Source organism: Rana temporaria, chromosome 13 (assembly GCF_905171775.1).
Source record: "Rana temporaria chromosome 13, aRanTem1.1, whole genome shotgun sequence".
NCBI lineage: Eukaryota > Metazoa > Chordata > Amphibia > Anura > Ranidae > Rana > Rana temporaria.
The window spans coordinates 70,878,174-70,950,262 of NC_053501.1; the positions used below are offsets into that span (position 1 = coordinate 70,878,174).

General features: G+C 45.7%; 1 protein-coding gene across 2 annotated transcripts; it reads left to right on the forward strand.

Moving 5' to 3' along the window:
• The first annotated feature begins 2,468 nt into the window (after positions 1-2,468).
• On the forward strand, positions 2,469-48,667 carry LOC120920192. 2 transcript variants are annotated; one of them, XM_040332125.1, is made up of 9 exons: positions 2,469-2,575; positions 4,776-4,861; positions 10,513-10,642; positions 13,561-13,605; positions 21,457-21,556; positions 42,151-42,265; positions 43,788-43,849; positions 47,852-47,926; positions 48,320-48,667. In XM_040332125.1, the coding sequence occupies exons 2-9, from the start codon at positions 4,810-4,812 to the stop codon at positions 48,449-48,451; spliced, it is 711 nt and encodes a 236-aa protein (XP_040188059.1). In that variant the 5' UTR covers positions 2,469-2,575; positions 4,776-4,809; the 3' UTR covers positions 48,452-48,667. The 2 variants fall into 2 exon arrangements, with proteins under 2 accessions (XP_040188059.1, XP_040188060.1); XM_040332126.1 differs by lacking the exon at positions 2,469-2,575 and adding an exon at positions 2,607-2,657.
• Positions 48,668-72,089: the final 23,422 nt, after the last annotated feature.

Below are 72,089 nucleotides of genomic sequence, written 5' to 3' on the forward strand. Positions count from 1 at the left end.
GCGTCAATGACTGGAGCGTCAGCTGACACATCCTAGAAGCAGGGTGGGGGAATGGCAGTTGTGTTGGTAGAGAGGAGCATCAATGACTGGAGCGTCAGCTGACACATCCTAGAAGCAGGGTGGGGGAATGGCAGTTGTGTTGGTAGAGAGGAGCGTCAATGACTGGAGCGTCAGCTGACACATCCTAGAAGGAGGGTGGGGGAATGGCAGTTGTGTTGGTAGAGAGGAGCATCAATGACTGGAGCGTCAGCTGACACATCCTAGAAGCAGGCTGGGGGAATGGCAGTTGTGTTGGTAGAGAGGAGCGTCAATGACTGGAGCGTCAGCTGACACATCCTAGAAGGAGGGTGGGGGAATGGCAGTTGTGTTGGTAGAGAGGAGCGTCAATGACTGGAGCGTCAGCTGACACATCCTAGAAGCAGGCTGGGGGAATGGCAGTTGTGTTGGTAGAGAGGAGCATCAATGACTGGAGCGTCAGCTGACACATCCTAGAAGCAGGCTGGGGGAATGGCAGTTGTGTTGGTAGAGAGGAGCGTCAATGACTGGAGCGTCAGCTGACACATCCTAGAAGCAGGCTGGGGGAATGGCAGTTGTGTTGGTAGAGAGGAGCGTCAATGACTGGAGCGTCAGCTGACACATCCTAGAAGCAGGGTGGGGGAATGGCAGTTGTGTTGGTAGAGAGGAGCATCAATGACTGGAGCGTCAGCTGACACATCCTAGAAGCAGGGTGGGGGAATGGCAGTTGTGTTGGTAGAGAGGAGCATCAATGACTGGAGCGTCAGCTGACACATCCTAGAAGCAGGGTGGGGGAATGGCAGTTGTGTTGGTAGAGAGGAGCGTCAATGACTGGAGCGTCAGCTGACACATCCTAGAAGGAGGGTGGGGGAATGGCAGTTGTGTTGGTAGAGAGGAGCGTCAATGACTGGAGCGTCAGCTGACACATCCTAGAAGCAGGGTGGGGGAATGGCAGTTGTGTTGGTAGAGAGGAGCGTCAATGACTGGAGCGTCAGCTGACACATCCTAGAAGGAGGGTGGGGGAATGGCAGTTGTGTTGGTAGAGAGGAGCATCAATGACTGGAGCGTCAGCTGACACATCCTAGAAGCAGGGTGGGGGAATGGCAGTTGTGTTGGTAGAGAGGAGCGTCAATGACTGGAGCGTCAGCTGACACATCCTAGAAGGAGGGTGGGGGAATGGCAGTTGTGTTGGTAGAGAGGAGCGTCAATGACTGGAGCGTCAGCTGACACATCCTAGAAGCAGGCTGGGGGAATGGCAGTTGTGTTGGTAGAGAGGAGCGTCAATGACTGGAGCGTCAGCTGACACATCCTAGAAGCAGGGTGGGGGAATGGCAGTTGTGGAAGTTTTTCAGGCAGACTTCTAGAGGGGTGAAAATAGCCTACAGCAATTCAACAGAAAATGATGCTGCAGAAATGAGTTAAAGGGGTGGTTCCCCTAAAGATAAACTTTTAACATTGCATTTCCCACATTAATGACAATTAGAATCGGCTGGTTTTATTTAAAAAAAAACGTCCATAAGTACCGTTTGCTATATACGTTCTCACCGCCACTTCCGGGTACGATGGTGGGGATGGGCGTTCCTAATTGATGGACAGGCATCCGACCGACGCATACATCCCGTCACGAGATGCCGAAAGAAGCCGAACGTCGGTGCGCATGCGCCGTATAGAGCCGCACCGACGTTTGGCTTTTTTCGGCATCTCGTGACGTGATGTATGTGTCGGTCGGATGCCTGTCCATCAATTAGGAACGCCCATCCCCACCATCGTACCCGGAAGTGGCGGTGAGAACGCATATAGCAAACGATACTTACGGACGTTTTTTTTTTTTTATAAAACCAGCCGATTCTAATTGTCATTAATGTGGGAAATGCAATGTTAAAAGTTTATTTTTAGGGGAACCTCCACTTTAAATGGAAAATTATAATTTTCTGTTTTATTAGAAGTGTGGGAACACATTGGGGGGTTGCGGCAGCTTTTTTCTAGCTGATTGTCATCTGGCAGCAGTGTGTGAGTTTTTTCCTGTCTTTTAGCCTGCAGCAATTGACCTTTTACCATTTTACTACTTTTATTATTATTTTTAGAATTGTATAACTTTTATATTTACTACCGTATCTCCATATATACAAGCACAGCTTTGCTCCCCTCCCTATACAGGGACAGCACTGTATATGCAGTAAACAATATGATACCACAGCGCGCCCACACTGCACTCTTATTGCGCTCTAACCCCTCCCATTCTCCATGATTGTGTAGGTGGCAGCGCCCTCTACTCTAATATCAACATTCAGAGCTCGTGCGCCGCCATTGTTCTGGAGTCCAAACCACAAGAAAATGGAGACCCCCATACCTAGTCGGTGTATGTCGTAAATCCTGTGGAACGCATCGCACTTGCGGTTGGAACGCATTGCGCATGCGCAGTTGTCCGCCACGTGACTTCCGCAGCATTCTACGGATAGGGAGCAGAGTGTGACAATACAGTATCGGAGTATCCGGAAGTTACGTTATGCAGATTTAAAAACAGCCGCGAAATGAGGGAAGTGGCCGCTGGTGTGATCAGGTAATGTGTATTGTTACTGAGGATCATTACAGACAGAGGCGTGTCTGGTAACAGCCATTGCTCCGGGTTAGATTGTACTTGTGTAAGCGCCAGGCTATGGGAAGGGGACGTTATTACACTGGCCCGTTATATCCTATGCATGCAGGTGGAGTAGAGTGTGAAATGAAGGTTTGCACAATTTTCCAGCGGGGGGGAGGGAAGTCTCTGTCACTGCTCAGCTGTGGTACATAGATATGGCAACATGTCCAGGAGATGTGGGAGAAGCAGCAGCAGACGACAGTCACTTTTTGTGTGCTAATCCTGATTAATGCTGGGAGAAGGAGAGAGCAGATTCTATAGAACACAGGTGACAACAAAAACTGACAGGTGTTATAAACCCCGCCCCCCCCCCCCCAAAAAAGTTTGGTTTTTAGTTGCATTTTTTTTTGGGGCGGGGTTTATAACACCTGTCAGTTTTTGTTGTCACCTGTGTTCTATAGAAATTTCTCCTCACTTCCTGCCCTATAGGCACAACAGGAAGTGAGGGAATCCTGGTGCCACCAGAACTAGTATCCCCACTCCCCGTTCTGGTGACACCTTGAACATTTGGGATTTTCTTTTACTCTTTATTACAAATAGAGGGTGGATCTTCCTGACGGGGGGGCACCGACAGCAATAAAAACTAACAGGTGTTGTAATCCGTTCTATCCAAAAAATGACAAAACTGGGTTTAGTTAGACTTTTAAATCATCAGTGTGATGCTTGTCCTTCAATGTCCAGTCGTGGATGGAGACGAGACCTAGAAGTTTTAGTGAACTACAGCAGAGGTCTCCAAGTCCCACCTTTATTCTGTACACCGATCGGCAATAAGACCACCCACCTAATCTATCCCCCCCCCCCCCTCTAATTCCAGTGACAGCTGTAACATTTTACCTTTCTTTTCCTTTTCCACCCTGGGGACACTGGGACAGGAGGAGAAAGTACCCTTTTTTTTTTTTTTTTTTTTTTTTAACTCTATTGCCCACTTTTTTTCCCCCTCCTTTTAACCACTTAAGCCCCGGACCATTTTGCAGCTAAATCCCCAGGCCAGGTTTTGCGATTCGGCACTGCGTCGCTTTAACAGACAATTGCGCGGTCGTGCGACGTGGCTCCCAAACAAAATTGGCGTCCTTTTTTCCCCCACAAATAGAGCTTTCTTTTGGTGGTATTTGATCACCTCTGCGGTTTTTATTTTTTGCGCTATAAACAAAAATAGAGCGACAATTTTGAAAAAAATTCAATATTTTTTACTTTTTGCTGTAATAAATATCCCCCAAAAACATATATATAAAAAAAAATGTTTTCCTCAGTTTAGGCCGATACGTATTCTTCTACCTATTTTTGGTAAAAAAAATCGCAATAAGCGTCTATCAATTTGTTTGCGCAAAATTTATAGCGTTTACAAAATAGGGGATATTTTTATTAAATTTTTTTTTTTTTTTTTTTTTACTACTATTGGCGGCGATCAGCGTTTTTTTTTTTATTTTTTTCTTTTCGTGACTGCGACATTATGGCGGACACTTCGGACAATTTTGACACATTTTTGGGACCATTGTCATTTTCACAGCAAAAAATGCATTTAAATTGCATTGTTTATTGTGAAAATGACAGTTGCAGTTTGGGAGTTAACCACAGGGGGCGCTGTAGGAGTTAGTGTTCACTTTGTGTGTGTTTACAACTGTAGGGGGGTGTGGCTGTAGGATTGACGTCATCGATCGTGTCTCCCTATAAAAGGGATCACTCGATCGATACGCTGCCACAGTGAAGGACGGGGAAGCCGTGTTTACATACGGCTCTCCCCGTGCTTCAGCTCCGGGGAGTGATCGCGACGGAGCGGCTATAAACGAATAGCCGCGCCATCGTCCCGGATCGCTCCCCGAGGGGATCCGCACGCAGCGGAGGGGGTCCCGATCGGACCCCCCACCCGCTAGAAGGCAAGGACGTATATATACGCCCTTCTGCCTGTCCGTGCCATTGTGCTGACGTAAATAGTCGTGCGGCGGGCGTTAAGGGGTTAAAGACATTCCTTGACATTTAGGACCGTTGATGGAATGTGTAATGATGAGACAATACCTTCTCCACTAAACAGCTTTATATGGTCCTCATTGGCTCAGATACAAATTTCTTGTAAAGCTTTTCAAATTGTACTGTGTATAGTAAATTTTTATTTTTATGATGACAGTTCTTTGGATTTACGAAAGAATTAATATGCAGTGATGGAGAAGTCCAGGCTACCTGTTCCAAGACACCAGCCACAGAAGTCATCAGGTAAACCTGCCTTTATCTATGTCTTCTTTCCCTGCTGTATAGCCATACACTGAAGCCTCGTACACACGCACGGTTTTCTCGGCAAGAAAACTGCTGGCAGAGTTTTTTTGCAGTGTAAACCGAGCGTGTGTACGAGGCTTTCAGGTTTCTCGGCAAGAATCTCAACGAGAAAAATGGAGAACCTGCTCTCTATTTTATGATTTTCGGTAGTGTTTTCCTGCCAAGAAACCCGAGCGTCTGTATACTTACCTGTCTCCATGGAAACCCGCGCATGCTCGAAATGACTTTGACGCATGCGCGGTAGCTTCCAAGGCATAGGTAGGGTCAAGCAAGGTGGCGACGTCATCAAATGTGACGAGCGCGTGCTTGTCGATGACGTCACCGCGTTCGTGCCATTCAAAAGAATGGCAGTTCTTTTTAATGGTGTGTCTGTACACTCGGCCGGCAAGAGAATCTTGCCAGGAAAAAACTTTTTTTTTTTTTCCTGACGAGGTGTGTGTGTGTGTGTGTGTGTCTATTGATGGTGGCTCTGCTGTAGCCTGCCTTCACTCCTCTTCAAAGCTTTTTGGCTGGAGGTATTGTCTGATAATGACGTCTACCTATGTACAGTATTTGTCAAAATGTCGATATGCCAGAAGCATTATTGAATCTGTTTTTCCCAACACTATCACAAAAGCAAAGATGTCCCACATTGTGATAGATAGAAACCTCAGGAAAGATGTCTTGGTTGGAAATCTGAGCGTTGAACACCTATTTATAATATGAACAGTCACTTGATGATGTTTGAAATGAAGAATAACTATATAAAGGTATGGAACTAATGGCAAAATATTTTGGCGAGTATATTGAGGACAGAATTGTTCATTTTAAGGTCTCTTGTATTGTTAAGCGTAGAAAATCTGCGCTACCCCCATATGTATAAAAAGTGCATGTAGTGCAACACGTTTGCGTGAATGCAAAGAGATGGTGCAAACTAGAATAGAGGAAAAAACAAGTGAATTATTAACAATAGTACTAATTGATATTAAAGTGACAGTGCTGCAACTATAAAGATAACTGGAATATTCAGTAATATAAGTATGTAAAAATAGATGCGCAACCTAAAATATTGCAAACACAGTACAAAAAAATATTCTGAAATAAAAGTCCATAGAGAACAACAAAGTCCAATTATAAACAGCTCCTAAAGCTTGGTAGTGGTCCAGGAAGCAAAGATGCAAATCTTCCTCTTTTGTTTCCAAGCTGCAAACTTGGTATACTAAGCCGGTTCACACTGGGGCAACACTACTTTCAGCACGACTTTGGGAGGCAACTTGAACACGACTTGAGTATGAATCACAACGCGACTTGCTACACGACTTGAAGTCGCCTCCAGGAGGGGGAACTCGATGCCAAATTTTAAATTAAAAACCTGCATGGGTTCCCCCTCTAGGAGCATACCAGGCCCTTAGGTCTGGTATGGATTTCAAGGGGAACCCCCTACGCCGAAAAATCATACCAGACCCTTATCCGAGCATGCAGGCCGGTCAGGAAAGGGGACCGTACCAGGCGGCATGCCCTCAACATGGGGGGGGGGTCCACCCCAAAGCACCTTGTCCCCATGTTGATGGGGACAAGGGCTTCTTCCCGACAACCCTGGCTGTTGGTTGTCGGGGTCTTCTTTCAGCTCTTTTATGGTCTTCTCCCATCTTCTGACTTCGGGGGCTCTTCCAACTTCTCCACTCTCTTCTCCCGGTCTCTGGTTCTTTTTCTCTTCTGCCGGGCACCACCGCTGTCTTCTTTCAGCTCTTTCACCAGCGGGGGCCCGGTCTTCTGCGTCGCCTTCTTCTTTTCTTCTCCTCTTTGATGTTGACTCGACGCTCCTTCCCGCTGTAATGCCGGGTGTGCGGTGCGGGGCGATTTTTATATAGACCTCTTATGACATCACAGTCCCAGCATGCTCCGAGTGGTGACGACATAATTGCCCCGCCCCCTGATGTCATCCCCACCCAGAGCATGCTGGGACTGTGACGTCATAAGAGGCCTATATAAATCGCTGCACACCCGGCATTACAGTGGGAGGGAGCGTCGAGTCAACATTGAAGAAAAGAAGGCGACGCAGAAGACCGGGCCCCCGCTGGTGAAAGCTGAAAGAAGACAGCGGTGGTGCCTGACAGAAGAGAGAGAACCGGAGAGCGGGAGAAGTCGGAAGAAGACCCCCTGCCTGCAGACCCCGACAACCAACAGCCAGGGTTGTCGGGAAGAGGCCCTTGTCCCCATCAACATGGTGCCCCCCTGCCCCAAAGCACCCCCCCCCCCTCGATGTTGAGGGCATGCCGCTTTGTACGGTTCAGGAGGGGGGGCGCTCGCCCGTCCCCACACCCTTTCCTGACCGGCCGGTCTGCGTGCTCGGATACGGGTCTGGTATGGATGTGGGGGGGCGGGGGACCCCACGCCATTTTTTTCGGTGTAGAGGTTTCCCCTTGAAAACCATACCAGACCTAAGGGCCTGGTATGCCCCTAGAGGGGAACCCATGATGTTTTTTTATTTAAAATTTGGCGTGGAGTTCCCCTGTGGGAGGGAGGAGCTTGCCTTGGAACAGGTTCACACTGGGGCGACTTCCTGTAAAGTTGCCTCACTGTGAACTGGGATCCAACGTGGAGGGGTACAGGTCAGATTGAAGTAGTACAGGAACCTTTTCTGAAGTCGGAGCGGCTTCCTTTCATTTTCTCGACCGCGTGACTTGGGGCGTCTTGAAATCCAGATCCCAGGTCGCCCCAGTGTGAACCGGCTCTAAAAGTGCAAAGTGGCCGCTTACCAGATAGGTTGGATCTCTGTAATGAAGATCTTATGGGCTCAGTATCAAAAGAGATCCTCCTGGTAACAGCAGTGATCTGGTCAACCTTCCATCACTGAATCCACTGGTCAGCTGGGTGTGTGTTTAGCAAAGAATCCTTCACCATCTAAGTGCAAGTGGATTGGTTCATGCAGCAATACAGGGGTCTATGTATGAAGAGGAAAGATAAAAAAACACTTCATGGTGCATTACTTTGGTAAAAAACAGTGTACTCTTTAATCAAATAGCTGGGCAACTGACATCAAACAAGGTTTTAAAGCGTAGGCTGAATACACAATGCAGCAATTCACCCTCATGTATGTCTGTGTGTATGGCCTTTTCTGGAGGCATTCACTAAACGAAGTCCTCATCATGCTTGTCTCTGGGGGGGGGGGGGAGAGACGTGAAATGAGCATTTCAAGTCGAAATCCTATTCCCTACAATGTGACTTCTCCTTTTTTGTTTTGGTTGGATTGCTGTATAGCTTTGAGCAGTAGCTCCTTAAAATCCAGTGCGATTTGGATCCATGTACCTGCCCCTGCATGCATGTCAAGTTTTGACATGCGTCTGTGTCCAAACAGGCTGCTGTGTCTCCATCTTTAGACAGGTCAGATCATGTTGGGAGATTTTCTCTTCCTGTTCAGCACTGAGTGTGAAGTCTGAACATACAGCTGATTTGGAGGAAAGGCGTGCGCACACACCCCCCTTCTATATAGGCAGAGACTTGCAGAGCTGTCCTGTGACACGGCAAGCTCTCTGCTAATCTATTTATAGCAACCTCCCCACACAAATTTCAGCCTGGTTTTATCACTGCCTTAACCTTCTTGGACATGGAGTTCACCAGAGCTTCACAGGTTTCCACTGGAGTCCTGTTCCACTCCTCCATGATGACATCATGGTGCTGGTGGATGTTGGAGGCCTTGTGCTCCTCCCCCTTCCATTTGAGGATGACTCACAGATGCACAGTAAGATTTAGGAAAGTCCATCATCTTTACCCTTAGCTTCATTAGCAAGGTAGTGGTCGTCTTGGACGGGTGTTTGGCGTTGTTGTGTTGGAATACTGCCCTGCGGCTTAGTCATACTCTGCTTCAGTATGTCACAGTACATGTTGGCATTCATGGTTCTCTCAATGATCTGTAGCTCCCCAGTGCCGGCAGCACTCATGCAGCCCCAGACTGGGACACTCCCACCACCATGCTTGACTGTAGGCAAGACGTATTTGTCTTTTGTACTCCTCTCCTGGTTTTTACCACACACTCTTGACACCATCTGAACCAAATAAGTTTATCTTGTTCTCATCAGACCACAGGACATGGTTCCAGTAATCCTTGGTCTGCTTGTCTTCAGCAAACTGTTTTCGGGATTTCTTGTACATCATCTTTAGAAGAGGCTTCCTTCTGGGACGGCAGCCATGCAGACCAATTTGATGCAGTGTGTGACGTATGGTCTGAGCCCCATACCTTCAACTTTTGCAGCAATGCTGGCACGCACTTCCTAAAGACAATCTCTGGATTTGACGCTGAGCACATGCACTCAACTTCTTTGGTCATGGTGAGGCCTGTTCTAAATAGAACCTGTCCTGTTAAACCGCTGTATGGTCTTGGCCACTGTGCTGCAGCTCAGTTTCAGGGTCTTGGCAATCTTCTTATAGTCTAGACCATGGGTGCTCAACCTGTGGCTCTCCAGCTGTTGTGGAACTACAATTCCCATGAGGCATTGCAAGCCGCTGACAGGTACAAGCATGTCTCCCAAAGGCTGAGGCATTATGGGAATTGTAGTTTTGCAACAGCTGGAGAGCCACAGGTTGAGCACCCATGGTCTAGGCCATCTTTAAATAGAGCAACAATACTATTTTTTTTTCCCCCTGATCCTCAGTTCTGTGCCATGTTGAACTTCCAGTGACCCAGTATTCCACACACTGCATCAAATTGGTCTGCATGGCTGTCGTTCCACGAGAAAGCCTCTTCAGATGATGTACAAGAAAGCCAGCAAAAAGTTTGCTGAAGACAAGCAGACTAAGGACATTGATTACTGGAACCATGTCCTGTGGTCTGATTAGAACAAGATAAACTTATTATGTTCAGATGGTGTCAAGAGTGTGTGGTGACAACCAGGTGAGGAGTACAAAGACAAGTGTGTCTTTCTTACAGTCAAGCAGGGTGGTGGGAGTGTCATGGTCTGGGGCTGCATCAGTGCTGCCGGCACTGTGGAGCTACATTTAATTGAGGGAACCCATGAATGCCGACATGTACTGTGACATACTGAAGCAGAGCATGACCCCCCCCCCCCCCCCTCCCGTCGGAGACTAAGCCGAAGGGCAGTACTCCAACATAACTACCCCAAACACCCCTCCAAATTTCACACCTGCTCCCCCATTCACACCTGAGACCTTGTAACACTAACATGTCACATGACACCGGGGAGGGAAAATGGCTAATTTGGCCTAGTTTGGACATTTTCACTTGGGGGCGTACTCACTTTTGTTGCATTTAGACATTAATGGCTGTGTGTTTTGAGGGTCAGCAAATTTACACTGTTGTTCAAGCTGTACACTCACTACTTTATATGACTCTGGTGTGTAGTTTCTTCAGTGTTGTCCCATAAAAAGCTATAATAAAATATTTACAAAAAAAATGTGAGGGGTGTACTCACTTTTGTGAGATACTGTATATATTCTTATAGTGTGAAGCCTAATGAAACCAAACTCCTTTGCATATGTACTGCTAATGGTCTTGTATTGGCATTTTTGAAATATTATTATAGGATGCTAATGATTCTTTAAGTGTGTAATATGACTTTTTTTTTTTTTTTTCTCCTTTCTTTTCCCCCTTTTAGACCCTTTGATACCTTGTGCCAAGAAACCCTGTCCTCCAAAACCAGTTCTTCCACTTTACAGCAAGGACCCTAATATTGCTTTTTCATCTACGATTCCTGATTTTACCATGAATAAAGATGGCATCAGTGGGTAGGCATTAAAAATTACTACTGTTCTATATTAGAATTTTGGTGGTTTATTAGCTGAGTTGATTGTAAGCCTTTCTTACCTCTCCCTAAATGATAAACACAAATGTTTTTATATTGCCATGTCATTGCTGAATGATTGGTTTAAACACTCACCATTGACTGGGGGGCAGTGGCCCACTCCTTTATAAAAGTTAATATTGTTTTGACATATTTTTGAGATGTCTTGTCATTTTATATCACAGGGTTTCAGGGCTGACTTAGACTGTATTCGCATATGTTGTATTCACTTAGGCTGTATTGGCCATGCTGCGACCTAGAAATATCTATTGCTTCCTGGGGCTGGGATTGATGGCTATATGCGGAGAGCTGCAGCTGTCTTGTCCATACAGTTCAATGACAGGCTGTTGGCGGCCACAACTATTTGTGACTGTTGGCAGATCCAGCGATTACCTGCAGTGATTGCACACAGTGTGTCCATCCAAGATCACTGCAAGTAATCGCTGGAAGCGCAGCCATCCACACACAGCTGTCAACTCCAGCCACAGGAATCGGTATATTCTTGCCGCTGGATTCATAGCGTGGATAATACCTAGGCAAATGAAGCCTCTTTTCTTCATTGTATATCTCCTTTAGAAAGTGCTTTTTCTGTTTAAAGTTTCTCTTCTTGGTTACCGCTGGAAGTGGATCATTGGAATACAGTCAAAACAGCTGATTGGAGGAAGAGCGCACCCACCCCCTCTCATCATAGGCAAGGGAATGTGCATGGCTCTGTTCTTAGATGGTGTTCTATGAAATGGTGCCTCTGATCGGAAAATGCCTCCAATGGGTCTGTGCATGCGCCATACCAAATGTCACTCTAGCTCAGATGTATTCGTCAGATTCTGTCTCGCTATTGCGTGTGTTTGAACGTGGGTTTTGCCTGTGTAAGGGTGGGTTGCAACAAGCACAACCTACTCTTCAACACAATGAACCCGCCCTGTAACGCACACAAAACATGCCCTGCAACGGCGCGCTATAATCTGACAAGTACATTATCCCTTTTTGTTTTTGAAGATCGTCAGATACGGGCTCTGATCTGCACATGCATTGCACCAGCTGATCATTATATCGGCTGGAGTGACATTGCGCATGCGCAGCCTCATTGGAGCCATTCTTTCGATGGAACGATGGCAGGCTGACTGCTAATCTACTTATAGCAGTGTTTCTCAATTCCAGTCCTCAGGCCCCCCCAACAGGTCAGGTTTTCAGGATTTCCATTATTTTGCACAGGTGATTTGATCAGTTTCACTGCCTTAGTAATCACCACAGCCTTTTCATCTGAGGGAAATCCTGAAAACCTGACCTGTTGGGGGGGCCTGAGGACTGGAATTGAGAAACACTGACTTATAGCAACCTCCCCCGATGGTTTGTGTATCTCTCGTCTCAAAGAACGTGTGAGAAGTTATCAGTCTGATAAGACTTATGGAGCAAGAGACGGCTACAGGATTTGACTCTTTGAAGAGAGATAAAACACCACAGATATGTGCCCAGTTCAAATTTCATGAATTGGGTTTACAGACACTTGCCACTAGCTGTACGTCGGCTCTTTTAGGAGCTATAGCAGGGAAGCCAATGCGCAATGTCCGCCGGGCCACCCACGATCACTCCACAGAGAATGGGGGTCTGTCAATGTAAACAGATCCCTGTTCTGACAGGGGAGTAGAGGGTGATCGTCTGTTCCTAGTGATCAGGAACAACGATCGCAATCCCTCTAGACCCCCTTTCCCCTCCATACACCTCCTCTCCCACAGTTGGAAACTCCTCCTAGGGAACACATTTAACCCCTTGATCATCACTAGTGTTAACCCTTTCCCTGCCAGTGTCATTTATACAGTAATCTGTGCATTTTTATAGCACTGATCGCTGTATAAATGCCAATGGTCCCAAAAGTATCAGAAATGTCAGGCATAAAGTCCCAATCGCAAATCGCTACCATTACTAGTGAAAAAAAAATTCCATAAATCTATCCCCTATTTCGTAGACACTATAACTATTGTGCAAACCAATACACTTTATTTAAAAAAAAAAAAAAAAAAAATGTGTGCAAAAAATAAACCGCAGAGATCAAATGCCATCAAAAAGGTGGTTAACGCTAGGGGGCGATCAAGGGGTTAACTGTTCCCTATGTGTTCTAACTGTGGGGGATGGGACTGACTATAGGAGATGAGATTGTGGTTCCCAGCTCATAGGAAACTTGCGGTCTGTCTCCTCTACGAGATGTGGACGAGCACCCCCGCTGTGCACGCACCTGTAATCCCACTTAAAGGGACCCACGTACAGCTACAATGGTTCAACGGGGTCATGCTGACCTGCTGCTGTATAACGATGGCGGCTGGTCGGCAAGCTGTTAAATAACAAGTATCTGAACTAACTGAGGAACTTGCATTAAGCCTCATATACACGATCGGCCTTCTCCGTGGATTTTGCTCCGAATGGGCATTTGCTGTGAACTTGGTATGCATACATACAGCAGGACTTTTTCAGCCAACAAACACGAATGTAGTGATGTAATGGACATACTTCATGGTTTTACTGCCACCCTTTGGGTACCTTCTGCTATTGTCTGATCTTTAGCATTGGTTCTGAGCATGCGTACTTGTACGATGGACTTGTGTCCACACGATCAGATTAGCTGATGTATGACATTTGTTGCCGGAAAGTTTGTCTGTTCTCACAGCGAACATTTGTACTATTAAAGTTTGTCCAATGGAGTGTACACTATCAGATTGTCTGCTAAAACAGGTCCGTTGGACAATTGTTAAAGTCCGATCGTGTGTATGGGCCTTTAGTCTACACTGTAAAGAGAACCTGTTCTGGGAATAAATGTGTAGGTTGCCATTATAATAAAGCCATTTCCTTTTTTTTTTTTTTTATCTACAGAAGAAAAAACTTTCATTATAAGAAAACTGTCCCGCTTGCTCGAGGGTGAGTAATTTGTGTGTGTTTTTCATGGTAAGCAAATTTGGACCTGTTGCCGACCGGACCATATGAGTGTATCGCAGATGTGTAATTTTAGGCTCCTAGAGCACCTGATGGTGCTCCCTGCATTTTGGGCCTCCTGTGTGTGAGACTTTTACACAGCATGACCACATAAGTGGTACCACCATACTCAATGTATTTTGGTGTGTGTGTGTGTGTGTGTTGTGAAAGGAAGAAAAATCTTAATTCCCCCCTCACCTTCCAGGATATCTACTTGAGATGATTGGCTCCGCCCTCTACAGAAAACACAAATCAGATGCAACTTAAAAGGCCCCTCCCTTTCCTCTGACTCTCAGTTGTTTTGTGTTTCCAGAACCTCCAGGAGCACCGACACGTTTTTGTTTTTCCTAGGTCTGGTAACTGTGGTTGGCGGTCCCCCCCTTATCTGGCAACATCCAGTGCTGGTTGTGGCCAAGTCCTGGGTGTGTTAAGTCCCTGTTCTTTTGGCCAGAAGGGTTCCCTATTTTGGAGGTACTTGCCTGGTGTAAGTGGTGCCAACTTCCTTCAGGTTTTTTCCCCCAGCTCTGCCTGGTAGAAGCCTTGGCTTCGCCGAGGTGTGCCAAAATGGCATTGGAGGACTTCCAGTGACACGGCAAGATGGCGCTGGACCCGGAATGACGCACTTTCTGGGGCCGTGTTGATAAGGAAAACAGCGTTGTACACTGAGGACATGCTGCCTGGGACAGCATTTTTCTCCGGCCGATCTCCACTCACCGCTTGGAGCTTGAGGACAAGCCTGAGGATGGAGCACCCGCTCAGATTGAACCAGCAGCAGCCTCTGGTTCCTATACTGCCACCAAGGTAAGCCATTGTCTGTGATTATACAGCAGGGTACCCTTTAATAAAAAAATATATATATATATATATATATTTATGGGCCTTTTCTTATGGTTCTTGGGGTGTGTTTTCTTTAAAAAAAAAAAAAAAAAAATGTAGAAACTGTAGAGCCAGGCTGTCTGATGGATATAAAAAAAAAACTTGTATGAGGATTGTATTCCATTTAGGGCTAGTTCATATACTACCTCTTTGAACGAGTTAATGTATTTTATGAAGGAGGTTGTAGCCCCCTTCCGGTCTTTTAAGGACAGGGAAGCAGGTCTGGGGCCTTCTTCATCTGGTCCCAGAACTCAAGTGCCTTCGGCCTCAGTTAGACCCCCCCCTTCCTCGGTCCAAGACCAGTATATGCCTCTGATCTGGAAGAAGGGGAGAATCCAAGCTCTTCATCTGATGGGGATTCCACATCGGTGGAGGAGGCGGGTAGCTCAAAGTATCTTTTTCCAGCAGAGGATATTGATGAACTTTTAAAATCGATATATACCTCAGAACAGATTGGATTTGCTGTGGCATCTCAATCTGTGCAGGATAAAATGTATAGGGGTCTTCAGAGGTGGAAATCAAGAACTTTCCCGGTACATCAGTCATTTAAGGATATGATTCTTTCAGAATGGAAGGAACCTGAAAGGAGGTTGTTCCCAATTCCAAAATATATGTATGTAAACTAAATGTAAGTCCATATATCACATCAAGTGGGTTTGTGGGAAAAAAATAGCTTCCGATCTTCCACCACACCCGGTGTCGGTGAATCCTCTCCTGTCAGATGCAAAACTTACCAACTCAAATTGCCTTACACTCCTGTTTGGCGTGGTATAGCAGATAATCCCAGTTCCAACGAATTCACTGCCAGAAAGCTCTGCATGTAAATAAAAGTGCTCAAAATAGCGTGATAATGTAAAATCAGTTTAACACACTTGAATCTTCAAATATAGCACTCGCATGAATCTCAAAATATGCATTGCAGAAAAAAAATAGTTTTCTTTTCAAAAGATGGACTTTGTAGGCACATACAGATAAAAATTTGAAATTTTAATATTGCATAAATACGTCTACACAAAATCGTAATATACAAAAAGAGAACAAAACCAGATCTCTCCAAGAGAAATACTCGATAGCCACAAGGCTTTCTGTAATGCAGTACAGATCTCGCGCTGGGTGGAGTAATAGGTCCTGGATGAAACCAATTGAGTCCTTAAAGTATTAAAAAGCAGCTCAACATGTTTTGCGATTTTTGTATATATCTGGAGCTTCTGGATTTTTGAGTGATAGGTAAGCTTTTGATTAGAATATGATATAGTAAACTGAAATGCTACTAAGCAGCTTGCATTGAAATGTAAGATTATAGACCACAATTGTATCTAAATATGCATACTCGCCAAAAAGGTGCTTTTTGTGGGAGAAAGCAGTGGATGCCTCACAATGTGGGCCAGCTGTTGGTCAACAATGAATCTCAAAATAGAGCAATACACTGCACAGCAAACACTCGTTAAGAGATGAACGGAAAACTGAGTATATTGGTCAAAGCTGACCCATGGTTTCCACTGATCGCTCATCACCTCCCCACTGTTCCTTCCTGGATCACCGTTTCCTTGATACGTCACACACTCACTTCAGATGGTTGCTGCACAGCCATGCCCCAACATGTTTCATCATAAAAGACTTGGTCATGGGATCAACTTATTTTGATAAGTTCATAGATGAGGAATGGGAGCGACTGCAGAAAACCTTTCAGTCCCAAAATGCATGGTGGTACGTTATCCTTTTGAGGAGAGCATTAGAAAAAGAAAAGGGGAGGGGCATCTCCCCCGATTGTGGAACCCCTGGTATCTAGGTTTAAACAAGTCAACCAGGATTCCGGTTGAGGGGATTCCTGCATTTAAGGACCCTGCTGACAGGAGGTCCGAAGCGGTGGGCCGGTCCATGTTCACTATGCTGGGATTAGCTTTGCGGCCTATTTTGGCTGCGGCACTGGTGTCGCAGACATTTACTGAATGGGCAAAACTATGGCTGCGTGGAACTGGCTGACCAGTTAGTGCATGGCCTCAAGTATGTCTGCGATGCAGCTCCCTTGATCTCCAGAGCCTCACTATCTGCGGTGGTTCTGCGGCGCCTGATTTGGCTTAAGGTCTGGTCTGCGAACCAGACTTCCAAGAAGGCTCTGGCAGATTTGCCTTTCTGCGGTGGGAGGCTATTTGGTTCCCCCCCCCCCCCATCACTGTCTGACCCCCCCCCCCCCCCCATATCACAGGACTGACTCCTCACACAGATAGTGGACTCCTGTCCTGCACAGCACTCCCCCCTCCCCATAGAGCCCTACCTTATTTACACAAGATGGAAAGCACGGCAGCCCTGGACAACGGGTGGGACTTTTCACATTAAAGGTGAGTGATTGATTGCTGAGACCGACCTGCTGCATAGCAACCAATCACTAGTTTTTTTTTTTTACTTTAAAAAGTACCGCGCTTCTCATCTTGTGTGAATGAGACAGCCAGTGTAAGGAGGGGGCAGTGCAATGATCCTATCAAAAGAACAGACCCGTGCGCGACGCGCCTACCATGCTGTGAACACAGCAGCACTAGGCAGGCAGGCGAGCTGGCGGCAGGGAGAGCACACACAGGCAATTTGGTGAGGCTGCGGTCCGAGTAGTATGGCTACTGGGGCTGGACTGCAGGCTGCCATTTAGTGATGCCTGGCCTAGAATATCTGGGTCTGATTCTAGACTCCTCAGAGGGGAGTTTTTCTCTTTGGAAAAATTGCAGACTCTTCAGATGGCAGGGAAGCTGTTGGCATCCCGCAGGTGGTTGTCGCTGCGCTTTTGCATGTGAGTCCTGGGTTTCATGGTAGCCTCCTTTGTGGCGGTACCGTATGCTCACTTCCACATGAGTCTTGCAGGAGGAGATCCTGTCTAAGTGGGACAAGTCTCCGTTGTCCCTGGATTGTCAAATCCAGGTGAGTCAACTAGTCCAGACTACCCTGGTCTGGTGGCTGAGATCTCCGGCCCTTCATTCCGGAAAGTCGTTCCTTCCCTTTCACTGGACGGTGATCACGACGGACGCCAGCCTGAACTGTTGGGGGGGGGGGGGGGCAGTTTGGGGTGTTCAGCCGATCAATGTATTGGTGCTCCGGGCGATCAGTCAGTGCCTTGCCACATGGTCAGAGGCTGCAGGGGCGTCCGATCAGGATCCAGTCAGACAACGCTACAGCGGTGGCATAGGTCAACCATCAAGGAGGAACAAGAAGCGCGGCAGCAACTTCAGAGGTCGCTTACATATTGCAGTGGGCAGAGAGGAGCATACCGGTTCTATTGGCCCTATACATTCCAGGTGTGGACAACTGGAAAGCGGACTACATCAGTCGCCAGATGCTGGACCAAGGAGAATGGTCACTACACCTGGATGTATTTCACCTCCTTTGCCTAAGATGGGGCGAGCTAGACGTAGATCTCCTGGATTCTCGACTCAATCGAACCCCACTGAAACTGCTTCCTCGTCTGCTCCACAGTGCGGAGTCCGAGGGGATGCTGATTGGCCTCGGCGTCCCTGGTACACCGATCTGGTAAAACTAGTGGTGGATGCTCCCTGGCGACTGCCGTTGCGAGAGGACCTTCTGTCACGAGGTCCCATTCTTCATTCTGCTTTACAGTTGCTGGCTTTAACGGCATGGCTTTTGAAAGCCAGGTGCTGAGGGACCAAGGCCTATCTGTTTCGGTAACCTTCACCATGCTGAGGGCACAGAAGTAGTCTTCTCGGAAGATTTACCAGCGCACGTGGAAGGCCTACAACTCTGTGTGAAGAGATGAGGTGGCATTCACGTACATATTCAGTTTCTAGGATCTTGCTGTTTTACAGTGTGGATCAGAAACTTGCCTTGGGCACCATTTAAGGGGCAGATTTCAGCCTTGGCTGTTTTCTTTCAATGACCCTTGGCATCCCACTCACTGGTGAGTACGTTTGTGCAAGGGGTTTGACATGTGACCCCCTCCGGTTCGACCACCATTACCTCCGTGGGATTTGAATCTGGTGCTCTCGGTGCTTCAGAAACCTTCCTTTTGAGAACCGATTCCTCTCTTGACACTCCCAGAAAGTTGCCTTTCTAGTGGCCATTACATCTGTCAGATATGTCTCTGATTTGTTGGCCTTGTCTTGTAAGTTCCCCTACTTGGTACTCCATAGAGATAAGGCAGTGCTGCGCCTACAGCCTTCATTTCTTCTGAAGGCGGTTTCGGCCTTTCATCTGAATGAGGACATCTTGCTTTCATCCTTGTGTCCTCAGCCGTCGCATCCAAGAAGGCTGCGTTATACCCGCAAAGCACGTACCATGTCTAAGGAATTTTTCTGTCTGCTACGGCTCCGTTTCGGAGGTCAGACTCACTATTTGTATCTGGTCCAAAAGAAAGGCCTGGCGGTCTCATCGGCCACCATTTCTCAGTGGATCAGACAGATCGTGATTCAGGCTTACGCCCTGAAAGGGCGCGCGCCTTCTTTTCCTGTCACGGTGTCACCAGGTGCTTCCTGGGCTTTCCGACATACACTTGCAGCAACCTTGGGAAAACTTGGTGAAAGTGATCTTCGGATGCTTTCTTCGGCCGCAAAGTTTTGCAGACGGCAGTTTAAGGTTACATCTTCTCCATTGAGGAGCTCTGGTATGTTGGGGTGAAGTTTTGCTTTTTTATGTTCCCACCCCTCGTGTTTTTTTTTTTTTTTTTTTTTTTTTTTTTTTCCTTTCTACACTGCTTTGGGGACGTCCCTACAGTCAAGGGTATAAGGAAGCTGTGTCCGTCCATGGACTTCAGAGAAAGGGATTTTACGGCGAGTACAAAAATCCTATTTGCAAAGAATTGTGGGAAACCATTCAACATGCCTCTTATTAAATACCTTGAAATGTCTACTTTCTAAAAAGGTGGTCAATTGGGGGGGGGGGGGGGGGGGGTTTATTTGTGCTGTCCTAGCTTGATGGTGTCAAATGAAAGCATCAGGTGTGATTCATTTTCAGAGATAGGCACCATAGTTTGAAGACTAACTTTCACAAAGACCAAATATTATACACTTATTTTGGTTATTTTTACCAAAGATATGTATGTAGCAGTATAAATTTGGCCAATTTTTATGAAGAAAAATTACTCGTTTGCAAAATGTTATAACTAAAATTAATTTCGAATTTTTTATTTTTTTTTATTTACTGCCAAAAAATAGTTTTTGTGCACTTGGTTAGTTCCCCAATGCTGGGTAGACTATCCACACAGGTCCTCAACTTCTTTGGTTTTAACAGAAAGCTCTCGCCTTGCCCGTAGCCATCCCTTAATATAATACGTTCATCGTTATTGTCCACTTTGGCATAGTTGATGAACTGTGCAGGGGCCATTGGTGTGGCAGAACTGAAGATAAGGCATTAGGGAATGGCACAACCGTGTGTGTGTGTGTGTGTGTGTGTGTGTGTGTGTGTGTGTGTGGTTTTGATTTTAAACCTCTTCCACCTGGACCTACTAATTTACTGAGGTTTATACTCCCAGGAGCTTATTGATAGAAAGTAAAGCCCAATTTGAGTTGCCGGTGTTGTAATGTGTGTACCCAAACATAAAATTTTCTGTTCATTTTTTCAGCTTCGTACTCATCGCTGTAATACTGATCTTTACATGGCTGCGTGCATTGTTCTATAGCACAGGTGTCAAACACAAGGCCCGCAGGCCTAATCCAGCCCATTTCACGTGGCCCTCGCACCACTCTTGCAGCTGCCGGAGAGCTCTGGTCCTCCTCATGACCCCTACTTTCTGCTTTTAAGCAATGCATCCAGCTTTTTCCCAGCAGCAGCACTGTGATGGAGAGTGGGTGACTCAACTTCTGATGGTGGGGAGGGGATGCACTGGACATCTAATCTAGAGATAGACCGATTTATATCAGCTGGCCGATATTTGGCCATTTTTGATCGGCATCAGGCGATTATTATCAAAATTAGGCCAATATTTTACACTGACCGCCATTCCTCCTCCCTTCTTCACACTCGGCGGCTCTGGCAGCACCAAGTGCCACGCGGAGTGTGAAACAGACAAGTAACGGGAGAGAGAGAGGGACTGAGGAGCTGTCAGCTCGATGTCGGGTGGGCGGGTCCCAGCAGCCATATTGCACCAGCCAATGGGATGGTATCTGGGCAGGCCGCTATGTGTATGTGGCCCTGCCCCCTTTCTAAAGCAGCCCAATCATTGTCTGGTGTAATTTAGCTGCTGGGTCCTGCCCACTCCCGACATTGAGCAGACAGCTCCTCTCTCCTCTGTTAGTTGGTTACACTCTGCTTAGTGTGAAACCTATGTGAAACTAACAGAGGAGAGGGGAGCTGTCGGCTCGATGTCAGGGGTGGGTGGGACCCAGTGGCTAAATTTACACCAGCCAATGATTGGGCTTCTTTAGAAAGGGGGTGGGGCCACATACACATAGCGGCCCGCCCAGATACCATCCCATTGGCTGGTGTAATATAGCTGCTGGGACCCACCCCAGCTAGGGTCCCGCCCACCCGACACCGAGCTGACGGCTCCTCTCTCTCCTGTTGGTTTCACACCGTTAGTTACACTCGGCTTGGTGTGCCATCTGTCAGTGTCACCCGCCAGCGCCAATCGATGCCACCTGCTCTGAGGACATCAAGCGTGTGCTAGAGTGACAGGAGTAAGCAGGAAGGAGTGGCGTGGGTGAGGTTGTGTGTTTTAAAAAAAATCTGCATCATTTATCGGCCACCCCAATTTCTAAATGTTGGCATTGGCCAGAGAAAAACCCATATCGGTCTACCTCTAATCTTACAGATACGAGTTTGACACCCCTGTTCTATAGACGTGTGTGTGTGTGTGTGTGTGTGTGTGTGTGTGTGTGTGTGTGTGTGTGTTTCTGTCTGCAAGAAGCCTTACTGTCATATTTATCATTGATATATGTAATAATCTTAAATACTTGTGAATATCCTTAAAATGTTTGTCTTATACAGGCAAGCAACCCGGAATAAAATGGAATCTGAGCTACGGGATCAAAATCTTCTATTGGATGCAGCAAATGGCACTTTAAACAGCAGGTTACTCATTGCGCAGGTTTGTGTAAATATCTCTATATAAGATGGCTCATGCCTAATAAGTTCAGAAGTTTTGTCAAATCACTCATGGGACCCAGTACACATAGCACTTTATTTCACTGTAACCTGTATGGCGACTGTGGAGCAGTGTGGTGTGATTGCTTGTCCCGCTATCTGACCACACTGAACATAAGTCGTATGCCTACTATGAACTATTTTTTTTTTTTTTTTTTTTTGAGGGTTTAATGCAATGCCAAGCTGCTGCTAACAAAGCAAACAGAATATTGGCATGCATTAAAAGGGATTAACTCCAGAGATAAAACAATAACTCTTCCGCTCTACAAGACTCTGGTCCGGCCAGACCTAAGAGTATAAGTAAAAAGGTGAGTCTAATGCGCTACTGTGAGTATACAGATCAAATAACTTAAATGAACGTACGTTTAATCTGAGGCAGCTAAAGTGTTCACAATACACAAAAAACAAGTAATAAAAATAAAGGTGATAAGCGCTTCAGATATGTGATATGAAACCACAATAAGGGTTAATAAAACAATATATGTATAACAAAATATACCACAATCAAATAGTCAAAATTAGCTACACTAGTAGCAAGCATAGCGTGTGACTGAGTAAACATTCCAAATGACATACTATCTGGGACGTCTTCTCTCTGATGGCTGGTATTAGTACAGGTATCCACAAATGGTCTCTTAGTTCCCTTACCTTGTAGATGCTATATATAGACATATAATGTAATTTCTCCAAGGGGACTCCCCTGATGAAGGCACGTGACGTAATGCCGCAGGGAGTCGAGACCACGTGATACCCGCACAAGCCGGAGGCCAACAGACGTAAGACGGCAACACGCTCGCTGCGTGCTTCCGCTTTTTTTGCATTGTATCCTCATACTACATGTAAGAGTCCACTTTCACCCAATTACAGAACCCCGATTTTAAAACTCACTTCACGATTGGAGGCATTTGCTTTCTTTTTTCTTTTTCCCTTCCTTACCTGCCCCCTTGGATCACTGAGCATTGGCAGTCTGAACGGCTCTCAGCAGCCAGAGGGAACATTGGTTGAAGCAGTGAGACCCGCACCTTGGAGAAATTACACTATATGTCTATTAATTGCATCTACAAGGTAAGGGAACTACGAGACCATTTGTGGATACCTGTACTAATACCAGCCATCAGAGAGAAGACGTCAACCATTCAGCATACCATTTAAACGCCCTTATATAGACTCATTCACTTTTATTTATCTTGTTCACTGTCACTTTGCACATTGATGCACGCTGGCGAATAGAGTCCCAGATAGTGTGTCATTTGGTGTGTTTACTCAGTCACACTCTATGCTTGCTACTAGTGTAGCTAATTTTGACTCTATTTGATTTTGGTATATTTTGTTATACATATATTGTTTTATTAACCCTTATTGTGGTTTCATATAACATATCTGAAGACCTAAGAGTATGCTGTCCAGTTTTGGGCACCAGTCCTCAGGAAGGATGTACTAGAAATGGAGCGAGTACAAAGAAGGGCAACAAAGGTAATAAAGGCTCTGCAGGATATGAGTTGAGGAAAGGTTGCGAGCACTGAACTTCACTGAACTGTACTCTCTGAAATTGTATCCCCCTCAAGTGTCTCTTCTCCAATTTACAAATGCCATACTGGTGACCCCCACAATAGGATTAACCTTTTTTGCAGAGGGGAGTTTAATGAGACATGTGGCCACTCGATTAGAAGAAAGGAGATTTAACCTTAAACTATGTAGAGCAGTGGTTCTCAACCTTTCTAGTGCTGAGACCCCTTGATTTCCCAAGTTGTGGGGACCCCCAACAGTAAAATTATTTACAAAGTGTATAGCACCCAAGCATGTATCTAGCACTGACACTGAATAACCACTTTTGAGGAACCAACTGGGACATTCATATAAAAATGATATGTCTTGTTCCATAATAATTTTTTTCTTGCATAGCCACGTCATGTTGGACTTAAAGCGGAGTTCCGCCTTTTTTTTTTTTTAAGTCCAACATGACGTGGCTATGCAAGAAAAAAAAATTATAATGGAACAAGACATATCATTTTTATATGAATGTCCCAGTTGGTTCCTCAAAAGTGGTTATTCCGTGTCAGTGCTAGATATTCATGTATAGCACCCAAACATGTATCTAGCACTGACACGGAATGACCACTTTTGAGGAACCAACTGGGACATTTTTATATATAAATGATATGTATTGTACCACAATTATATTTTTCACAGTCATGTCAGACTTATTTAATCAAAATCGATGTATTAATTACACTGCTGTGACAGTACAAAAATGCCTTAATTACCGGTATTTAGTGCCTGGCTTGCCAAAGTACCTCAGGTGTTCCGTCAGCATCAACAACCCCTCTATTATATTAACCGGAAGTGACGTTCCGTCGCCGCCATCATGGTACTCTCGTCCGCAGTAAGAAGTCTGCAAGCGAAGTTAACCGGAAGTGACGCCGCTGCCATCTTGGTACCCTCGTCCGAAGCAAGGCTACAGTTAGAAGTAGGCAAGCGGACATATTTTTACACCCACCAAAGTCTTGTATTTTACATGTATTTTTACAAGTAAACTGAGCTTCTATACTATATAAAGCTTATATAGTATATAAGCTCAGTTTACTGGTAAAAATACGTGTAAACTGCAAGACTTCGGTGGGTGTAAAAAGATGTCCGCTTGCTGACTTCTAACTGTAGCCTTGCTGCGGACGAGGGTACCAAGATGGCGGCGTCACTTACGGTTAACTCCGCTTTCTGACTTCTAACTGCAGCCTTACTGTGGACGAGAGTACCATGATGGTGGCGACGGAACGTCACTTCCGCACGGTTCTCCTCTCCCGGAAGTGACGTCTTGCTGGCCGAGACGGACAGACTCGGGCGTAGACAGTAATTTCGGGTCAGTCTCGGCCAGCGTAACAGTTTGGCAATTTGCCGGGGGTTGCGAATGCTAGTCCAAACGACCCCCCCCCCCCCCCCGGGGGGTCGCGACCCGCTGATGTAGAGGGTTATTTTATGTAAGAGCGGCAAGGATATGGAATTCCCTTCCACAGGCGGGGTGCATCAATGGTTTCAAGAAACTATTGGATAAGCACCTGAACGACCAATATACAGGGATATACAAGGCAATACTGACCTATAATCACACACATAGGTTGGATTTTTTTTTTTTTGTCTGTTGTCTGTTGGTCAGACTCCACTAACCTGTCTTTGAAGACCCTGCACTCCTAGAACAATTACAGCTGATGCCTTCAGTCCTAATGTTTTGTGTTACTCGACACATCTTGTCGTAGAATTTCTGGCTGTTTGCAGATCAGACAGACAGATATCTTGTCTCTAATTCGTCTTAATGAAATAAGCCATCTTTAAACTAAATAGATTCACTCACCATCCATTCAAGTCAAGAGACCATCACGCCAGCTGTTCTCATCCATCGCTCCCAGTCATCACTGCCCTCGAACAGCCTGCTGTTTTTTTATTTATAGGGTCGACCTCAGTAACACTAAGTGCGGCCTCACAAAACAGCCAATCAGACATGTTGTATACTTTCAAAAGAACCAATCACAGACATGTGATTCAAACAATGCTAGTAGTAGTGTGTGCAAACGGCTGGGGGCAGTCACCATGCTCTGTGAGAGACAAAGGAATCAGACGGCATGGTCACTGCACAAAGCCGTGTGCAAACCAAACCAAAGCCAATGTTGCAAACCATACTAAATCGTGGATCAGATAACCATAATTTTCGTATAGTTGTGCTACAGTTTCCATGTACGCAGATCTGTCCACTCGGAGTCATTTAATGCAGTCGACAAGAAGTGGCCAGTCCCTTGCTGAGGCATAAATGAACGTCCCTAAAAGGAGCTTGCAAATCTGCTGTGTCCATGAAAAGGTGTTTGCGCCAATGGCCTTCCACCAACGTCTGTATGCGTGAATACGCTCACTTGAGCACATTACAGCAAAATCGACACTGGGGGGACATCTGACAACATACATTTATAGAAATTTCCACAACAGTCGTCCTCCCTTTTTTGTCATATTCTCCCACGTGTCCCGCAAAGATCTTCTTCTTTACACCCGGAAACGAATAAGTCCTTACAGTCCATATGAGTTCATAAAAGGAAAACGCGGCTTGACATGTAGACTCTGTTCTTCAGGAGACATGACTTATAAGGAGGACACAACTTGGTGAGCTGTGGTAATCGCAGATTGGTCTGGGGTTCTCTGTGTCTTGTACGTGGGTCCGGCTTCGGGGCGTCTCATCAAGGAAGATGTGGTTATCTGCTCCAAGGCTGGTCATGCGTCCAATCAGGCAACAGGAGCCCTCATCATGACATAGAAAGAATAGAAATAAAAACGACATGAGTGTGTATGTATATATATGTATATGTATATATATATATATATATGTATATGTATATATATATATATATATATATATATATATATATATATTCCCATTTCCATCAACCACGATCCGCTGTAAAATAGAAATTAAATCCCCAAAGATTCCCAGACCCTTCAAAGGACTCCCAACCTTCACTTAGCTACAGCTCTGGCTTTGCCTTGTAGGGATTCAAACCTTATCCATATGGGCCTGCACACCAATTCCCAGTATCCCCGATCCAGGTATAACAATCTTTACTTGTAAATTCCCAGAAATCGCCCTTGGACTGTGAGAGCTTCCTTGTAGCTTCAACAGTTACATGAAACATTCCATCCTCAATAGGTTAGAATTGTTCAATCGTATCATAAGCTTAAGCCCCCCCACCTTGTACATGCAGGAAACCATGCCCAGACCTGGTCGGTGTTGGTGAACAATTCCCTTCTAGCTGACCCTGCCATCAGATCCTTGCAATCGGCCACGATATAGGATGCTGGGACAGCTTCACCACCACGCATGAACCTCTTGCATTGGGAGAATTACCTTTTTATAAGCTGTAGATCCGCATAAACACCAACTAAAGTTACACACTTGTGGGCTACCTATTTGTCCTGATACCCAACCGACAAGAGACAGAGCCATAAAAACAATAACCAATTGTACCCTCTAAAAACATCTCATTAAATTCCATTGACAAGTGTCTTTTTGGAGTATTCACTAGTTTGTCAATAATCCTCATACCAATCATAAATAGCATGTACCACTGTCATCACTGGGGACTAAAGCTCGGTGGAGACTCAGAACAGACCCCGCAATCGGTCCCGTTCACTTTCTTAATTGGTCATAGAATACACTTTAAATAATAACTTGGGATGTATTTCATCGTTACCCTTGCTAAATTTTACTAAACAAACAAATACAAAATAAACAAAGATACTACTCATTTCTTTGTGGTTGAGCCGCTTCTTGCAGTGGCTGGCGTGGTCTCATCCATCAAGCTTCTTTACAAACGACCCAGTCACCTGGTTGGGAAATATGAAAACCAATTACGGTGTCGGGGTCCAGGAGAGACTCCTAAACCCTTTGAAGTTCATGTTGCAGTGATCGCACCCACCCCATCACCTGAGAATAGACACGTGACAGCAGATGAGGGGAGTACGAGCCTGGTTTTGGTTGACCTCCAAACAAACCTTATGACAATAACCCAGACATCGGGACTGTGTTCACTGCACAATCTGTGCATGCCTCGCCGCCGCCTGTAATCGCTTACCATCTCCTGTAATACCTGGAACCATTGGGAGGTTCTTAGCATCTAAGATGGCAACCTACTTCGCTAGACTGCTTGCCGATTCAAATTCCATCAAAGAAAGACAGTCTTGGCACAAACTTGATTAGAATTAGAAAGATTAGTGTTATTCGTTCGAAAAACTGTCACTTTAACATTTATTTATCCCCCCCCCCTTTTCTTCCTCATTACAGACTGGAGGAAGAAGAAACAATGAAGTAGCCTATGATACTTTCACCTCCTTAGACTCGTATTTATCCATGTGTAAAGCTGTCTACATACACCTGCTCTCTATGTACAAACACTTCCAGAAACTCCTTGGACCTGAAAAATACTTATAAGCAGAAATCATTACTCCATCCTTCATATTTATCCTGCAGAGAATTGCAAACAAAAATGATATTCTTGTAAATTTTCAATGACATTCTTTCAAAACTGATTCAAACAAAACTCTCTAACCCTTACTTTTCTTGTTCCTACAAAAATACAACAGCGGCGACGTGTCGGAGGATCGCCGCGGTAAATATGAACATATTCACGTTACTACATACAAACATTCATATACAAATGTGGAGGAGATATTCATAGTATCCAAAACAAAAATGAACAAAACCAGCCGGAATTCTGCCTTCACTTTCAGCAATAGAAGAAAATACAATGGAGAAAAGCGTGAGAGCCTTGCATAGACCAGCTATACAACGTTTTCCTCTGAGGGTCACCAAAGCATGTACCACACCTCCATCCACACTCATCATTACAGATTTCTGAACTACATCCAAGGTCTCGTACCTCCAGCCAGAGTACCTTCCAAAGGAGTACACCTTACTGTACCCTCTGACCACCTATGTTATTCTTTAAGGGGTCTCATGTCCAGAGCCCCAAACCTCATGTGCGGTGCAGCTGTCTGACTGGTGCACTGCATGGGCGGCACATCCCATGGCGATTAAAAACGCTTTTTTTGGTGATCTCTGCGTCCAGAGTACCATGCGTTTTATTTTCTGCGCGGTTATGGCTTGCGCCTTTTTCACCATAACCGACCCCCGGACTTACCGATTACTGTACACGGCCTCACCGGGGCGTTAGAATACCACTCACATTTATGCTAATACAATCGCGCACAGGAATTCCGATTATTCTACACGGCCCGACCTGTCTCACAAAATAAAGCCTCCTAAATGTGTTCATCAGACAACCTACAACACACCATGAAATCCTCCACTTTTCAAAACAATTTTATGGCTTCTTTCTACCTGCATCTAGATGTCACAACAACAATGGTTTGCTCTCACATACCCAAAACTGTATTTACAGTATAAAACTTAAATTAACCTTTAAAACGCTCTTTCAAACGCCAAAATATTTTCCATTGTCCTTTCAAGACACAAATCTCATTGCTTATCTTTTCAGAAGACTCCAAAACTCCTCCCACCAACTTCCTGTTGTATATAAATGCTGAAAAAGACCTTCCTGTTGTATGTTCAGCTCTTAAACCCCAAAACCTGGTTTATTTACATAATGACAGGCAGAGGGATGGGAGGGGGGAAGCCTAGTTTCATTGCCTTGTCTCAACACATCAATAAAATCCATGGACTACATAAATATCCCCTGGATGTCAAACCACACAATGAATTGCCCCCAGGGAAACTCCCAAACATTCAAACCCAAAAACAACGCACATCGCTGTGCACAAAAACGCAGTCAAAGCCAGTCCCACAATCCATCAAAATTCAGTGCATGCAAGTCTTTCACCCAAAAACGAAATTCTACACAAAAGCCTCCATTCTTACACTGCAAAGTCAGCCGGTAGGTTAGTCTGATCCTGTATATAAATTAGCCCTAGCACGCAAGCACTATTCAAAAGATAGTGCTTAAACTGCATCTCAAAATGGCCGACAACAAGCCAAGCAACAATGGCGCCATTTACGCTTGCAAAAAACAATTTAACTGCGCCTCCAAATCACCTTTTTTTACCACAGGACAGACAGTACTACACACACACACAAAGGAAAACAAAAATGTTGTCCACCAGATTCCAACACAGAAAAGACTGCGCTACTCAATTCGCACTAAACATCAAAGTCTGCCCCAAAGGCTGCGAAATTCCACTGCACAGTCACCTGGTATCACACCCCAAAAGAAAGATGGCTGCACCTTCTCCTATAGGACGACCCACAGACCAAACAAATTGTTCCTGCCAAAATGGCCGCCGACGACCATGGCCGCAAACAAGATGGCCGCCAGATGCAGTTTTCAAAAACCTGCCTAGAATCTTTCTCCACAAAGACAAACATGGGACATCAAAAATTAACATGCGCAACATTAAAACAAAAACCCTATTTTCTCAAAGCTCATGTAAACAACGTGGCATCACCTTTTATAACGAGCCATTTGAGAAATATGCACAGTGAGGTCACATCATTTAAAACCTTCCAACATAAAATGCCTGTATGCTATTGTTTACAGAGGGTTACCAATTTTGCGACATGATGGGACAGCCATGCTGGCTGCCCATCCCCCCACTAAAACACACACTCACTGGGACATGTCTTTTGGTCCCATACAAAGGTAAAAATCACAATCTATCCATTTCTATTCCTCACATAGATCATTGAACATATAACAAAATTCAAGAAGCACACAGAGATCCAACAACACTGTCCGCCCATCCCCCGAGCCTCATGGCAAGAGGGCCATCTTGCACCATGGAACATGCCTTGCCTGGCTTAACTACACAAACCAACATAAAATGATCTAAATACACACAGTCTCCATGTATCATTCAGTTTCTTATTGTTACAGCACGCAGCCTCACATGAACATTCCATACACAGGAACAAGACATTCAGAAAATACAAAAAGTCTCAGCCGCACATATTGCAGGCTGAATAATCCCACCTCTATACAGAGGAATCGTCTACAATATACAGTTTACATATGCATCATAAAATGTTATATCTAACTTTGTTCTGAAAGTTGCAAAGTCAAGAAACACAGAGATCCAATACTAGTCGCCCCTCCCCCACCAAAGCACATGGCACAATGCTGCCGTCTTACACAATAGAACATGTCTGGCTGCTCAATACATTACACAAAAGTAACTTTTCCAAACGGCTTCACTGTAAACCATGGGCACATAACTTCAATCTGTTCAATCATACAGCTTTCAGGCATACACTCGATCAAAACCACAGTCACACACAGTCGCATACAATCAGAATCACACATCCAATCGATTTCACAAACGCACACAATCACCCACGGTCACACACACATCCAATCAATTTCACAAACGCACACAATCACACACGGTCACACTTCAAGCGTTATTTCAAAAAGACGACAAATTTGTTCAGAGCCCCCCCACGCATCGGAACATAGGACTACTTTCCCCCATCTGAACCGATGCCCAAAGGGGCTCAATCTACTCCTAAATTTCTGGCTCGCCATTTCTGTCGTGGAATTTCTGGCTGTTTGCAGATCAGACAGACCGATATCTTGTCTCTAATTCGTCTTAATGAAATAAGCCATCTTTAAACTAAATAGATTCACTCACCATCCATTCCCTGCCATACATTCAAGTCAAGAGACCATCACGCCAGCTGTTCTCATCCATCGCTCCCAGTCATCACTGCCCTCGAGCAGCCTGCTGTTTTTTTATTTATAGGGTCAACATCAGTAACAAAAGGTGCGGCTTCACAAAACAGCCAATCAGACATGTTGTATACTTTCAAAAGAACCAATCAGACATGTGATTCAAACAATTCTAGTAGTGGTCTGTGCAAACGGCTGGGGGCAGTGACCATGCTCTGTGAGAGACAAAGGAATTGGACAGCATGGTCACTGCACAAAGCCGTGCGCAAACCATACTAAATCATGGATCAGATAACCATAATTTTCGTATAGTTATGCTACAGTTTCTATGTATGCAGATCTGTGTCGACAAGAAGTGGCCAATCCCTTGCTGAGGCATAAATGAACGTCCCTAAAAGGAGCTCGCAAATCTGCTGTGTCCATGAAAAGGTGTTTGCGCCAATGGCCTTCCACCAACATCTGTATGCGTGAATACGCCCACTTGAGCGCATTACAGCAAAATCGACTGTCGACATCTGACAACATACATTTATAGAAATTTCCACAACAATCTCGATGCTCATCTCTGTGCACAGGATTCTGTGGCTAAAAGATCGGTCTGCTAAACCTGCTTGTAAGTGGTGTTCTTGATGCATGCCCTCTTAAGGGATTCCCATAGAAAGGCGTTCGCCAGAACATATTTATCAAGATGCCTAACTCCCATATTCAAATTTTTACTATGCCAAGGCTTCCTGCATTTTGCTGTGTGAGGCCAGTACTTCCAGTTTGTAGCACTGCTATTCAATCTCTCTTCTGCACCATGAGTGTTTACAGAAGTGCTTGCCCTGCTTCTGGCTCTTCTACTAAGCTTCTTTGTTTCTTCGATTGAGCTTTTTTTTTCACAGGTTACTTTGACAACCTCCTACTAAATGACTTCTCAGCCGTAGCCTCATCTGCCAACTTCCAAAGGACTATCCAGGTCTGAAGGAACCGGATAATCAACTTTCCAAAGTCTGCCTTGCACTCCACACACCATATGGAGTACCTTGGTCTAATCTTGAATACAGCCCAAGCCAGAATCTTCCTCCAGAAGATTTCCTCTCTAAGGTCCAACACCTGGACACTCGGGTCACAACACCCCTCATATTGCTTCCGCATAAATGTTCTGGGCCTCATGGTGGCCTTCTTTTGAGGCAGTTCCCTTTTACCAAGTTTCACTCAAGACCTTAGTTTAACGGCCTCAAGACATTAAATTGGCAGACCAAATTCTTGGAACACTCAATGCTTCTGTCAAGTTGTGCAAAGATCTCTGACGTGATGAATCTTGGAACGTGCCAACGACAGATGGGGGGGGGGGGGGGAACGGGCTGGGACAGCGTTTACAACTCCTGCCTGTTCAGGGGACATGGTCCCCACAGGAGTCAAATCTACCTATCCACATTCTAGAAATGGCAGCCATCAGACTGTCTACAATATTGGACTTTATCCATCCTTGCATTCCCTTATCGGGACTTTACTGCAGGGGATTGCTCATATAATTCCCCCAATTCAACTTTCTGTTTCACCTTGGGATTTTCAATCTGGTGCTCTCTGGTGTTTAAAGAGATCAATATTATACAGGGAATGGTCCCAAAACGTCAAGCTGGGGGGAAAAAACTATAGTGATTTAAAAAATGCCTATTTTAACCCCCCCCCCCCCCCTCCCACATGGCCGTGTGTGTGTGTGTGTGTGTGTGTGTGTGTGTGTGTGTGTGTGTTTTAAAAACAATTTTTTGTTGAATATTTTTCAAATAATCAGAGAACAATAATAAGTAGTGAACAAACAGTCATAAGAGCAGGTACATATACACTTATGTATAACTGGTGAGATAAAGCACAGCGAATATACAGTACAAAGTAATCGACAATAAACAGCTGTCCTTTGATGAAAAAGAGATCGTCTAGGCTTTCCCTAAAATATGAGCCCACCATCTTAGCATGGAAGAGGGAGAAAAATTAGATAACGAGATCAGAAACCAGTACGGTTCTTCCCTCATTCCGCCCACCCCTAATGGGAACAATCTGTGAGCGGGAGGGAGCCCTATAGAGCTCAGTATGATACAAATCCAGGTATGGTTCAGTATGGGATCAGAACGTGACATCCCCAGTGTAAACAAGATACGTTTCAAAGACGATGGTATCAGGGCAGCAACAAGCATTCTCTCAACGATCCAATTTCAAGGGGTAGAGCCCAAGTGTTCTAACACTAAAGAACTTCAGACTTGTGTGTAAGTGGAGAGAGTAAAAAATTAAAAGAGGACATGGAGGAGAAAGGGAGGAAGGTAACAAGGGACAATGAGGGGTATTGTCGAATCAGAAACCAGGCACCCTGTCGGATTCTGTAGGGGAATTTACAGAGACAGCTGGGTCTGTGGAGCCCAAAGACTCCCTGTAATGAGTCAAGCAGGCCCATGTGCCCCTGAACTTGTCATGAGTGTCTTTGGTTTGGTGAATGAGCCGTTCCATTTCCTCAATTTAATTGACTCGTGAGTGCCAGTCTACAATTAGTGGGTGGGGTAGTGGTCTTCCACCGTAATGGAATGCATTGGGTGGCCGCGTTTACGAGGTTTAGTGATGCGTCGAGGTGTGTGATGCAGTAAATACTGTGCCGGGGGGGGGGGGGGGGGGGTAAACTCAATATTGAAAGTGGTGATTTTGATAAGATCATGTACCCCCTTCTAGAACGGCTGCAGCAAGGGACAGCCCCACCAAATGTGGAGGAGCGAGCCCGCAGCCGAGCCACACCTCCAACATTCAGGGGGAACAGTGGGGAAAATGTTATGCAGCTTGTCTGGAGTCCGATACCATTCGCAAACAGATCTTAAATCTGTTCTCCTGAGCTGACACGTTAATGGATCCCTTGTGCGTGTGCTCCCAAACATGGTCCCAATCATCATCAGTCAAGGCAACAGATAAGTCTTTGTCCCATAATGTGCGAATGTTAGTGTTGGGAACCGTCCGGGATAAGAGCAAAGAGTATAAGGAGGAAATTAAGTGTTTTTGGGGTTCCTGAGCACAACAGATGTGTTGTGAGAGGCATAAGGTCTCTGGACCAATGCGAAGGTGTTGGGGCACTATTGAAAAAATGCCTAAGTTGCAAGAATTTGAAGAACGGTAGGTTTAGGTTTGGAAAGGCAGAGGACATCTCCGAATGGGTGAAGAGAATGCCATTGTGGAAGAAATGATGAGCCCTAACCTGCATATTGTCAGTCTACTGTCGGGTCTGTTGTGTCGATGTTAGGTGGGAAGTCCGGGTTTTGGATAAGAGGTGTCATGGGCCCGGGTGAGGGAACCACTTTGAGCGTTCGGCATGCTGTCCTGAAATTAAGAAGGGTAGGTCCAATTAGCGGATGTTCAGAACATAGTCTAGGGACAGAGCGTGGTTCGATCCATGGGAGGTGAGAGATGGGGAACCTAAGGAATGCATTTTCCACATGGACCCAATCTTTATTACACTTGTGAAGGTGCCAGTCCACCATTCTCGTGAGCTGGCAGGCTTTGTGGTAAAGGGCAATATCCGGCAGACCAAGTCCCCCTTTCTGTTTTGGAAGGACAAGCTTCTCCCAGCTTAACCTAGGGGGGGCGACCAGCCCAGAGGAAGGTTCTGCAGCATCTCAATAGCGGCAAAGAAGGATTGCAGGAGTTTGATCGGGACAGCCTGTATTGGGTACAAAATCCTGGGGAGGATGTTCATCTTCAGTTCTGCTGCTCTACCAAACCAAGAGAAATTACCTTTATTCCAACTAAGCAAATAGTCCTTAATGTTTTGGAGGGCAGGCAAGAAATTGGTAGCATATAGAGTCTTTCAGATCGGTAGGGATCTTAATACCCAGATAAGTGATACCGTGGGCATCCCACCTGAACGGAAAGTTTTGCTTACAGAGGGAGACCACTGAATCGGGCAAGGTAACATTCAGTGCTATGGACTTGCCGAAGTTTATCTGGAGGTTGGAAAGTAGTTTAAACAATTTTAAGTCCTTGAGGAGATTGGGAATCATAGTAATTGGGTCCGAGAGAAACAATAGTATATCGTCCGCATACGCAGCAATTTTATACTGTGTGTGTGTGTTTAATATTAATACCTTTTTGATATCTGGGTTTTCTCTCAGCTTACGAAGAATGGGTTCCATCGTGAGGACGAAAATGGGGGGATAGGGGGCATCCCTGTCGGGTACCATTGTGTATGGAGAAGGCGTTTGACAGTCGGCCATTCACTCTGATTCTGGCTGTGGGGACGGAGTACAATGCCATAATCATTTGGGTGGTGCGGGTCTCGCGTCCAGGGATTTAAAAAAACCCTTAGTGGGTGATGACGTCAACCAATGGTGAATATTTATATCCTTAGTGGTGTTGTCCACTTGATCCGTCAAGATAAGGTTGGAGGAGTGGCAGCAATCGATTCGCCAGGATTTTAGCGTAGAGTTTGACGTTAAGTAATGAAATCGGACGGTAGTTCAAGACAACCGTGGCGTCCTTACCCGGTTTAGGGATCAATGAAATATGGGCCTCTAGCAGATCTTTGTGAGGGGTGGATGTCGGGAAGGACATTAAACACTGTCAAGTATTTCGGGCTCAGTATGTCGGCAAAGGTTTTATAATAACTGGCCGGCAGGCCATCTGGGCCTGGGCTTTTCCCTGCTTTCAGGTGTTTCAAAGCTAGGAGGGCTTCCCGAGACGTGATGGGTGAGTCCAAGTGTGCCATGTCCTCCAAGGAGGCTGGTGTAGGCCCGTAGGCTGTCAAAAAGTTATTAATTGGAGCCATCCTGTCAGGGGGGGATGTTGATTCTGTAGATGTGGGCAAGTTGTACATGTCAGAGAAATAACGAACAAAGTGGTTAGCAATGTCTTCAGTTTTTGTGACAGTGTCTCCTGAAGGGGAAGTGATAGCGTGGGACGATTTCTTTTTTGGAGGGCCGCCGCCAGGAGTTTCCCTGCCTTATTCCCAAACTCATAGAATAGCTTATTCGTAAGGGTGTACTTGCGTTTCAGTGTTTTCTGGAGTTTCTCTAGGAGTTCTTCCCTTGCTTTCAATAGGTCAGAGTGAGTTTGGTTCGCCAGTGTAAGCTTGTGCGCGCGCTCCAGCGTTTTGACCTGACCGGACAGTTCTGTTATACGGGCTTTCCTAAGTTTATTTCATTTAGCCATTAAAGAAATAAACTCCCCTCTGACTACGCATTTATGGGCTGCCCATATAGTGGTTGGGGAAGAATCCGCTGTATCATTCTCCACAAAGTATTGGGAAAGGACTTCAGAAACGAATCTAGAATTTTCGGAATCTAGTAATGGGGAGTCGTCTAGCCTCCAGATCATAGATCTGGCACGGTGTGATGGGATCGTCGGTGACATAGTAATCGGGTGATGGTCCGACAGTAGCATGGGTTCTATAGTGGCCTCCGTAAGCAAAGTGAGGTCATTCTACGTGAGGAAGACGTGGTCGATCCTGGAGTATTTCTTATGCATAGGGGAGAAATAAGTGAAATCTTTCACATTTGGGTACAGTGTACGCCACGTGTCGTGTAGGGTCAGAGTAGTCAACTTGGATTTTATCGCACGTAGGGCTCTATAAGTCAGGCATGTGGAGCCGTTGGATGTGTCAAGGGAGGGCGTTAAAGGGACGTTGAAATCACCGCCTAAGACAAGCGTACCCGATTGGAAGGCAGTCAGTTGGTAGAGCACTTTACGGAAGAAAGGCACTTGTTGCGAGTTCGGGGCGTAGATGTTTGCGATCGTGAATGGTAAGTCATGTAGCGTGCCCTTGATAAAAAGGTATCTACCCTGTAAATCCCTTTGGACTTCAGTGACCTGGAAAGGGCAATGTCTCAAGATCAGGATAGACATCCCCTTAGATTTAGCTGCCTCATTGGAGGCATGGTAAACAGTTGGAAAATGATGATCATAAAGTTTAGGAACGTTGTCCGATCTGAAGTGGGTCTCCTGAATCAGTGCAATGTGCAGTTTCTCTTTTCTGAGCGTGTAGAGAAGACCGGAACGTTTTTCAGGTGTGTTAAGACCGCAAATATTCAGGGAATATAGAAAAATGGGTAGAGGGCGCTAAACCACTCAGTGCTACTAAATAGTAAACCAACGTGCTTTGTTGAGAAAATTAATTAATATATATATAATGCTGAATTCCAAAAGTGTCTCTACGTCCAAAAGAAGACCCCTCCAGAATCTGTAAAAAGTCCCAATAAGTGTTCAATCAATGCATCACATGTAAATGAAACAAATCTTCTTTCTTGAGTATTCTTTATGTGCAAAAAGGAAAGGAAAGCCGTCACCAACAAATCCAGTCTTCTTAATCACCCTCTAATTGGTGTTGAAGCAAACAAATGTGCTTACCAGAGTTAGTGGACTATTATGGTTAAACAATAGTCTTCTAGACATATGCAGGATTGTGCCTGCATGCACATCGGACAGGAAAATCAATATTGAGCCTCAATGCCAGGGATGCCTGGCATTGAGGCTCAATATTGATTTTCCTGTCCGATGTGCATGCAGGCACAATCCTGCATATGTCTATAAGACTATTGTTTAACCATAATAGTCCACTAACTCTGGTAAGCACATTTGTTTGCTTCAACACCAATTAGAGGGTGATTAAGAAGACTGGATTTGTTGGTGACGGCTTTCCTTTCCTTTTTTGCACATAAAGAATACTCAAGAAAGAAGATTTGTTTCATTTACATGTGATGCATTGATTGAACACTTATTGGGACTTTTTACAGATTCTGAGGGGTCTTCTTTTGGACGTAGACACTTTTGGAATTCAGCATTATATATATATTTTTTTTTTTTGAATAGTTGTATTTTTATTCAATTAATTTTCTCACCAAAGCACGTTGGTTTACTATTTAGTAGCACTGAGTGGTTTAGCGCCCTCTACCCATTTTTCCATTTATCACAATCAGTATTGTTTTTGAGGAGCAGCTTTTATTTTATAATTTAATTTATGTTTAATTATATTGTTTGGCGCTGAATGTTAATTTTTTTTCATTCAGGGAATATAGTTTGAGTCGTGTAGGGAGTTGTCCAGTCCGTGTGTCAGAGGTAGATGTTGTGTCAGTGTCCGCCATCGTGTGCGGTGGGAGGGGCGGGTAATGCGCCGGGCGGGGAAGGGGGAGGAAAATAAACCGGGAACAAGGGTAGGGGAGCTAAGTACCTAGTGGCTCACTAATAAAGTAACCGATAGGACAGCGTCCACTCACTTGTAATGTGTGAAGATAATCGGAGTACAGTGCGCACATGGCTTCCACACTCCTAAGGGAGCACAAAAACCGCAGTACACAACTGTTAGGGGGTTGGTCAGGGCCCAAACAGTAAACAAACCAACAACAGTAATATAAAACAATACAGTGGCGTAATGCCACCCCAGAACGGTCTCAATGACATAATTAACATGGGGAGGTAGACCCCTGCAACTAAACTAGGCAAGTGGGGATAAAAACTGACTAAAACTAAAGCTGCAGTTTGGTGTATCTGAAACGAGATGACACAGGAGAGGCGGAGGAAAAACACAGTTTCGTCGTTCCATGTCCACACTCGGATGCCTACGATTATCAACTGTCGGGTGGTGGACAGCCCAGGTGTTATGATCCAGCCCGTTGAGGGACGTATGCGTCCCGAGACGGTGCGGAGCGCTGCAAGGCAGGAGAGCGTGGAAAGTAAAGGCTGAGAAATCGGAGCCGGCCATTCAGATAACTCAAAAGATATGGACTGCATACATAGTAAATACAATCTAAAACGAGGATATTGACCAGCCAAGCGAACCAGAAGCCACTGCAAGAACGAGAACAAACGTTTGGCTGGCCAATAGCCAATTAACAGTACTATTCCATACCACTTAAACTGTCCTCAGCGCCTTGTGCAGCCATAGGGAGCCCTCTGCCACACAGATATGACTACAGAGTGATATGTTCGTCCATCTCCGGAGACCAGCAAGGTCATGCAGGCAAGATACGGAGTACGAACAAGTCGCAGTGTAAAAAACCGTCTCAAGTGAGGGATTCAAAACCGTCCTCCTATTAAAAGATAACGTTAAAGAACAGAAAACTAGGAGAAATCCAGTATATCAAACAGCCACCAGACGTGTACCTTCTTGTGTATGACTAGTAATCTCGCCGGGATCCAGGGGAGGCCGACTGGTTATGGTCAAAATGTGAAACTGTAAAAAAGGGGAAAAAACTGCGCTAATCTAAAAATAAAGTGAGCAGCTACACAAGCAATATGACAAAAATTGAAATGGAAACAGTGAAAAAATATGCAACGCTAATAAAACTCTTATAAAGATATAAAAGTGAAAAACATGCGTCAATGTGATAGGATCACAGTAGCCTGTGAATGAGTGTCCATTTGAAATGAAAAACACAAAACAAAAAGTCCATCAATAGGGGGTGTATGGCCACATCCTCATCATAGGAAAGACTCACCACGGGATATCCCGAGTCTGAGTTGAAGCAAGTACTCCCACGGTGAGGTTCCAGTCCAGGCTTACAGCCATCCATCGGGATATCCCGTGGTGAGTCTACTATTGGGCCATTGTCCACCCGAGCAGATTCGAGTGGAGTCCTTCCATGCGTTTATGATCTGTTGTCGCTGACAAGCAGATCCACGTTATCCGGTAAGAGTATTCCATCTCCAGCATTGCGGCCCTAATGAGAAGCCGCCAGGCAAAAGGGGAACTTCTACTTATAGCGTATCTCCTTAGATCGGAGGGTGTCCAGCAGAGGTTTGAGGTCTCGTCGGTGCTGGAGAGTGATGCCAGAGAGGTCTTGGAAGATTTGGATAGGGGACTCACCATGAGTGAGCCGATGTCCTCCTTAAGCTTGTAGTCCACCAGGCAACACAATGTCCCTGGGGGGATCAGTGTCCCTACCCCGGGGACGGAGGGCGCGATGGATCGTCTCCATAGCTATAACCGATTGTAGTGGTCTACCGAGGACTCCATTAAAGAGAGCAGTCACCTCCTGTTGAATATGGTCCCCCTTAATGGTTTCAGGTAATCCCCTCACTCGCAGGTTATGGCGTCGGCCCCTGTTATCCAAATCTTCCAAATGGCGGTTCATGTCCCTGAGCTGGAGGGTATGGGCGTCAATCTTCCGTGTGGAGCGTTGGAGGACCAGGCCATGATCCTCCACTCCCCGCTTGGTGTTCGAGACCCTGTAGGGAGCGGATGTCAATTCTCAACTCGTCAATGGCGGCCGAGAGAGTGTCCTTGATATCCGTCGCAATAGCTTTTAAATCCATGATGTTCAGCTGAGGTAGTGAGGACGAGTCCGTTCTGCCCTGTCCCGAGGCAGGCTGCGGTGAAGGGGCAACATGCGGTGCTGTTAAAATAATTTCTGGCAAAGCTTGAGATAACAGTGATGGGCCCTAAGAAGCCCCATGGCGGGAGGACGCCATATTCCCTCGAGTCGTGCGAAACCTCTCCGGGATATTCTGGCCATGGGCTCCGCTATTTTCCTCTGTGAATGGGAGCGAGAAGCCGAGGAATGTCTAGAAGCAGTTCCCATTCTAGTAGCTGATTGGGGTAAAAAAATCTCTGCGTATTTTATCTATCCGTTCTGAGGTGGCAGGAGCTCGGAGCTTAAGCGTCCATCTTCCTGTCAGGTCCGGCCACGCCCCCCCACATGGCCTATTCTAACATCAGCCCTGTTGGAGGTCCAATCGGGGACAGATTGTCTGTTCGTGTGAGAGGTGTCTAGCTTGTTTTTTACATTGTCTAGAGTGGAGCTGGAGTAAGTGAAGGTCACATGTTTTCTATGGACAAGTGGAGGTCACATGTATTCTGTCAGTGGCACTCCAGTCTGCAGCCATTGGTTGTTGTTACATTAAAGAGGAAGTAAACCCTGATGGGTTTTACTTTCTCTTTATTCCCCTGCAAAGTAAAAGTATAATGGGCTAGTATGCATCGCCCAATATTTGCCACTTGCCTGCAAACAAAGCCCACAATTGTCCCAGCTGCATGAAGCATCCATCCTAACATTCCAGTTTTTCTTTGTTTCTGTTATAAAATAGTTTTCTCTCACTGAGGCGGCACTGATAGAATTGATAGGCAGCACTAATAGGTGGCACTGATGAGCTACTAAGGGGCATTACTGATTGGCATCTGAAGGGCGCTGACAGGCATTACTGATGGGGCATGTTTATGGGCACCGATTGGCACTGACAGGTGTTACCGATGGGGGCTGTGCTGATAATCAGCAATGTGCTGATTATCACTGCGGACCCCAACCCCCCCCTTGACAGGGAGAGCCGCCGATCTGTTTTCCCTGTCAGCCCGAACGGAGGAAAGCGTTTACTGGCACTTCTTGGTCACAACTGATTACGTGGTAAGGAGCCTGTCGGTGACACACGGCACAAACGATTGCCGCACTGCATGCCCCCACGGGCACACCAGAATGTTATCTTTCTGGATGTCATGATGCCCAGTCAGGATAACTGAACCACCACCCGACTGTCATTCTGCTATGTTGCCGGGCAGGAAGTATTTAAGTTCCTTGTGGGGGTCACATGTTTCTTGTCTAAAATGGAGCGCCGGTCTGCAGACCGACCCCCTTGAAATGCATGCTACTCCTCCCGAGTATGACATTACCATAGGTGAGACTTTTTCAATGTTTGGACTGATTATGTCCTGGACGCTGGACGTTGTATCTTGTGTATCACACAAATCAACCAATTGTATTAAACCCAATGTACTGTAATGGTCACCTCTATAAGTGGTTAGGGAATATAGCTTAGTGTAGTCTCCTATTGCATCCCAGTTCCTTTAAGCCAAACAAGCCTAGCCTACTGGTACATGGCTGCCCCCAGAAAAGTCATGTCCACTGACACAAGGAGTACAGGAGGCTAAAGAAAGGAAGAGAGTGTTCCTGTGGGACCAAAAGGGCAGTTGTCTGCAGGGGATGGCTAGGACTGGTGTCCCGCAGAAACCTAGTCAGTTCAGGCAGCACGCAGACAATGGTCAAACAGGACAGGGTTGGTGTGGGCAGAGGCAGCACTGCACTGATGCTTGCTTACATTGGTCTGGAGACTAGTGTGGCTGCAAACACTGCTGCAGATCCACACTAGGACTGGTGTGGTGACAATTGGACGCTGTAGCTGGTGTGGCGGTGATCAGGAACAATATGACTGGGTGATGTGGCGGTGATTAGGGACACTGACTGGCAGCACTGCACTGCAGGGTGGTTTTGTTTTGTTTTGTTTTTGTTTTCTCTCCCCCCCTCCCCCATTGTCAATGTCTGGTGATAATTGTGAGTTATTGTAATAGACACCCCCCCCCCCCCCCTTTTTTTTTTTTTTTGATCAGAGTCAAATTCTAGAGATGTCTAAAAACCAGGACACCACGCAGAAAGAGCTAAAGGAATTAAAACAGCGTCTGGAGAATAATCTGCTTATTTTGGAAAGTCGAAATATTGACCCAGGTAATGGATGTAGAAGGTAAAATTAAGGTATTGAAAGCCAACCAGTGTAATCTGTACACATGTATTGTGAATTTTTGTGTTGCAATACAGTGGGCAATTTTTGCTTAATTAACCACTTCAATACCCGCCCATTGTCATTTGACGTCCACAGATGGGATCTCCCATCCTGGGTGGACGTCAAATGACGTCCTGGGCTTTGCGGGTAGATATCTGAATGATGCCTGCAGCTAGAGGCATCATCCAGATATCCTTTTGTTCTGCAGGCGATTCTGCGCAGCATAAGAACGATCATAGCGGCGGTTCCGCCACTTGATCGTTCTTACAGGCGGCGGGAGGGGACATCCCCCCCTCCCGCCGACCATCCGGTGCTTCTCCGGGCTCTCCCGTGCCATCGGGGGCCTGGAGAAAGAATCGTCCGGCGTTCGCAGGAAGCATAGAGATGACTGGTGACCAGATGGTCACCAGTCATCTCTATGACCGTCGGAGGACCCGGGCGCGATGTGATGACGTCACGCCCGGGTCCCCGTAAGTAAACAAAGCCACAATTGCGGCTAGTAAGCAACAGTATTCATGAGATCGGTGAATTTTTTTTCACCGATCTCATGGTTTCCAGCCTGGAGGAGAGATGCAGGGTCTTATTGACCCCGCATCTCTCCATAAAGAGGACCTGTCACACACATTCCTATTACAAGGGATGTTTACATTCCTTGTAATAGGAATAAAAGTAAAAAAAAATAAAAATTAGAAAAGAAGTGTAAAAAAAGAAAAAAATAAGTAAAAAAAATAAATAAAAGCATACAAATTAAAACGCCCCTGTCCCCGGTAGCTCGCGCGCAGTAGCGAACGCACATGTAAGTCCCGCCGACATATGTGAACGCCGTTTAAACCACATATGTGAGGTATCGCCGCGTGCGTTAGAGTGCCAGCAACAAATCTAGAACTAGATCTCCTCTGTAAATCTAAACTGGTAACCTGTAAAAAAAAATTAAAGTGTTGCCTATGGAGATTTTTAAGTACCGAAGTTTGGCGCCATTCCATGAGTGTGTGCAATTTTAAAGCGTGACATGTTAGGTATCTATTTACTCGGTGTAACATAATCTTTCACATTATACAAAAAAATTGGGCTAACTTTACTGTTTTGTTATTTTTTTAATTCATGAAACAATTTTTTTCCAAAAAAAGGGCGTTTGAAAAATTATTGCGCGAATACCGTGCAAGATAAAACGTTGCAATGACCGTCGTTTTATTCCCTAGGGTGTCTGCTAAAAAAACATATATAATATTTGGGGGTTCAGCGTAATTTTCTAGCAAAAGAATAATGATTTTTACATGTAGGAGAGAAGTGCCAGAATAGGCCCGGTAATGAGGTGTGTATAAAAGCCCTGTATGGAAGTGGTTAAAGCTTAAGGTTTTGGCCAGGGTGCGCCATGGTTTATTTTATTTCTTTTTTTTTTTTTTTTTTTTTTAATACCTCCTATCTTAATGCTGCTCAAATTTTTCAAAGATATTTCTTTCCCATTAGTTTCAGGTGAACAAATCCTAGCTGATGCAGAAGAGACACGTAATATCAGGGAAAAGACCAAGGTATGAAATTTCATTGACTAAGTATAAAACATTTTGGGCTAGATTCACAGAACACTTACGCTGGCGTATCTACAGATACGCAGCGTAAGTGAACAAATGAGCCGTTGTATCTATGCACCCTATTCTCTTAACTAGATACGCCTGAATTTGGCCTCCATCCGACCGACGTAAGTCTCCTACGCCGTCGGATCTTGGGTGCACATTTACGCTGGCCGCAAGGGGCGCTTCCATTGATTTACGTGCCGAATATGTAAATGACCTAGATACGCCGATTCACGAACGAACTTGCGCCTGTCGCTGTAATCTATGCCGTTTACGTAAGGCATACGTCCGTCGTAAAGTTATCCCTGCTATAGGTGGTGCTACCCATGCAAAGGTATGGACGTAGGAACAGCCGTCGAATTTTACGTCGTTTACGTAAGATATGAAAAAGGGGGGGGGGGGAGATTGATTGGGACTTTAAATGAGGTAATGAGTCAATTACCTCTATCCCTAATAATTGTATATATAAAAAAAAAAGGGGGAAGCGGGACTTTAAATGAAGCATGTGCGGGAAAGAAATTGCAATAGGTTGGAGGGAAAAAACAATGATAATAAATCTGGAATAAGTTAAAATATTTTATTACTTTCACATAATGCACCGTCCATGACTATATTGCACTATTGAAGAAATAGATAAACATATGTGTTTCACAGATTGGTTGGTGGAAAAGGTATATGGGCAGTGACCCAGGTATATATGTAGACAACAAGTACAACAAACTGTACTGCAATGATTAAAACGTGGAATAGGTATCGCATAAAAACAAAAAGTACAACACATTGTACTGCAGTATTAATACATTGATGCATGAGGTAAATAGCTCTACGCGTTTCGCGACTATTGGTCGCTCATCAGGAGCAGGCATTGCATTGGTTATCTGAAACGACCTAAGCACATAGCTGGTTATAACGGGGCATCCAACATTTGTGGGGGCCGAGAACACATCAAAAGCCCCAGATGGTACTCACCAGGTAGCCACATGCCGCTGGCACTGGAGTGAAGCCCTAGATGGCTCCCATGGGTTGGGGTAGCCCCTACCGGGGACTGTGGCTGGAGACTGAGGGATGCATGGCCCACAAAGAGGACACACCCAGGTGGCACAGGCATGAGGCAGGATGTGATGTGTGCACTGTTGTCGTTTACGGGTACCAGGATTAGTTTAATTTAGTGCTGGCTCACTGTGTATTCAGTGTGGCTGTAATTGTGTTGGGTAATTTAGTTGTTCTCGCTGTAGCCCGTGCAGCAGAATAATTGGGTCAGTTCAGTGTTCTCAGCTGCTGCTAGTCTGATGGCTCAATCTTTATTTCAGCGTGGAGAATTCTCTGGAACATAGGTGTGGAGCAGTATGAATATTTATGCAGCCCTGGCCAATCCTTGGGAGCAGGGCCCTGAAGACTGCTGGGAATCTGTATAAATTCTGAGGCACTGGGCTTCTGGGTCTCTTCCTGCAGAGGATCATTCCATCCTGGAGAGCTGCTGCCCTCCAGGGCAACGCTGCCACGTGCTTGCTGTTCGAGGCCTCGGGTGGGTGACCTGAGGGCTTGGATGTTGAAGATCTAGTCTGGTATCACTGCAGAAAAATGTCGCTTGGAAGGACGCAACAAACTGTCCCTGGACATTGTGTGCATCCGGACTGCTATGTGTAAACTGCTTTTATTACAAAGCCAAGTCCACAGTTTGCTGTATACAAGGACTTTTGATTCAGCTTTACAGAAATTAGTCTACGGTCAACCTGTACATAGGTTGTTTTGGAGTATCCCACCCAACCAGAGGCTTGCAGATTTTTATTTCTACCATAAAAACTTCATGCTAGCATTAAACAAGAGTGCTGCTTATGTCATGTTGGAGGTGGAAGTTTTAAACAGAGGAGATAACAATAGGGTTGTCCCGATACCTGACTGTCCCTGTATCCTCCTCCAGTTCCCTCCTCCGCGCCGGTGCTGTCCCCCCTCCATTCTGCTGTCCCCCTCAATATCCTTTTCTGCCTCTTCTGTCAGGATGGAGAGCGGAGGTAGGAGCCGCTAAACCCGGCTCCTACCTTTTTCTGAATGAACAGTCCGTGATCACTGACATTGCAATAAATAATTGTAAAAAATAATACAAATTAAAATAAACACTCTGACACCATCCACCCCCCCCCCCCCCAAGAAAGCATTGTAAAAATAGTAAATTAAAATTGTAAAATAAAATAAAAAAATACTGACACATGACCTAAAAGAAAGAAAAAAGAATTGGTATCGGCGAAGAAAAAGTATCGGTACTTGTACTCGGTCTTAAAGTGGTATCGGGACAACCCTAGATGACATTTAATTGAGGCAAGAGTCATTCCGTTTCCCCCCCCCTTTTTTTTTTTGCCTTTGCACACTCGACACATGTTTAACAAATATCAGAAGATGAGATTGGGTGTTTTTTGTCGCATGTGTGGTGTGTGTGTGTGTTTTTTTTTTTTTTTCTCTCAGAATAGCCTTTTATATAAAATACACTTTTTTTACATTTCAAACATTGAAAGTGGTGCTGATTTACGTTTGCTTACAAAGTGATATTATAGCATATACAGCACTTGGCGACCAGCACACGCACATACGTTTACACAATGACACGGGCAGGCAAATGGGCGTACCTGTACATCCCTTTAAATTCTCCCGGGGCGGCCCGCGATTGCGGCCAGCAAAAGCAGAACAGGGGGATGCCTTTGTAAACAAGGCATTCCCCTGTCCTGGCTAGTGACATGTCACTGATCGAATGTTCCCTGTGATCAGTGATATGTCACTGGTAGCTCCTCTCCCTAACAGTTAGAATCACTCCCTAGGACACACTTAACCCTTCAGCACCACCTAGTGGTTAACCCCTTCACTGCCAGTGTAATTTTCACAGTAATGCATGCATTTTTATAGCACTGATTACTGTAAAAATTACAATGGTCTCAAATGTGTCAAAAGTTTCCACCATAAAGTCGGTCACGATAAAAATCGCAGATCACCGCCACTTCTAGTAAACAAATTAATAAAAATGCCATAAAACATCACCTATTTTGTAAACTCTATAAGTTTTGCGCAAACCAATATCCATATACGCCTATTGAGTTTTTTATTTTTACATCATCCTACACTAGGCCCAGTCAAAACATTGACCAATTCAGCAAATATATGTAAAGCTATAGTCTGACCTATGGGCATTTAATGTTAATGCTTATGGGGGAGCTTACTAGCAGTTGGTGCTAGTAATTTACCTTTTCAACGTTTCTGCAGAGTTTTACCCAGTACCCAATCTTTCAGGTCTCGTTCACACCATGGTGCAGAGACGTCAGTTCTGCAACGGCTCAAAGAAAACCATTGCTTCTCCATGTACCCTGTTCACACCACACCATGTAGATTTTTTTTTTCTGCGCAGGAATCTGCAACGTGTATGCAGTTTTCTGCACAGCAAGTGAAATCTGCTTGTGTTTTCCCATCATTTTTCTTGCAAGTATGGTGTGAACGAGCCCTCAACCACCTCTTCATGCAAGTATGGTGTGAACGAGCCCTCAACCACCTCTTGCCTGTACTAACTTCTGTTTCTTATAACCTTTCCTTACAAATCGCTTGATTAAGATGTTACTTTGCTCATGGAGTCACTATCCAGTGCGCAATTTCTCTGCATTCTAACCATTTGCCCCTTGGGTATGTTCACCCATTTTGGGTGGTGGCACCTATAGGTGGGTAGGACGCGATTTCTGTCCATTTCATTGAAATGTGTTTCTATTCACTTCAGCTATTTATTTGCTTTCTTTGACAAGATATTTCAGATATTACCCATATAATTCCCTTTCTTTGATTCTTCATGGAAGAGCACCGGTGTAAACTAAAAATTGGGAAATATTTATTGGGGTGATATTTGGCACTTAAAAGTGTGTGTGTGTGTGTGTGTATATATATGTATATACATTTTTTTTTTTTTTTTTTTTTTTTTTTACCTTTCAGACTGCCAGAGAGAATCTTATAAAGGAACTTGAGAGATTTAGTTTGACGACCAAGGAACAGACGGAGCTTGTCAAGGTATATGTTTAACAGTAAATGTGAAGGAGTATCAAAATTCCAGGTGTATCAGCTTGTTAAAATATTTCCTAGGAATTGGTCAATGCAGTGAACAGATTGTGGAGAAAATCTCTATCGCATACCTTTTTTTAGTAGTAGATTCTTTGCTACAATTGGATGCAGAAAAAATTAAAACTAAGATGTTTTCTCTCCAAACTTGGACTTGTTAGGATGCAGGCAATGGAAGAGCCTAGATTATATTGTAGAATGCCTTTTGTGTAAAATTTTGAAGGATGTGCCAGCTTTTTTTTAAAGTCCATTTTCACCTTTTATCAAAAAATAAATAAATGCACACAATGGTTTTTCTTTTTCGCTTACGGTTTACCTTACTCTTGAACTGAAATCTTTCGGCAGACTGTCAAGGCAAAGTGGGAGGAAGATAAAGAGCGCAGGAATCAGTTTCTAGAGGAACAGAAAGCTTTCCAAACTGAAATGGATGAATTCAGATCCGCCCTTCAGCAGGCTGAGCAGGATCTTGACTTGTGAAAAGACTTGTCCAGCATCTTTCCACTTTGTATTCCACGACATGGACAGCATTGCATTTTCATTGGAATGGAGATGTAAGTTCCCAGGACATGCACCTTTTTGATTATTTGAAGTCAACATGACAGGCTGTTACTAATGTTTTGAATTCAGTGCTATGACTAATGGCTCCCTTTCCCCCATATAAAGGTTAATAAAGCTTCAGTATTTATTATAAAAAATATTTGCTGTCTGTTGTCCTCCCTTGAACTATGATTATTTTTTTTATTTTTATTTTTTTAAGTTAACTAAATTTGAAGTAAAGTAATATAAAATGGTGAGTTTAGGCTTATGTTTTCTGATTATATCTGTACATTTGGTGCTGGGTTTCTCTCCGACTCTTGGTGAAGTTGTCCTTTAAAAATAAACCTCACGAGTGCAGCATACAATATATGCATAGCTGGCATACTTGCTTTATCCCTGCCCCCAAACTTTTCACGATGCTGCGTCTTCAAGAAAAACATCTCGGCCGCATCCTCTTCCTAGTGCATACTTGTGCAGCGGCCCCATCCTTTGGATTGTAGGTACTTTTGTTAGCTCCCAACCATCTATAGGAGTGCTGAACAGCCAAAGAGAAGATGGAGGCTGCAGTAGGCGCAGGACCTGGTTGTGATTTTCTCCTAAAGGCTGTGTGGGACTTTTTTTCCCCCCCCCCCCCCCCCCCCATTATCGCCTTCTGAATTTGCTGGTTGACCAATAACTGAAATACCTTGAGAATTATTGACCTGGAACAATCGTGCAGCAATTAAAGTCAGTGTTTTTTTTTATTTTTTAGGGGTCCTGCTGACTATTTCAGTGGCTCAGAATTATTCAAACCATAGAATTAGGATAGCCAGGCAGTTGGCATTTTCAGAAGGAGGGGTCAGATATGACAGCCTACATATTCTCACTACAGGCTTCCCTTTTAACCACTTGAAGACCATGCCTATTCTGACTTCTCTCCTACATGTAAAAATCTGTAATTACTTGAAACCCCCAAAAATGTTTTAGATGTATATTTTAGCGGAGGCCCTAGAGAACAGAACGTTTTTTGTTTTGTCACGTGGCATTTGCACACAGAGTTTTTCAAATGCAATGTTTTTGGAAAAAAATGCACTTTAATGAATTGTAAAAAAATATATAGCGGCCGTTTACCACGTGATCAAAATTATTTTTGTGGAAAAAGTGTCAAACTAAAATTAAAGTAAAAAAATGTATTGTTAATTTTAAAGTGCCCCTGTTCCCGTGTGCTCCCATGCAGAAGCGAACGCATACGCAAGTCCCACCCACACATGAAAACAGTATTCAAGCTACACATGTGAGGTATTGCTGTGAGCGTTGGAGTGAGAGCAATAATTTTGGCCCTAGACCTCCTCTGTAACTAAAAACAAGTAACCAGTAAAAATATTTAAAGCGTCGCCTATGGGGATTTTTAAGTAGTGAAGTTTGGCGCCATTCCACGAGCGTGTGCAATTTTGAAGGGTGACATGTTGGGTATCTATTTACTCTGCATAACTTCATCTTTCATATTATGCAAAAACATTGGGCTAACTTTACTTATTTATTTTTTTCTTTAAGCACAAAACAGTATTTTTTTTTTATAAACGCGTTTGAAAAATTGCTGCACAAATACCGTGCAAGATAACAAGTTGTAATGACCGCCATTGTATTCTCTTGGGTCTTTGCTAAAAATCCATATATAATGTTTTGAGGTTCTATGTAATTTTCTAGCAAATAAATGATGATTTTTCCATGTAGGAGAGAAATGTCAGAATTGGTCTGGGTGCTCCAGAACGCCTGATGGTGCTCCCTGCATGTTGGGCCTCTATGTGGCCACACTGTGTAAAAGTCTCACACATGTGGTATTGCCATACTCGGGAGTAATAGCCGAATGTGTTTTGGGGTGTAATTTGTGATATGCATATGCTGTGTGTGAGAAATAACCTGCTAATATGACAATTTTGTGAAAAAAAATACTTGATTTTGCAAAGAATTGTGGGGAAAGACAACTTCAAAAAACTCACCATGCCTCTTTCTAAATACATTGGAATGTCTTCTTTCCAAAAAGAGGTCATTTGGGGGTATTTGTACTTTTCTGGCATGTTAGGGTCTCAAGAAATTAGATAGGCCGTCAATACTTCAGGTGTGATCAATTTCCAGATATTGACACCATAGCTTGTGGACCCTATAACTTTCACAAAGACCAAATAATATACACCAATTTTGGGTTATTTGTTACCAAAGTAATGTAGCAGTATAAAATTTGGCCAAAAATTACTAATTTCCTAAATTTTATAACAAACGAGAAATTCTTTTTTTTTTTTTTTTTTTTTTATAGCGCCAAAAATAAAAAACCCAACGGTGATTAAATACCACCAAAAAAAAGCTCTATTTGTATGGGTACAGTGTTGTATGACTGAGTAATTGTCATACAAATTGTGAGAGCACCGAAAGCTGAAAATATATCTGGTTAGGAAGGGGGTTTAAGTGCCCAGTGGTCAAGAGGTTAAATATATCCAAATTGTTTGGTAAATTTTAAGATGATACACAGTGGATAAAGTTGAATAAAGCACATGGACCAGATGCCATACACCCACGTGTCCTAAAAGAATTGAGCTTTGTTATATCAAGGCCATTGTTTTTTGTCTTTAATGACTGGCATAAAGGCTTCCCACCCGGCCACTATAAACGGCCGCCTAGGAAAAGCATTGTTCTAAAAAAACATGTGCCATGGCCGTGCAGGACCGCAATTCTCTGATGGCTGTGTCCCTCGGAGGGACAGGACATGGGCTCTCTGATTGGTCCTCCCGATCGTGCACATCAACAACTGTACCAGTGTCTGATCAAGTGTCAACATTAAAAAAAAAAGGTGAACGTACGCGTTGGTCCCTAGCGCATACATAAGCTTCGATCGCACCACACGTGGGTTATTGCTGCGAACGTCGAAGCGAGAGCAGTAATTCGAGAACCAGACTTCCTCTGTAACGTTAAACTGGTAACCTGTAAAGGCTTATAAAACGTCACCGATGGATATTTTTAAATGTGCTTGTTTGGCTCCATTACACAAGTGTGCGCAATTTTAAAGAGTGACCTTTTTGGTATCTATTTTATATTTTACCAAAAATTGGGTATTGTGTTTTTGTGTGCATAAAAGTTCATCAAAGTGCATTTTTTTTTATTTCCCCAACAAATTAAGCTAGAAAACTTCTGCGCAAATACCATGCGACACAAAAAACTGCAAAACACACTGGTGGCCCTTCAGCTGTTGCAGAACTACAAGTCCTATTAGGCACTGCAAGGCAAACAGTTACCAGCATGACTCCCACAGTCAGAGGCATTATGGGACTTGTAGTTTTGCAACAGCTGGAGCCCTGCCAGTTTGACACCAATGCATTGGGCCTCCTCTGAGTCTAGGCTGTAAAAAAGTGTCTCAGAATGTGTTTTGGGGTTTAATCGCAAGTATGCCTATGCCGTGTGTGAGAAGTAACTTTGTTAATTTGTTTTCGTGAAATAAACACTTTTTTTTTTTTCATTCTCCAAAGAATTGGGGGGGGGGGAGTTACAACTTCAAAAAACTTACCATGCCTCTAATTACCTCCTCCTGAGGCAATTGTCCCTTTTTTGCCTTCTTATAAATCCAAACTGTTCCAATCGGTTGCGGGTTGAATCATTTACTGCCCCACAGCCCATGAAAGCTGGAGTTTGGGAATCCTCCAAATTTATATGCAATCCAATAATTTCTAGTATATAGAAATCCCCTATATAATTTCCTGGCCCTATGATTGGCGCCATGCTTTTCCCACCCTGACTTGTCTTATTACAGCTCTGGGACAGATCATGTGATTATAGCAGGCAACCCCTCCCACTTGGCCATCTGCAGAAAGAAGGGGAAGCTTTTACCCTCTAGTTCAGTGGTCCCCAATCTTTTAGGCACCGGGGATCGGCTGAGTGGAAGAAAATTGTGCCAAGGCCCGATTGGGGGGAGGTTGGGGTTGGCACGCGGGGGGTAAGCAATTTTCCGTGGGCAATTTGTCAGCGCATTATTTCTATTACATTGTAGTAATAAATTAAATAGTTCTACCCACCATAATGCACAATCAGTGGGAGCTTTGAGCATGTCGCCTGCCACCAAATACAGAATGTCACTTGCCACGTGGCCTGCCACCAGATGTGGTAAGGCCCCAACAGATGAAGGTAGCCCCCCTCCACAGATGAAGGTAGCTGTGTAGTAATCTTCTTACCTTAACTATGGGTACTGTGGCTGGCTTCCGCATCCTCTGTGGGTGGCTGTCTGGCACCGTGCTGTGGCTGGCTGGCTCCCTGGTGTGGGTGGGCCACCGTGGGTTGCTGGCTGGCAGGCACCCTTCCTGTGGATGGTCACCGTGGCTGGCTCCCGCGTCCTCTGTGGCTGGCTCCCTGGTGTTGGGTCATCATGGGTGGCTGGCACCCTTCCCTGCTGTGGGTCCGTCACCGTGTATGGCTGGCTTCCTGCTGTGGGTGGCTGGCCTTGCTCCATCCTGTGGGTCAGTGGGTGGCTGGCACGGTACACCCTGATGTGGGTAACTTCCCTCACACCTTACTTCAGGCTGGGTGTCTCAGTGCAGAGCCAGGTCCTTGCACCTCTTTGGGGGGGGGTGATGATTCAAGAGCCAGGTCACTGCACCTCTTCTCGGGGGGGGGTTATTTATTCCTGTCACGTCTTGTCCTTAAGCCAGCACCGGCCCCAACTCACGGGCTCAGCAAGTCACATGTGACTTTCGTGATGCCGCTCGTCCCCTCCCCTGCCACATGACCTGCCTGAGACTCCTGGGAGTTGTAGTTTGCTGTGCCTGTGCTGATACGCAACTTATCTTTAGCGCGGACGGACTACAACTCCCACCATGCAGCGCAGCTACTCCAGCCAACCAATCGGCGGCCACCGCGGCCGACTTCTTGCATCGTTATCCGATATTTTTTTTTTTTTTTTTTTTACAGCCAGCTCAGCAGTCATTAAAGATAACAGATACCGGGCCCACTCCCGCAGCCCGGGCCACAGCCCGTAGTGGGCCGCGGACCGGGGGTTGACGACCCCTGCTCTAGTTTACATATGTCAAACACAAGGCCTTGTCATGTGGCCCTCCATTCCACCACTTCTGGCTGTCATTTGCCACTCCTGCTCCCCCTTGTAAACACAGGAGCCTTCTGGTTTTACAAGGGACAGCTTTGCTCTCAGCAGCTCCCCGGATCTAACAGATGCAGTACCTCCACACACTGATGGTGGGGACAGATCTCTAAAATCAGAGGGAGAACAATCTACTTGCAAGGCAGAGGCGCCTAAACAGGGAGGTAGTAGAGCCGTCTACACAGGAATATGCTAAAGACTACACAGGTAGGTACTGGGCCAGGAAGGGGAGAGTAGATATAAGGAAGCTTTGGGGGGGGGGGTGGTTTGCACACTGTGCATAGCGCACCCCTTAACTCTGCAGGTAACACACTCCTGAACTCTGTATATAGCACACTCCTCAACTCTGTACCAAATGCATGCCTCAACGCAGTACGGAGCGCATGCCTCAGATAAAACTGGCCCTTTGAGGGAAACCATAATGCTGATGCGGCCCACAATGAAATTAAGTTTGACACCCCTGCTCTAGTTTCTCTACAGAGTGAAAAACTAGTAAAAACCCTGCTTGGTCTCAACCAACTCCAATGACCTAAAAGGGGATGAGGAAAGGAAATGCACAGCCCACTGTACAAGTACATAAAGTCAAAGTTTATTATATCAAAAACATAAATGGGAATAGCCAATGATAAAACTGAATCATTTAAAATGTGTCAATCATACTTTAATAAAAACTCCACCATTCTTGCCCCTATCCAGTTAATATATATGTAACGAGGAAGGTGAAAATACAATATCTTCAATCCTGAGCAGCAATGAAACTTGCATGCATGTGAATAGGATGCGAAGCTAAGTTGACTCTCAACAGGAAATAGATCATAAGAAGATCAAACCTGGATCCTGGGAAAGAGGCATGCTGGCATATTGTGGTAGGTGTTGTTAATTCTTTGATGTATCCAAAAAAAGGGGGAGGTTTCTGAGATACAAAAGGGGAACGGACCGCACCCTGGGTCAACAGTGGTCTAGAGGAGGTATATGGAATTGAAAGGTACAGTATATGTGTGGCATGGAACCCCAGGGATTTGAACGCAAAACAGTGTCCTGTAACCTCCCTTTCACTGTTGCAAAACATAAATTGATATCCAGAGTATGCATGCAAGTTGACAATCCTGGTCCATGGGATACCATACAGGGATCAAAGCATGACAACAGACACCTCCAAAAACACATCAAAACTGTGTGTAAAGAAAAACGCATAAACTGCAACCTGCATAGGTGTGAACCAAGCCTTCCCCAATATCTTCTTTGTGAACTTGTGCCCAAAACTGAACTGCGTATTCCAGATGAGGTTTTACTAATTTGTACAGGGGAAAAATTATGTCTAATACAAGAAAGGACTTTGCTCACTTTGAAAACTGCAGCTTGGCATTGCATGCTATTATTAAATCTATAATCTACCAAAAACCCCAGATCCTTCTCCACCATTTTCCCCCCAGTTGTACCCCCCCAGTATGTATGATGCATGCATATTTTTTTAGCCCCCAAGTGTATAACTACATTTATCAAGAGAAAAAATTCGAGGGGCTAGAGGTCACAAGCCTCGGGACTTTAAAGGTGTCGTATAGGAAACAATAGAGTCACTAATGGACTGGAGTAGAAATAGAAAAACTTTATTCCAAAAATAGTTTAAAAACATGAGACAAACGAATAGTGAGCTGCCAGTTGTCCCTGTCGGCTTCTAACTGGGTTAACAGCAGCCAGGCCACCACCGCAGAGGACATTTTGCAACTAATGCTCCTGGAGCAATTTTACAATCCCATCCAGACGGATGTCAAAGATTGGGTGAGGGATCGCAGGCCCATGACTCTACCAGAGGCCGCGAAGTTGGCAGATGAATATGCGGATACTCGCAAGACAAACCAGGTCACACCACGGGTACAACCTCCACGACCAACGGCGCCCTCACACCCACCAGCCGCTAGATACCAACCTCCTAACAGACCGGTGACATCTAGCCCTCGCTATCCACGCCAGGAGGACAACGAACAACGCTGCTTCCGGTGCAAACAGCTGGGTCACTTCAAGCAGAATTGCCCCATGAACGACAACACCAGGTCAAATTGGTCTCAACCTGGGTACCGCCCACCAGCAGCAGCCCATTGTGTAGACTCGGCTTGGGATCTCCAGGAGCTGGGTCCGGAAGAACCATTGGACACCATTTACGAAGTCCTCACTGTACAATCTGGTATTACGGACAACAGGGAACACCATTGTCAGCTGGTCATGGGCGACAGCCATGAGCCGGAGGGGCCCTGGACGGAGCTGGGCAGAAAGAGGCACTGCCGGCTACCCCCCAAGAAGAAGAGGTCCTGGAAGCCGTATAACAAGCTGACCTGGGAGGAGAAGAAGCGACTGGAGGAGAGGGAGTCGCAGCGGGCGTCCCAGATGCGGGCCGAGATGTTCGCCAAGGGCCCACCGGTGGCCCCTTACACCACCACCCAGTTCCTGATGATGAAGGACCACGTGGAGAGCCTGCAGGACATGAGCAAGCAGGAGCTGATCCGTGAGTACATAGAGCTGGAGGAGTGCATAAGCCGCATGGAGGAGGAGAACAACCACTTGAGGTCACAGCCGGGTGACCCCCCCCAGGCTCCATGAACTGGAGATGGAGCTGGAGAAGCTCAAAGAGGAGAACCGGCGGAGGGAGCAGAGGGTGGCTGACCCTATGGGGCACTGATCCCCCCCCCCCCCCGAACTCTGAGCACCAGTGCTACAGCATTTCAACAAATATAACTTTTTTCTTTTTATGAATCTCCTGTGATTGTCACTTCAGAGCCATAACCTGCCCCCTCCCATAGCGGGACACCTAGATGGCGGCGCACAGACCCATTCGCCGTCTTCACACTGACTTCTGGTGACTCTGCAGATCGCACAAAGACTTGGGGACTGACCGGCGTGTGATCTGACGACCCGGTGGCATACCTGAGTTGGTAGCAGTTGCCGAGGGAGGTCAGTTACGTCAAACGGAGTTAACCTCGGACTAAAAACTCTGAACCCGTCAACCCTACTGGACCAGGAAAGGTCCAACCGGGTTTGCCGGAGCAGGGAGAAAAAGGGGGGCCATTGTGATGCATTTGCCTATATGTCTCAGTTTAATGCTCCCTGCTAGCCATGTGTGTTAGAGGTAGAAAGGAATTTCATGTGTGATTCATTCCTCTAACAGGTTATTGAAGTGCTAATGTCCCCTCACTATTCTAAACGTTAATTGATCTATTGTGTTGTGTGAAGAAGATCTGTGTTTACCCTTAAAAGATGTGTATTGTATCATCAGGCTAAATGATTAGAGAAGTGGTATGTTAATTATTCTGATTGCTTCAGTGTAGTAATTAACTCCACTGATTGTCTTTATCTAAAGAAATGTGTCTGCATGGTCGGCTCCGACTTGTCTCCTATAATCTGTATGGGAAACCCCACTGTGTGAGGGGGGGGGGGCGGAGATTTCATTGTTCCTAACAGGTTGTAACCACATATAAGCTGAGTTTTTGGTGTCATTAAAGTCTCTTGTTCCAGCATTAAGCCTTGGCATGTGTGGCTTATTATGGCGATTCCAGGAGGGAATGTTCTTGTATGGGGAGAAGGGAATGCTTGACGGGGATATCATTCTAATACCGTCACAAGCGTGTGATGTGAGATATTGGGGGCGGGCTCCGTCGCTCTGAAGCTTCCAGCAGTGTGAGACGCCAGCTCTTGCTGCACCGTGGAGCCGCGGTTGCGTTCCGTCTCTCTGAAGCTCCCAGCAGTGTGAGACACAGCACTAGCCGCGTCGTGGAGCCGCCGAATGACCCCCCGCCGAGCGGCTCTCTCCCTCCCGCGGCATACCGATAAGGACGAGGCAGAAAGGGACAGTGAAGCGGTGGAGTTGTAAGAGGGGAGATAAAATCACCGGCAGCCCTGCCGCCCTGAGACAGATACTGGTGAGGACGGCAGAGCTGCAAGGGGAATAGGGGATAGACTTGGACTCCCGGCTCCCTGATTTCTGGTGTTTGGCCCCTGGCTTCTAACACCCCTGGCTTCAGGCTCCAGGTTCTTCCTGACTCTTGGTCTTCTGACTCCTGGTACTGACCTTTCTGGTTCTTGGCTCCTTGATACCAGGATTTTTGGCTTTAGGCCCCTCCAGTCACTCGGCTCCTGGTTCAAGGTTATGGTCATTTGGTATCTGACCTTTTCAGCTTTTTGAGTACCAGCTACCAGTCACCGGCAGAGACTGCCTGAGAGACAGACAAATTACCTCATTGGAGTGATCCTATAGCAGAGCAGATGAAAACTACTAAACAGTAGGATTGTGTTTCTCTTTATTTTTGCTACATGATTTTTTTGTGTCCTGATGGAGAAATAAGAAGACAGGCAGGAAGTGGAATAGGAGTGGAGCAAAGGGGACAGAGGAGGAAATATAGATAAACAATAATTGTTTGAACTGTGAATATTGTGCGGCTACATGGCCCCTAATAGACCCCGTGGAAAACCACAGATTGTGACTCCTTGCTCCTCCCCTTCACCCATGGCTGCAAAGACAGTAAAGATAATAATCTCCACAAAAATCTCCCCAAAAAGGAACAACAGCAGAGACTAAGACTGTGAGAGAAGTAGTGGTAGAGTATGCTCCCTCTGGGAAAGATATTATGGAGGCGATTAAAGCAAGCGGTGAAGTACTTACAAATAAAATTAATGCTGTGGCAATAGATGTCTGCTCAATAAGGCATGAGTTTGATAAACATACAGCAAAGGACTGCAGAAATAGAAATCTGTGTCTCAAAAGTAGAAGATAAATTAAAAACAGACAACAGAGAACGGCATATATTGAAAAAACAAATTCGAGCACTACAGGATAGAGCAACAGACACAAAGTCGCTTAAGAAGAAATAATGTTCGAATTCTGGGTCTGCCAGAACACATAGGATCTCCTTCAGTGCCCCAAAACCAGGAGCACCCCCCCCCCCGTCCTTTTTTGTTGCGTTTATTAAACTATAGAGACCAGGATCAAATTTTATCAACAGCCAGGTTAAGGGCAGATATACAATATGAAAATGCTAAATTGCTATCTTTTCCTGACTATCCAGTGGAGATACAGCAGCAAAGAAGAGCCTACACAGAAATATGTAAAAGACTGAGAGAGAAGGGGTTAAAGTATAGCCTTTTTTACCCCAGTAAATTATGTATTATCGACGGGACACGCACCCTTTTTTTTGAAACGCCAATCTTAGTGACAGAATGGTTGGACACCAAATAGATGGATTGTCCTGTCTCCTTTTCTTCCCCGGGCTTTTTTTTTTCTTTTTTTGGGGAATCGATATAGTGGTATAAAATCCCGAAAGAAACAAAGAATATATAGGAAATGATGTAAAATGTCGGATAAAGTGGATTTTGTTTTTTCTTTTTGTTTGGGGTTTTTTTTTTCTTCCCTGTTTTCTTTTTTTTTTTTTTTTTTTTTTTTCTTCTTCTTCTTCCTTTTCCCTCCTTCCCTCTTTTCTACCTTGTTATATATTAAAACTGGTATAGATCTTGATAAAAATCAAAACATTTCGTATGTCGATACAGACTATAATAAACAATAAATGATAAGCATTGTGTATAGTTAGATTAAGTAAGGAACAATAAGGAATGAATGATATATCAGCACTGGAAAGCACTAAAATAAGAGATCTTTTGCAGGTTAGGGGATTACAACACGTGGAATAATATGATGTGTAGTAAATTGAAGAGGTTAGCAGAATCATAAACACTTTTTCTATTTATTTTTTGAATGAAAGGAGTAACAGTGAATGAAATATAGATCAACACTGGAAAACACAGGAGAGGTGTAAAAATATTAATTTAATTTATTTATTAAAATTTGTTATCGTATTTTTTGGGTTATGGTATTTTTATGATATGTTACGTGAAACTATACTATGTGCAGTAAACGGAAATGATCAAGATGAGTCACAGATATGTTGGGGGGGGGGGGGCTTTAGCTGCCTTTTTTATTCCATCCCAGAGCAGGAGGTCGCGGGCCACATCAGAGGGCTCCGCGGGCACCACCCCTGAATTAACATGTAGCGTTTAAAACCAAACAAACCAAGAATAGTCTTTACATATATCCTGGGAGATATTGTGGATAAATATTACTGTCCTATTTTAAGTAATCCAAGCCATATTTTCTCAGTCACCCTGTGCCCCTAATGGACAAAGGGTCACTTAGACATAAAAGGTGCATGGGGAGCTCAAACAAGGGTTTCCCAACCTTTCCAAGGGTTCCAAGTGGCTGTTGTAGGATATACCAGAATTTATACAAAATACTCCCGCCGCACTCTCAGGGCTCTCCAGTCCTACCAGGAGACCAGTGTTACTAGCCGGGTTGTCCACCGGCTATTTAGAGATCCAGAATCGGCTTTGATCGTGTCTCCGCTATGGTAACCTGGAACCGATAACATGATATCACTTCCGGTTTACCGGCATCTTAACGGTGCCATTTTTTTGAAAATGGAAAGTATTAAAAAACACAGATTTTGGCTTTTTGAATGCTTTCAAGTGCAAAGGAGAGATTTGGGGTCTTATTGATGAGTCCCTGTCACCAGGGCTGTATCCTGGCCTAGGCCTAGGGCAGCACGTTGCAGGGGGGCAGCATGGAAAAAGTCCCCGCCGATGTGCGGTACACTGTTAGTGTAGCACCAGTCTTATGGGGCGTACTGGAAAGAGAGGCAAATTAGTCTAGTGCCCCCATAAAGCAGCTGCACTGATTCCGGCCAGCATTCCGCAACTGTGGGGGGGGCGGAGTTTCTAATTTTGACTGTCCTATTATCCTGAACCACAAACCTTCCTCACTGATATGTATTTTCTGCTGCACCATTGGCATGGTTATATCTTCTTATCTATCCATAACATTTGCAGAATTGTGTGCCTAAATTAGAACTATAGGCAACACTTTTTTTGGGGGGGGGGGAGGGCGTTTCTTAAACAGCAAGGGGTGTGGCCTTGACAGGAAGGGGTGGGTCATATTTAAATTAGGGGGTGCACGAGTTTAGTCAGGCCTAGGGCAGCACAAAACCTAAATACACCACTGTCTGTCATATGCCTATTGCTGTCACAAGGATGTTTACATTCCTTGTGACAGCAATAAAAAAAAGTAAAATAGTGTAATAATAATTTACGTCTTTTTTTGTTAAAGTGCACCCGTCTCCCCGTGCACGTTGGTCCTGCACACACGCATCGTCCGATCGTCCCACGCATGTAAGGTAAAACATCCGATCATGGGCAGTAATTCTAGCACTCCGCCTCCTCTGTACATCTAAAGCGGTAACCTGTAAAGGCTTTTAAAATGTTGCTTATGGATAGTAAAATGTACTTTGTTTGTCGCCATTGCGCAGGAGTGCACAATTTTAAAGCGTGACATGTTTGGTATCCGTTTACTCGGCGTGGAATATTTTTACATTTTACAAAAAATTGGGTTATATATTGTTTTTTCTTGCATTACAATTTAGAAAAAGTGTATTTTTTCCCAAAAATGTATTTGAAAATCCCTGCGCAAATACGGTGTGACAAAAAAAAAATGTAAAACCCAACAATTTATTCTCTAGGGCCTCTGCTTTAAAGGGGTTGTAAAGGTAAACAAATTTTCCCTAAATAGCTTCCTTTACCTTAGTGCAGTCCTCCTTCACTTACCTCATCCTCCCATTTCGCTTTTAAATGTCCTTATTTCTTCTGAGAAATCCTCACTTCCTGTTCTTCTGTCTGTAACTCACCACCTCTGATTCGAGGCTTTCTCCCTTGTGTGGAGTGTCGTGCTCGCTCCCCTCCCTTGAGGGGAAGAGCAGGAGAGTCAGGATGCTCTCTACGTTGCAGATAGAGAAAGGAGCTGTGTGTTAGTGGGCGTCCTGACTCTCCTGCTCGCCCCCTCAAGGGAGGGGGCGAGCACGACACTCCACACCAGGGAGAAAGTCTCGAATTACTGTGTGGAGTTACAGACAGAAGAACAGGAATTGAGGATTTCTCAGAAGAAATAAGGACATTTAAAAGCAAAATGGAAGGATGAGGTAAGTGAAGGAGGACTGCACTAAGGTAAAGGAAGCTATTTGGGGGGGGGGGGGGGGGGGAAATTACCTTTACAACCCCTTTAATGAAATATATAATGTTTTGGGATTCTAAGTAATATTATAGCAAAAACAATGGTTTTCACATGTGAGCGAAAAAAGTATTTTTACTTTACGATCAAGTTCCAGTATCTGAACTATAAGCACCATCTACTGCCCAAGTTTAGGAATGACACCTTTCTTCCCTCTGGTACCCCTTATTGCTGTTATTATTATTATAATTGTTCAGACTTTATTTAGTGCCAACAGTTTGTGCAGTGCTTTACAACATAAGGGCAGACAGTAACGATTACAATACAATTTAATACAAGAGGAATTCGAGGGCCCTGCTTGTTACAGCTCACAATCTAAGAGGGAGGGTCAAGATATACAGAAGGTAATAACTATGAGCTAATGGAGAAAAAAAAAAGTACAGTCATTAGGTGGAGGCGGGATAGGCTTCTCTGAAGAGAAGGTTTTTTTAGGGACTGTCTAAAAGTGGACAGAATAGGAGATAGTCGGACAGATTGGGGTTAGGAGTTCCAGAGGATAGGAGAGGCTCGGGAGAAGTCCTGGAGGCGAGCATCGGAGAAGGTGGCAAGAGAGTTGGAGGGCAGGAGGTCTTGGAAGAAACGAAGGGAACGATTAGGTTGGTATTTTGAGACTAGGTTAGTGATGTAATTGAGGGCCGAGTTGTGGATGGCTTTGTAAGTTGTTGGTATTTTTTATTTTATTTGTTGGGTGAGTGAAAACCAGTGGAGGGATCGGCAGAGAGGGGTACCAGACACTAAGCGGTTGGTAAAGTGGATGAGTCTGGCAGTTATGCTCTGAGATTTTGTCTCAAGAGAACAGCCTGCAGTTTACCCCAGGGAAAAATTACCCTTTCATGGTGCACTTTCCACACACTCGCCTGATACAGATTCAATTTGAAAGTATTCTGTATATATGTAATAAAATATCAACTACTGTAGGTTGTAAAAATGTAAAGCAATACTGACAGGGAGGTGGGAGGGGAGGAACAGAGGCCACAGTCAATACCAGCAGCCACGCAAGTAATGGAATGGCGGGCGACAGATATTAAGTGATACAAAGTACCCCATCTAGTTCTGCCTGGGCTGCCCTCTGCCCCCAGGCTCATATGAGCCATTTGGCTGGCTCTAGCAGTAGTTCTGACACTGACTTAAAGCGGAGTTCCACATGTAGCACCTGTGTCAAATTTAGTTGGGAGATGAAAGAGTTACCTTGCTCTCATCCGTGTTGGTCTGTTAAATTGGGTTTCTGTCAGCCCTGGGCTGTCCTGTGGTGTCAGAGTGTGATCCAAGGATACCTTCCCATCTTTGGATAGCAGGTGGCGCCAGAGGGGTCCAGGCGGAGCGCCTTTCTCCAGCAGCCAATGAGAGGAGTGTTTCCCTTGCGGGGCATGCTGGGGGAGGGTATTTCTGTGATAGACGCCATTTTGCGGGGTTCTTCGCCCGTTCCTGGTACCAGGTGCGGCACCCACCTTTAGGGTGTGCGCACATCACGGGCCCTGGCGATATGGCCCACCAGGCCGGGGCACACGTGCCACGCGGAGTTCCTGACTCTGGGCCCTCATGGCCCAGAGCGACTAATGCTGCCAAGGGGCCCCAGTGACTTACTGGGTCCCCCCACCACTTATTAAGAAGATCCCAAGCGAGTTGTGCTGTTCGGTGGAGAGTCGGTCTGAGGTGAACCCGGAGGCAGGTGATCCAATAGGGCTTAGTCGATCCATCGGGGATCTGGGTGACCGGACACTGACAGGTTGTATGCTGCAAACTGTCAGTCGGTGACCCCAAGCTAACAAGTCTACCTGAGGGAGATTCAGGCAAAATTGTGTTTACTGGGAGGATTCGCTCTACTATCCATGTTCATGAGTATTGGGCCTGTGGCAGAGGTCTCAAATCGAAATCCTACTAGAGCCAAGTCAGTGGCAGAGACTTGTTCCTTCCCAGAGGTTCTAAGTGACGCTCTGGCTGCCAGACCTATGAGAGGGACCTGTCCAGGGGGCACTACACCCACTCCGGCTGGAGTGGTGACGAAGCCAGAGCTATTATCCTGAAGCAGGACTGCTTCGCTTATCTAGAGGCCTGAATCTGCAAGTTTCTCTCCTTTCACCAACCTATTCTATCTACCTCGAGTTAACTGTTGGTCATGTTGGACCAGAAATAAAAGCACAGAAAACGTCACCCTGCTGTCTGGACATTCCGTCATTTGCTCTCACCACCACCATCATCATAATGCCGTCCCAGATCTAATCAGCGGCTCCTGAGGGGGTAGCTCTACACACACAAAAGTGGAAGTTCTGCTTTAACCACTTGCCGACCGCGCACCGTCATTATACGTCCACAAGGTGGCTCTGCTGGGCGAGAGCACGTAATATGACGTCCTCTCTCCCAGCCGCCACTAGGGGCGCGCTCGCCCCCGACTCCCGTGCGTGTGCCCGGCGGGCGCGATCGCCGCCGGGCACACGCGATCGCTCGTTACAGAGCGGGGACCGGGAGCTGTGTGTGTAAACACACAGCTCCCGGTCCTGTCAGCAGGGGAAATGCTGATCTTCGGTTCATACAATGTATGAACCGAGGATCAGTGTTTCCCCTAATGAGGCCACCCCCCCCCCCCACAGTAAGAACACACCCAGGCATACTTAACCCCTTCCCCGCCCCCTAGTGTTAACCCCTTCACTGACAGTGGCATTTTTATAGTAATCCAATGCATTTTTATAGCACTGATTGCTATAAAAATGCCAATGGTCCCAAAAATGTGTCAAAAGTGTCCGCCATAATGTCGCAATACCGGAAAAAAAAACGCTGATCGCCGCCATTACTAGTAAAAAAAATATAATAAAAATGACATAAAACTACCCCCTATTTTGTAAACGCTATAACTTTTGCGCAAACCAATCAATAAACGCTTATTGCGATTTTTTTTTACGAAAAATATGTAGAAGAAAACGTATCGGCCTAAACTGAGGAAAAAAAATGTTTTTTTATATATTTTTGGGGGATATTTATTATAGCAAAATGTAAAAAATATTCATTTTTTTCAAAATTGGCTCTCTATTTTTGTTTATAGCGCAAAAACTAAAAACCGCAGAGGTGATCAAATACCACCAAAAGTAAGCTCTATTTGTGGGAAAAAAAGGACGCCAATTTTGTTTGGGAGCCACGTCGCACGACCGCGCAATTGTCTGTTAAAGCGACGCAGTCCCGAATCGCAAAAAGTACTCTGGTCTTTGGGCAGCAATATGGTCCGGGGGGTAAGTGGTTAAGGACTCCTGACTCCCTTACATGCCACATTTAGCATGCCATTTTTATTGGGGGGGGGGGGGGGAAGCAGGTACCTAGTTTTGACAGGTACCTGCTCCCACTTCTGCTTGGGCCACCTAGGCAACTCGAGCAGAAGTTTCCCCCCCCCCCCCCCGCATTCTTCGGGGACACGTGACAGGTCCCAGAAGTTTGCCTGGCCATTGAAGAGGGGCAATGCAATTTGCACAGGCGCACCCAGCTGTGAAGCCACAAGCTGTCACAGCTGGGTGCTCACACTTGTGACGCCGGCGCCAGGGAGTGGCGAGGAAGAGAACCGAGGGTTGGGGCTTCCGTATCGCTGGATCCTCGGACAGGTGAGTGTGTGTTTATTAAAAGTCAGCAGATACACTTTTTGTAGCCGCTGATTTTTTATATACACAAAAAGGACTGGAACTCCGCTTTAAAGTTAAATATTTCTTTCTTTAAATAACATGTTTGGGTAATGCCTTATGCCGCGTACACACGGTCGTTTTTTGTCTTGTAAAAAAACGTCATTTTTTCTCATGAAAAAAAAAAGAAGTTTTTCAAACTTCATTTTAAAAAACGACGTTGCCTACACACCATCTTTTCAAAATGCTCTAGCAAAGCCTGGTTACGTTCAGCACGTACGGCGGCACTCTTTTCCATTCAAGCTCGCGTCATAACTTGCTTCTGAGCATGCGCGGGTTTAAAAACGTCGTTCTAAACGTAATTTTAGCCCACACACGATAATTTTTTATGACACAAAAAACGACGTTTCGAAAAACGACATAAAAAATTGAAGCGTGTTCGAATTTTTTTTTGTCGTTTTTCAGAGGACATAAAACAACGTTTTCCCCACACACAGTCATTTAAATGACGTTTTTATAAATGTCGTTTTTTTTCATCACAAAAAACGACCGTGTGTACGCGGCATTAGAGTGGATGTAAGCTCTCTCCTATACTATATAGTGAAGTGAACAGCCTCAGATGATGATACACAGAGATGAAACAAATCTCCCTACATAAGTTTTACATGTATATCTGCTGTCTTCAGCTTGCTATATTCTTTAGAATTCTTACACTGTGTTAGAATTTTTATTTCCTCATTCAGCAGTAGAAGTGGATTCTTGGCAGACCCTTTAGACCTGGGATGGATTTTGAGGAGAGCCATACAAAAAAAAAGAATGGGGTGCCCCCAAAATCCAAACCAGACCCATATCCAAGCAAGGAGTCTGCCTGGCCAGGAGAGGGGGAGGAGAGATTATGCAGCCCCCCTCTTCTGAAAAATACTAGGCATGTGCCCTTTAACGTGGGGAAGGTGTCGAGCCAGGGGGAACCCTGTGGCAATCCACCCTATCCCCGTGTTGGTAAAGGACAAGGGCCCCTTCCCCACGACTCTGGACCAGTGGTTGTGGGGGTCTGTGGGCAAGGAGAGTAAAATCTGAAAGCCCCCTTTGAAATAAGAAGGCCTCCATATATTCCCCCTGCACTATTTAGTAAAGGGGGCATAATTTAGAATGTACATAAACACAATCACACCTTTTTTTTTTTCTCAAACAAATGTTTTTATTGAGCATATATATAAAAAAAAAAACAGTTTACAGTCTCCAGAGCATATTCACATTGAAAATCACATGGGAGAGTACACATAAAACAAAACTTTGTACTACATTCAAAACTCTGCATCATGGTAAAATTCCCTGGAACAAATCCCGTCTCCTCCCCCTGCGGGGCTTATAAGGTTGCTCCCAACCCGGCTGAAAAGGGTTCTAAAATAACCTGTCGTATACCAAATCTATTGGGGCAAGTCCAGGAGTGTCAAGCCATTGGGCCCATAACTTCTCATATTTGCCGCTAGTCCCCCGTCTCTGATACACCACCTTCTCCAACCTCAGAGTGACTCCCATTTGTTTAACCCATTCCTGCACTGTCGGTGGTTCAGTGTCTTTCCAGTGTCTCAGTATTAACAAGCGGGCCTGAAACAGAGCTCTACCTATAGCCTGCCTGGGTATATCCTCTGCCAGGAGACCCTCCGTGATCCCCAAGAGACACACCTTGGGCTCCAAAGGAACCTGAGCCTGGAAGGCCCTGTTAATCGTATCCACCACCCCTGCCCAATACAGATGGAGCTTCGGGCACCGCCACAGGAGGTGAATGAGATCTCCATGGTCTCTACAGCATCTAGTACAGCAAGGGTCTACCCCCAGTCCCATCCTCGCCAGCCTGGCCGACGTGTAATGAACCCGCAGGAGTATGTACAGCTGTGAAAGTCTCTGTGCCACGTTTAGGGAGCAAGCGGGAACCGCCTGCAAGGCCTCTTCCCACTGCTCATCCTCAAACGCTCCTACATCCTGTTCCCACCTCGCCACCGCCTTGTGAGGGGCACCTGGTAAAAAAAGGTTGAGCAGCATAGCATAGCAGCTGGATATAAATCCCTTGTAGGAGGACACATCCGATAGGTAATTAAAGACCGGTGCCACATTCATGACCCATATGTCATCCTCCCGTTGGGCTTCATATGCATGTTTGAGTTGTAGGTAGTAAAAATGCATGGAAGTCGGGAGTTGAAAGTCAGCCCTGAGCTCAGCAAAAGGTCTCAGTCGTCCTGCCCTTACAATGTGTGTCATGAGGGATATGCCATGTTGTTTCCACCTTGAACCATACGGTATTTTCGCTATCTCACGGTAGTGTAAGTTGTCCCATACGGGGCTATATTTAGTGTACCCAGTCACACCCTGCATCATCCTGACCTTGTTCCAGACTTTCTGCATGAGTGCATATGTGGGAAACCGTTTGTTGGATTTCGCGTATCTCAGGGCCTCTAGTCCTTCTATCACTTCCCCCCCGGTCGTGAATCTGAACAGTGGAACCGATGAGTCCCTCAGATTCAGCTGGAGGTCCTGTTGAGGGCCAACCACCCTCGCAATATGCTGCGCCTGGGAGGCCAAATAGTAAAGCCAGGGATTGGGCAATGCCAATCCACCGGCCTCTTTTGGACATTGCAGTTGTTCAAGTTTAACCCTGGGGGGTTTTGCTAGCCAGATTAAAGAGCGGAAAATAGAATTAATAATTCTGAACTTTTTGAGAGGGATGACCATCGGGGAATTGTGCAATATGTATAGTAATTGTGGCATAAGGATCATCTTTATCAAGTTCACCCTCCCCACCGGTGACAATTTAAGTTTGCTCCACACCTTGACCCTGTCCCTACAGCGATTAAGCAAGGGGGTGAGGTTGAGTCTGACATAGTCTAGCGGGCATGCGGTAACCTGGACACCGAGGTACCGAAAAGATTCGGAGACCGGGATGTCTTGAATAGTATGTATGGGTAGGAGAGGCCGTCGATCAAGCAGCAGCAAAGAGGACTTAGTCCAATTAATGGTCAGGCCCGAATATACGCCAAACCTCCGGACCACCTCCATGGCCTCCGTCAATGACCCGGTCGTGTCCCCAAGAAGCAGCATGGTATCGTCGGCGTATAACATAATTTTCTCGTGTAGGTCCCCAAAATGGAATCCATGAATTAATGGATCCGTCCGTATCATGACCGCGAGAGGCTCAATGGCTAGGGCAAAGAGGAGGGGCGACAACGGGCACCCCTGTCTCGTGCCCCTGTGCAGGTCGAAAGTGCGCGACACCCTGCCACCCTCCCTTATCGCCGCCACCGGGGATGAGTACAGGAGTTGGACCCAAGAAATGAATCCCTCTCCAAACCCAAATTTTCGCATCACCGCCCAAAGATATTCCCATTCGATGCTATCAAACGCCTTGTGCGCGTCGAGAGACAGCAAAGCTCTGTCCCCCATATTATCCGCCTGGGATTGCATATTGAGAAAGAGTCTCCTCAAGTTTATAGCCGTCGATTTCTGCGGCATAAACCCTGACTGGTCAGAGTGAATAATAGTGGATATGGCACCATTCAACCTGACCGCCAGGACCTTGGCGAGAATCTTTACATCATTCTGCAACAGGGAAATTGGTCTGTAGGATCCTGGGTCAAGCGGGTCCTTGTTGGGCTTTAGGATCAGGACAATGTTTGCTCTGGTCATGGACGTGGGGAGAGTGCCCACCTCCCTTGCGGCATTGAACACCTTCAAGAGATGTGGAAGCATCAGTTCCCCGTACTGTTTGTATATCTCCACAGGGAGACCATCGTCTCCAGGTGCCTTCTAATTTGGGAACAGGCTGGTCGCCATCTGTAATTCTCCCAGGGTCAGGGGTGCCTCCAACATCTCCCTATTGGAGACAGATAGTTGTGGCAATTGGACTGGGTCTAAATATTCCCTCAGCGAATCCAGGGAGTACGTGCTCCTGGACCCATAAAGGGACGAGTAAAACCCGACCAGTTCAGCAAGAACCTGGTCAGGGGAGTTCGCCACCCCCCCCCCCAGAGGCGCGTAGCGCACCTATGGAGGGAGACAACTGTTGTGCGTGGGCAATGGTGGCCAGCATGCGACCAGTGTGTTCACCCTCCTCATAAAAAGCCGCCTTTTGAAAAAATCGTTTCCTCTCTGCCCCCGAAGTCGTGACCCGGTACAGAGCGTCCTGCGCCGAGAGCCACGCCTCCCTATTTGAGTCCGAAGGATCTGCAATGAATGTGGCCTCTAAGTTCTCCGCCATCCGTTCTATCCCCTCCCTGTGTGCATTCGTCCTCCCCTTAATAGCCTGGATCTCCTTAATAAACAAGCCCCTCAGGACAGCCTTGAAGGCCTCCCAAGTGACCGCTATATTATCCGTGTCAGTATGTATACGCCAGTACTCCTCCCAACTGGCCTCAATGTGGTCGTGTGATGGGAAGAGGCTCAGCCAGAAGGCGTTCATCTTCCACGGGGCCTTGGCCACCGCAGAAGGGGGACGCACCTCCAAGGACACTATCAGCGGGGAATGATCAGAAACACTTCGTACCCCATAAGTCATCTCTGAGATGTATTTCTCTGCAGCATGTGAGCACAGGCACAAATCAATCCTAGACAGGGACGAATAACTTTTAGAAAAACATGAGAATTGTTTGTCCCCCGGGTGTCTAGCCCTCCAAGGGTCTCTCCAGCCCACCTCCTCCGCCAACTTTCTAAGAGCCGTCCGTCTCGTCCCTCTCCCATCCCCTCCCGGCGGATGCTTATCCACCAGGGGGTCCATGTAGCAGTTGAAGTCCCCGAAGGCAAACAATGGCACCTCCGGGAACCTCACCTGGAACTGAACCAGAGCCCTCAGTACCTGGTTATTGTAAGGGGGAGGCACATATACAAAAGCAAGAATACATTTAAAGGCAAACAGCTTGCATAAAAGAAAAACATATCGCCCATCATCATCAATATCGGCATGCAATTCCTCATAATCCAGTGAGCTATGTACCAGTACACTCACACCCCTGGAATACGAGGTGTGAGTGGAGTGATACGCCCTACCCACCCACCGATATCCCATACAGGAAACAGAGTCAGGGGTCAAATGAGTCTCCTGAAGGGCACAAATGGCAGGGAGCTGTTTTCTCATCAGGGACGAGACCATAGTCCTCTTCAACGGGTCTTGCAGACCCCTAACATTCCACGATAATACAGTTACCGTCGCCATCAGGGGGGTTGTTGCATGTCACCAGACTGGGAAAAGACTCCTCGACTCCCTCCACCCGCCACCCCCTTAGTAGAAAAAGCCGTGGCGGACCTCAGGACTCGTAATAGATGCAGGTTGGTCAACCAAGTGTAGAGGGAAGAGCACGATCTCCCATGAGAAAAAATATAAAAAAGCAGAAACAAGTCAAAAAAAGCTCTGGAGTAAATTGAACCAATGTGATGGACATAAATACACAGCCGTGTATCAGGGCATTTCGCCAGTTTCTTTCGTTGCAGGCCAACCGCCCGTGAGGGGTGTGTGCCCATCTGCCCACAGGACCTTTGTAAACTCAAACTGCGGGGTGCCAACTGGCAACCCCGAAAACCTTGGGACAACAGGTCCCTGCATTCTTCCAGGTAAGTAGCACCAGTGGCTACGGCCACTGCTCCCCTCATTGCTGGGTGCAACAATAACAGCATTTCCGAACTCGCATTTCAGAGCAACAAAGAAAAAGGATATTGAGTGTTTCCGGCAGGGCCCTCATCCGAGGGACAACATAGGCAGTGCATGAGCTAATGGGCCATAGTGTCAGTCATCTTCCGCAGGAGGCCTCCTCACCTGGCGTAGTGCCCCCTCATTAGCGTCCAGCCAGTCTGAGGCGTCAGCAGGGTGTTCAAAAAAGTGGGCCTGACCATTCAAAATTACTCGAAGTCTTGCAGGGTATAGCATGGCATACGGGGCCTGCACCTTCTGCAGGCGTTTCTTAATTTCTGTAAACCGGGCACGGCTCTTCTGTACTGCAGCAGAGAAATCCGGATAAAATGAGACCCGGGTACCATTGAACTGGACATTTCTCTTTTCCCTGGCCAGCCGCAGTATTATTTCTCTGTCCCTGTAATTCAGGAGTCGGGCCAGGATCGGGCGGGGGGGATTGCCCGGCGGGAGAGGCCTAGTTGGCACTCTGTGGGCCCTCTCGACCGCGTATAAGTGTGTAAAAGCGTCCTTGCCGAACACCTCAGTCATCCACTGCTCCACAAACTGTGTGGGGTCACGGCCCTCCACCTTTTCTGGCAATCCAACAATGCGGACATTATTGCGTCTAAGGCGGTTCTCAAAATCCTCTGCACGCATATCAACCGCTCTGGCAAGCCTTGAGGTGCTCTGGGTTTCTCTAATCAGGGGGGGCAACTTATCTTCCAGGTCACTAATCCTCCCCTCCGCTGCCGTGGTCCTCTCCCTCATTTTCTGTATGTCATGTCTGATCAGGCCCACCTCCTCCTCCAAACTTCCAAATCTGATCCGTAGGCCATTGACAGAAGCTGTACATTTATTCACAGCCTTTAGTATAACAGCAAGCGTGGGCTGATCTCCCTCCTCTGTTTCAGGCTCCTCAGCATCCCACTGCAGGCTGGAGCTGCTCTCAGCATGTTCCAAGATGGCCCCTGCTCCCTGGACATTCTCCCCCTCCTCCATCTCGTTGTCACTGTGGGGGGCACAATCGTCTATGGGCTGCGCGTTCACTCCCGGGGGTTTCCCTGCCATTTTCTGGGCATAGTACCTCATATCTTTGGGGGGGGGGTCCCCGG

What these genes read in the sequence shown, in the direction of transcription:
- LOC120920192 (XM_040332125.1), top strand. Translation starts at nt 4,810, where the DNA reads ATGGAGAAGTCCAGGCTACCTGTTCCAAGACACCAGCCACAGAAGTCA. An exon ending in ACTGTCCCGCTTGCTCGAGG is followed by an intron (nt 13,606 to 21,456) that starts GTGAGTAATTTG and finishes TGTCTTATACAG; the next exon opens with GCAAGCAACCCGGAATAAAA. An exon ending in ATATCAGGGAAAAGACCAAG is followed by an intron (nt 43,850 to 47,851) that starts GTATGAAATTTC and finishes TTTACCTTTCAG; the next exon opens with ACTGCCAGAGAGAATCTTAT.